Below are 71,665 nucleotides of genomic sequence, written 5' to 3'. Positions count from 1 at the left end.
GGCTGGTTACCCCAGACCTGCCAAGTGAGTGCTGGAATCTCCCATGCTGCATTTCCGGCTTTCCGCGAGGAAAGCGGCCAGTAAAGAGACAAAGCGAGTGATAAAAGGAGTGAAAGAATCCCCCAGAGTAACTGGAACTGGGTCTCAGGGAGGGGTTGGACCCCTCGGAGGTAGGGAGCAAGGTTTCCTAGCCCAATCCACTAGGAAACAGGACAGGAGGGGCCCCTAAAAACCTGCTGGGTTGAGGGATTTACGTTCCAAGAGCATCCAAGAGCAGGGTTGAGCAGAATTCTGCCAGAGTGAGGATATACCCAAGAACATTCAGGGTTGGACAACACAGCTAGATTGAGGGATAAAAATTTTGCCCAACAGGATCCAGGGTTGGACAACACAGCCAAGAAAAAAATTTAAATGCCCAAGAGCATCTGTAGTTGTACCACACCGCTGGGTTGAGGGACAGAAAAATGCCCAAGAGCATCTGGGGTTGAACAACACAGCTGGATTGAGGGAAAAATACCCAAGAGCATCTGGGGTTGGACAACACAGCTGGGTTGAGGGATATCCAATAGCACCGGGACTGGCCAGTAACACCTAAACTTGTAATAGGTGATGTGAAAGTAAAAGGTACCTTATAATTGTCTTGTTGTGTGTGTGTGAGAGTGAGTCACACACAAAATCAGCTTCAATTTCCTGGGCAGATGGGAAGGAGGGGGGGGCAGTGGAAAAGGAGTGTGTGACCTGCAAACCAGGCTATTGTTCCCTCGGGTGTGTGAGGGGGCCATAGCTGAAGAGTGTGAGTGACACGCAGACAGCCTCACAGGTGAACAGGCACCGGAGGCGACCAGAGTCAGGGCCCTTCCAGGAGGCCCTGCGATACTGAGGCCTGGAGGCCAACCCCAAAGCGAGGGGGGGCCACAGGGACCCGAGATTTTCTAGCGATAGGGATCCACTTTGTGTCTTGAGGGTGTGAAGGAATGTGTGAAGGTGAATGAGAAATAAAAGTGAGTGAATGTAGACGAATGAAAGTATAGGTAATGTGGATTGTGCATTTTAAGCTTTACCACATCTTGAAGGGAGGTGTATTGTATTGAAAATGAGTGTGAGAAAAAGTTTTTTTGGGGTGTAAGTAGTTGAAAGAAAAGTGGTATTTAAGTTGTTAGTAAAAACTGAAAAACAGAAGCAGGGGATGAATAGATAAGATCTTGAAAATGGAACAGAAAACCAGTAAGTTGGATACAGGGAAAAAAGGGGGAATAAAAGCATACTAGAAGAGATACCCCCAAGATAGCCCTTTGGGAGTTATGTTAGCTAACAGAAATACAACTCCTTGCAAAATACAGGGTATGCCGAAGTTGATGAGAAAAACATGCAAACTATGGAAAAAGGGAAATTAACCTTAAACTAGAAGGCTAAACTTGTGAATTATATACTTTAAAAAGAGCACTAGAATATTTAACACAAAAGAAAGGAGTTATATATTGATTCAAGATATGCCTTTAGAGTAGCACATACCTTAAGAAAAATTTTAAAAGGGAGATTACTTAATTCAAGAGGAAAAGGATTAGTACATGAGAAACTTATTTTAGAGGTTTTAGAGGCATTACAATTACCTAAGAGGGATAGCTATAGTACATATTAAGGGACACCAAAAGGTAAAGACCCCAGAAATAAGAGGAAATTATTTGGCAGATCAGGAAGCTAAAGATGCAGCAGAAAATGGAGCTGAAAGAGTTAATATTAACTCCAAATGAGGAAAAATTGGAAATTCCAAAGTTTAGGGAAGCAGAGAAAAAAGGAATTAAACAAGATAGGTGGTGAACAAGATAAATCAGGGAAATAGAAACATCTTGATGGAAGACAATTAGTTAATAAAATGCTTACTAGGGAATATTAGAAGACACGCATCAGAAAACCCAGTGGGATACTCGGGCTTTGTGAGATCATTTTTTTAAGGAACTATGGGTGCATTGGGATTTTTTGGAGTAGAAAAACAAGTAACTGAAAGATGTATAATTTGCCAAAGGATAAATAAAAGGGTGATGAGAAAAACAACATGAGAAGGTCGTGAGTTAGCTCGTCCACCATTTCAAAGTATCCAAGCAGAAGTTTAGATTTGTTAAGCTCTAGATTTATTTGTAAAAAAAAAAGTTTAATCCAGAAGAAAAAGAATATACCACATCCGGGGGGGGGGGAAGATCGTAAGAAAACAACATCTTAAAATATCAAAAATCCCTATGAAAAAGCAATAAAAGAAAAACGGTGAAAGAAAAAAGGCTGGGAACAAAAGATTACCTCCTCCGTTCCATTTGTTCCCCCACCCGTTCGCGGCTGCACCCCCCAGCCCCTGTGCCGGCTCCGGCACAGTCCGTCTGCCTCAGTCCCGGCCGCCTGGCCCGCGGTCGCTCCGCCGGTCGTGCCGGTGGGGGTGAGGGTCTGTCCTGCCGTGTAGACCGTGGTCACCGCGCCGACCGCACAGAAGGGGGGTCCTGTCTGCCCCATCCCCGGCTGCCCTGACTCTGGTCGGCTACCACCGCTGCAGCCGGGGTCTGTCGCCTGTTTTGTCTTTGCTGGATCAGCTGCCATTAGCCATGTGGGGGCTATCCACGCTCCAGCTCGGTCTGCACCGGAAGATCCCCCTCGGGCGATTCCGCCTGCAGACCCCGCCTTCGGAGGACCGAGACTCAGAGTCATGCCGAGTCCCACCCGTCCTGCCCCGAGCTCCGTTCCCTTGGTAACCACAGCTACAGCTGGTCAGGGGAACTCTCTAAAGGAATCACCTTATCGAAACACTAAAAGTTCAGTTAAAAGACAGCCCTCTCCTGATTCTTCCTAAAAATACAGGAGAAAGGCTATAGAAGATAAAAATCCAAAAAGAATGGGATAAAGGGATTGGTCTATTTCCATTAAGAGAGGTTCCTATAGGAGGGAGCGGACCGGGATTTATGAATGCTCCTTTGACTTCGTCTGAGGTCTGAAATTTTAAGAAATAAATAAAAGGGATATTTGGAGGATCCCATAGGCATAGCTGAACAATTAGACCAATTTTTAGGTCCAAACATTTATACTTGAGAAGAGATGCGGTCTATAATGAAAATAATATTATGTCAGGAAGAAAGGCAATTAATCAGAGCAGCTGGAATAAAAGCTTGGGAAAAAAGATAATCCGCAGGGACCCCCAGAGAAGACAAAATGCCAACTGTACCTCCTGAATGGGGTCAAAATAATGAGGGGAGGAAACACATGAATAATTATCGTAATTACATAATCAAGGGAATAAATGGGACAGCATATCAAAGGTGAAATGAAAAAAAAAAAAGGTTTGTGAGGGACAGCTTTTTAGAGGGAAAAGAAGAAACTCTGTCTAAATAGATAAACAAACTTAAGAGAAATAGGAAAATGGTCCTAAGCAAGCAGAAGATCTGAAAATCTTTAAAGAGATGTGCACAGAAGAGGAATAGGGAGGTCGTAGGCTCTATTTTTTTAGGGGACAGATACCATCTGGTGCCTGTGATAACTTTAAAAGTGGGTCCCCAAGAAGAAGAATTGGAATTTGTAGTAGACACAGGGGCAGAGAGAACCTGCCTGTTAAATATTCCAAAAGGCTATAGTGTGAGTAAACATACAGTGAAAGTAACAGGCGAAAGGAGAAAGTTTTACAGTTTTGGTCATTAAAGATGTGGTAATTGAGGGAGGAAACTAAAATTTGGATGGGGGATGTCTAATTGGTCCCAGGGGCAGGTAGCAACTTATTGGGGTGAGACTTACAAGTGCAATTAGGAATAGGAGTTCTACCAGAAGATGAGAAAATGACAGCTAGAGTTTTAATATTAGGCCAAGAGGATGAAGAAAAAATCAACAAGGAACTTTGGGCTGAGGAAGGAAATAGGGGAGGAATAAATATTGACCCCATAAGGGTTACAATTGAGAGAGAAGATTGTCCCATACGTGTACATCAGTATCCTATATCTTTAGAAGGAAGGGAAGGTTTGAAGCCAGTAATAGAAGGACTAATAAAGGATGGGACATTAGAACCTTGTATATCTCCTCATAATACCCCTATTCTCCCAGTAAAGTCTGACGGGAGTTATAGACTAGTACAAGATTTAAGGGAAGTTAATAAAAGAACTCGGACTCGCTACCCAGTGGTACCAAATCCTTATACTCTTCTAAGTCTCACCCCAGCATCAGTGGTTCAGTGCGGTGGATCTTAAAGATGCTTTTTGGGCTTGCCCACTAGCCAAGGACAGCCAAGATATTTTTGCCTTCAAATGGGAGGATCCAAAAACTGGGACAAAGCAGCAGTTAAGATGGACAAAGTTACCACAGGGGTTTATGGAATCCCCAAACTTATTTGGGAAAGCTTTAGAAACAATACTACAAGATTTCCCTACTCCTCCTGGAATACAAATTATCCAATATGTGGATGATCTTTTACTATCTGTGGAAGCTGAAGTGAGAGAGGCTACTATACAACTTTTATATTTTCTCGGGGAAAAAGGATTAAGGGTATCAAAAGGGAAACTGTAATTTGTAGAACCAGAGGTAAAATATCTTAGGCACTTAATAAATAAAGGTAGTTGGAAACCCAACCATGAGAGAATTGCAGGAATTTTATTCCTTTTCCCTCCCTCTTCAAAGAGGGAGATCAGAAAATTACTTGGATTGTTGAAATATTATAGATTATGGATTGAGGGGTACACACAGGCAGTAAAATTTGTGTATGAAAATTTGACAGAGGGAGTTTATTTAAAACGGACCAAGGAAGATATTGTTAAATTAAAAGAGTTGAAGTGAAAACTAGCCTAAGTACCAGCTTTAAGCTTACCTTTGTTAGAAAAGTCCTTTATAATTTATACATAAATACAGAAAATGGAGTAGCTTATCAAATTTTAATTCAGGAGTGAGGAAGAGTAAAAAGATATCTAGTAGCTTATATATCAAAGATGTTAGACCCAGTAAGCCACAGCTAGCGAGTATGTATTTAAGTTATAACAGCTACTGCAATCCTAGTAAAAGAAAGTTGTAAGCTTACTTTTGGAAGTAAATTAGTTTGGTATACCTTGTCCTGTCTGAGGTGTGTTGAATCAAAGAAAAAAAAGAGTAAGAGGAGAAGAAAGAGAGAAGTTGAAGTAGGGGGGTGGTTAGCAGACTCTGGGATGTTGGAATGTGGAGTGATGACATCTTGGTGGTAGAAGAGAGCAGAAGTGTGAATGCAGTTGGTTTTTTTTTGCATGAAAGGCGGGGAAGTGTCTTAACATATGGTTGTTGAGAGCCGAACTGGGGTCTGGAAAAGGTTTAGCAGAACAGGCCCTCCTTGAAGGGAAAAGAGGATAAGTTGACAAAAGAAAGAAAAAGAATGTCAGGAGCACCTGAGAACGCCAAGTTTAGGGTTGTCAAAGTTGGGAGGTGTCTGACCGCTCTCGTACGAGCAGTGGGTTCTCGGGGGCTGCGGCAGGGACCGATTCATGGAGGTGACCCGGCGGCGGTGCTGGGAGCAGATTACACAGGTTTGCTGGCCAGGAGCAGGCTGGCTCCATTGCGGAACTGCTGGGGTGGCTCCCAGGCTGTCGGGGTCCCGAGTTCAGGATGGCAGCGTCAGCCTTGGTAAGCGGGTCGAGAGAGAGAGAGAGAAGGAAAGAGAAAGAGAGAGAAGAAGAGAGAGAGAGGGGGCAAAAGGGACCCAAGGCATGCCCCCAGGGTCCCCATGCCCATGGCTGTTCTCCCCTGCTCCCGCCAGCCGGGGCCCTGCAGTGAAGTGGCAGCAGTGAGGGAAAGGTGAAAAACAGCATTGACAGCAAGGCTGTGAAAAGAGGGGGAGGGGGCTAGCACTTAAAGATAAAATCAAAGCAGAGATTGCTGACTCCCCAAACCCCACAAAGTGGTTTGTTTTTATTAAGTAAGAAGTTTTTGTTTTGTTTGCTGTTAAAAAAGAAGTTTTTTTCCTGAAGAATGGGTTTGTAAGGCTAAAACAATTAAATGTTGCCCAAAAAGTAAAAAGCAATAGATGTGATACATCTCGTGTTAAAATTGGTCTGGCCTTTCTTATTTAACTAACTGTAGCTCACAGAAAGAAGAATTTGCCTTGGCAGCTATTAGCACAGCTGGATATAAGAAGAAGAGGCTGCTGTGGAGAAAGCTTTTAGCTAAACCCAGAAAGTTTGGAAGAAAAGCGAATGGTAAAAGTTAATGCAGTATTGTCTTTCTTTTATTGCTATGCTATTACGAAGTCCTTTCCAGGTACTACTGAAGCAGCAATCCAAATCACGGAAAGAGAGTGAATTCATGCCAGCAGAATCATAGGACTTGTGAAAGAACCTGAAGAATGGACTATCACATTTAAACCGGATGATACCGAACTGACTTTCCAATGGGGACTGGGTGGTGATGGTTTGGGAAAACCCTAATGATCCAAGAAATGTCCAAAGAATAACACTGAATTAAGAAGTAAGACAACGCTTATATCACTGGTTTCAAGCACTGCCTGAATAAAACATCTTCTTGGGGGAGGAATACTTCAGACAGAAGGATCAAGACTGTTTCTGTATTCTGACCTTAGCCAGTGAATTGTACAGGAAGAAGGGGAATTACTATTTCCATCAGTAAATTTTATTTGATTCATTCCGATACTGGACATGCTAGCTGGGTTATAAGTAAATGCTTGAATTGTGGGAATAATTAGTATTGTAGTTCACAAAATTTATGCTCTTATTGCAAGAAGAGTTAAAGTAATAACTTAGTTTTGTGGATGGGAATTATTAGTGCCTGTTGAATGAGAGATACCTGAGGAACGGTGGGAAACCACAGTTAAGGGGTGGCAAAAACAATTTGCCTGGAAATTAGTTAAGAGAAAGTGACAAGGAAATAGAGGGCAAGACCAGATTGGCCTCTGTATTTCGCCACCAAGAAGATCAAATACACCTGCTGTGGGTTGCAACCTCACAGGCATGGAAGGTGGGAGTATAAGCCATACTGGACCTCTGTTATTCCTGTTTCTGGCACTTATTTGTTGTCTTTTCCCTTTCGGGATAACAGCAAGATCATGTCATAAATGCTACGGAAAGCATCACATAGAAAGAAACCAAAGTTCCTTTATTATTACACACACCTATGTCAACAGCCACTGTTATAACCCATCCAAATGAAGAACCTGTAGGCAAAATGGAGAAAATTATTGGATTACAAGAAACTTAGGAAAATGTGGTAAAAGATTTGGAATTGAATGTCCAAAAGAAGAGAGATGGATTTGTTTTGCATTTAATCTTAAAGATACAGTTCAAGATTTGGCAAAAAAACAAATAGTAAACAAAAAAAGTAAAACCAGCACAGCAATTTAACTCTGTATTGACCCCAAATTATATGTTGAGTTGTATTACAAGACTCCAAGCAGTTATAGAAATGATAACAAATAAAGCCACCCAGGCATTAGAGTTAAGATCAAGTCAGCAAAGCCAAACAAAAACTGTACCGTATCAGAATAGGTTAGCTTTAGACTATTTATTGGCCAAAGAAGGAGGTGTTTGTGGAAAGTTTAATATATCAGATTGTTGAAAATTGATGACCACAGAAAAGTCATTCTAGAAAAAGCAAAATAAATCAAAGAAAGAAAATATATACATATAATAACCCAGGTACCAGTCCAAAAATTAGAAAACAATGTTAAAACCTAGCTGGTGGTGTAATGTATTAGAAGAAATTAAGATTTTTCCTTTTATGTGTTACAGCTGTTTTGATATTTCTTCCTTGTGTAATCCCCTGTTTTATTTTGCCAGCATAGTCCAGAAGATGCAAGTAGATAAGAAATATTGCTCAAACCAAATGATTTACAAAGAATAAGAGTGGGGATTGTGAAAAATGCGTATTTTATGATTGGCTTTTTGCAAATATTAAAATTAATATTTAATGTGTTGTGTTAGAAAGTAATGCTGCAATAATTCTCTTAAGTAGTGTGTTAAATATAGTTTTAGGTTATAAGAAATGTTAAAATAGAAACTATGCTATGTAAGATACTTTTTTTAAAGAAAGGACTCACACCGAGATAGAAGCCACAGGACACCTAAATCTTTCAGAGAAAAAGAATTTATTGCCCTCTTATCAGGAGAAATGAACTTCTTCCTGCCTCGCTCATCCCTGAAGATGCCATTAAGATTAAGAGGAAGAAGTTGACACTGACCAGACAGAATCCTTTGTTTGAATGGAAGTTATGCATCATGTATGAGATGTATGAATATGCAACAGGCTATTGCTTTTAAAGGTGTGGTGGTTTGGCAGGAAATATGTTTTCTGGGATGCTGTGGTTATGGCCAATGGATGCTCAGATTTTAATATTGGCACCTAATGTGGCCATTGGGACATTGGATATGCCTCTGAGAACACGGGGTTAAAAGCAGGGCTCTCCCCAGGGAGGCTCTCTTGGGGTCCGGTCAGTGAAAGGTTCAGACCTCCCCTGCCTGGCTGTGGGCTGGGCGGGGGAGGGGAAGCCATGTGGCCGGGTGAGGTAGGCCGGGGCCCTGGACAGAAGGGAGGTGAAGGCCCCTGCAGGATGGAAGGGTGGAGGAGCACTGAGAGGCATCGGGCAGCCACACCCCCCCCGGGAGAGACAGAGAGAGAGCCTGTGCCTGTGCTTGTGCCACCTTGAAATTTAATAGTGGCCAACTGAGAAGGAGAAGGGGGGGGTGCAACAAGGTGCCCGGCAGGGCAGCCATGGGAGTTCTGGACAGACAGACCCTCAGATTTTTAACCCTTTTCTTGGATCATGGAAACCTTACAAATGTGAATCCTCCTGGAGCTGAATGAGAAGAGAGGTATAGATGAGATAAGAGGAAATGGGCCACGAGAGAAATAGAGAAGAACTCAGGTGGAAGAGATGATGGAGTTGCTTATGCTGGACTCTTTTTGTGTAGCTGTGGACAGAGCCATGTTTCCTTGTGATACAGGGACTGCATTCTAGGGGGAGGCAATGCCTCAGGACCAAGAGGGTTCGGTGTGGGTACCCCTCGGCCCCAGGGGGTGAAAAATATGGGGGGGAAAAATGTCCCAAAGTTGAGACTGTGCCTTTTTGGAGTGGGACGAGGCATCCTTAAAAGTCGACCCTAGAAGCAGCTCTGGTCCGTGTTCAGTGGTGAGAGTGCTGGACATGAAAGGAAGAGGTCACCATTGGCACAAGAAGGACTCCTTTTCCTCTTGATGAACTGAGGATTGAGTATTCTGAAGGGTGGTGTTGGACCGAGAGTCGATAATTTTCGGGATGTATTGTATTGGGAATTTGGTGGGGAGGAGGAGGAGATGTATTTGTGAAGTTTTCATTTTCCTTGTGTGTTTCTTTTTTTTTCTTTCCCTTGTAGTTTAGTTAATAATTTTTTTTTCTAAGTGGGAGCCTGCTTTGCTTATTCCTGGTCACATCTCACAGCAGAAACCAGGGAGAGAGTATTCTCATGGAGGCACTGGCATTGTGCCAGTGTCAAACCATGACAAAAGGTTAATCCTCTGTTAATGTTTTCGGGCTGTAATAGATGTTATGAAATAATTCATGCTATAGAGAGAATGTATTTTATAAAAATTGTGAAATCCAAATGAGTCTCTGACCACAAGCAGCCCAAAGACAGACACCTACTTGAATTCCGAGATTCCTGGAGCCGGCAGGAGAACAATCTACAGTTCACCTATGAATAGATGTGCCCAGCGGATGATCGATGATCGCTGCTATCCTGAGTCATCGGAAGACGCCTAAGAGCAATCATCACCCTCTTGATAACATCAATCAAGATAGCAAGTCGCCAGAAAGATACATGTGAATATGCGACTTCCCTGGACGCAATTAACACCGGCTATCCACCAGGAAACGGCAATTGTCCAGCTATGCACAGTGAAAAGAATAGTCTTGAATATGCAGAGTTACAAAAGAAACTGGGACTCCTCCGCCTCAGGCATAATAAACTGTATAAAACAACCCCGCAAGAAGTGGCTCTCATGAACAGGGAAGGGTCTGATGCGATAGAGGTTGGATCTAGGTTCACCCAGCGCCGATCCCGGGCTCGATGCTGTCTCTTTGGCTGTGGTGGTTTTGAGGACTGTATTTTGGTCGCGGAAAAAGATAAATAAATCTTTTCACATTTTTGATAATTTAGCTTTTGATTGGTCATTTATAATAATAGCCAGCAAATGCAATGCACAGAAGCATACAGAAGAGGCTAGAGAAATAATAAGTGCCTTACAAAGCCCCCAGTCTCAGACCGTGCAGCCTGCACAGCCAAAAGCAGCGGGAGGGATAGCCCCTCCCCCCCGCTCCAGCAGCATCGGCAGAGCCTGAGAAATCGCTCACTGCAGCTCTCCCAGGGGACATCCTAACCCTGCGGAGACAATCCCCAAAGACAGGGGATCCCCTGAATTACTGGGGACCAGCCCAAGATCGGGCGGACCGCTCTCCGGTGCGCAGGAGTTTGAAACTGCAAAAAGTTCATGAGATACGCAATCTGCTCAGCCAGGAACTGCACAGATGGATCAATGTACGCAAACAGTGCAAAATAAGGAAGTGGCGCAGCCTGGTGCGGGCGGGACGGCACCTGGTGCTGGTAGGATGGACCCAGCGGTTCCGCCACAGTTCTTGAATGTAACAAATACGACTTTGCCTTCAGCAAGTTCACAGAGCCTGGCGGGGACAGGCCAGGGGCAGACAGAAGTTACGGGAGAACAGGGACACCTCGAAACGAGCGAACGGGAACACGGATCCGATTCTGGACCGGGGGTTTCAAACACAGACCCAGAAATCACAAACAATGGCTCTCTAATGCCCATAGCAGTGGCGCGGGGTCTTCCTTCCCTGCCCACTCTCTCAAATGCCGACAGACCGCACAGCTGCACTGGTGTTCTTCCTGGGTCCTTGTCTGCCCTCAGGCATTTCGGCAGCGCCGATGGCTTCTCCCTTAACCCAGTCCGTCACATACCATGGCGCGGTACCATGGAAATTCCTCAGGGACCTTTTGTTTCAGCTTAGAGATTGTGCACAGGATCTGTCCTTTTCAGAAAATGGTGGCGTCCTCCACCCTTCTGCCGTACAGCAAAATGGAGGTGCCTGGCACACTTCTTTCATACGGCAAAATGGTGGCGCCCTTGGTACTGCCGCAAACAATGCCTACGTACTTCCGCCGACGCCCTTTTGTGACCAAAAGACGGTCAACCTCCTGCTGCAGCGCTACTTCCAGCCGCTTCTATTATTGCACCCTCCAATTAGAATAATATACAACAAATGAAACTACCAATTCCTTATATAGAAGGAGAAGGAATAAATACAGCTTCAAAGCCTGAAGAAGGAGTATCTTTATAGGACACAAACCCACAAAATACAGAGAATTAGTCCCATTTCCTCATATTCCAGAAGTCATCTCAAATAATAATACAAAAGATCCTTCAAGAGACCCATCAAATACTACCAAGTAGACCGAGATTGAAAGAAAAGCATTAAAGGAAGGAGATTTCAACATGACATCAACACAATTAATGGCCATGCTAATAAAATATGGCAGACAAAATGCAAAACCCAAATGGATACCACTGGCACACAACATAATTTAAGGCTTGAGACGGGCAATAAAAGACAGTGGTTTAGGGTCTCCTTACTTCAAGCAATTATTAAAAGGCACCTTCTGTAATCAGGCTCTGGTTCCTTATGACTGCAAATACATTGCCACCACCATTTTAACAGATTCACAATGCATGCTATGGGAAGTTAAATGGAGAAGAGCTCTCACTGCCTTAATGGAGTCTTAGGCTGGAAGCCCAAATAAAAACCTCACAATAGCCCAATTGGCAGGAGACACTCCTCATAATAAACCTTAGGACCAAGGTGCACACCTGCCTCGAGATGTGATTGCAGATATCAAGGGAGCAGCTTGGAAAGCCATTCTGCAAATCCAACCTACGGGGTTCCCAGAGGGCATTTATACAGAAGTAAAGCAAGGAATATCTGAGCTATTCACCTCCTTCATGAATCGCCTTACTCAAGCAGTGGAAAGGCAATGCAGTGATGAAGTGGCACATGGCACATCCTCATCTACTTTGAAGCTTAGCTTTCACAAATGCCAATTGTCCTAAATTGCAAGGTAATGTATGTATTCTATTTACCATCTGTTAGAGTTGTGGCAGTTATCTTGGGTTAATTGGGCAGTTTTCTTTATCTCTTCCACAAAGCAATCCTCCCTCCAGAAGATATCCTCTGCTAATGGGCCATTGAGTGTCACTGCATGACTGATAAAAATTACAGCATCCCATTATGAGATGCTCCACCCAGAGGGAGGAGCCAAGCATTCATAACTAGATATGATCTGAGATTTTGGGACACCAGGACAGTCTTTCCACTGGATTCCCAGAGGAGCAGCTGCCTTTTCCACTGGATTCCCAAAGGAAGACCAGGCCCATCTACACCATTAGTGGATCTGCAGAGGAAAACTACAACAACAATCAACAGGGTGTCAGGTCGTATTCTGACTCTGTCAGTGTTGTTTTGTATTACTGCATTGTTTATTTAAATTTTATGTTCTTCCCTAATAAAGAACTGCTATTCCTGCTCCCATATCTTTGCCTGAGAGGCCCCCTTAATTTCAAAATTATAACAATTTGGAGGGAGGGGGTTTACATTTTCCAGTTCAGGGGAGGCTCCTGCCTTCCTTAGAAGACATGCCTTTTCAAACCAAGACAGATTTGTGGCATTCACATTCTCTGAAAAAATTCCTTTGCACAAGGTTTTTCTCCAGGGAAGCTGAAAAGCAGCGAGAAAGGCCTCAGAGAAAAGGAAAACAATTCTTATCTCCTTTGCTTCTACTGTGTTGTGCTGAGGCAGAGTGGAAATTTTCCTGAGTAGAAATCCATTTTGATTTAGGTGAAATGTACATCTTTGAGTTAAGTCTGTAGCTTGCTGTTTAGTCTGACTGCCTTCCTGTTCTCGAAAAGGGCCTGTCCTCTGTCCTTGGAGGGACTGCTTCAGCTGAAGGACAAAAGATAAGGGGGGGGGGGGGGGGGCAGGGCAGACAGAGCAGGGCAACCTGACTCAGGAGTTCTTTCTGATAAAGAAGAATTAGGGGCAAGTGTCACCCAAAATCAGTGGAATGAATATGTATGAACCTATTGTGAAATTGCATGCATATGTATTTGAGAGGGAGATAAAAGGGGATCTGGAGTTCCCAGAGGTATGCATGTCATTTTAGGGGAATGATTCCCACATGTGTCCAGCGCTGTAATAAACATACCGGCTTTACAACTTTCACAAATTCGCGAGCCAGCCAGGAGACCATCTCTGTCCTCGCAGGGGCAGAGGGGAAGACGGACCTCCTGAGGTGCACCCCAGGATTTTCCCGGAGGAGTTCCGCTCGTCTTGGCTTGCCTCCTGCATAGACAGAGAAGGACCTGCTGGTGTGCGTATAAACGGTATGTATATCAAAGGGCCCTGGGGGAGAGAGAGATGGGACGGCTGAGTAAGTCTAAGTAAGTCACTCAGGCACGTCTGAGTGAGAGGTTCCTGTGCCTGCAGGCAGACCAGGCGATGAGGTGGCTGGACTAGAAACAGGGGTTCACTGTTTGATAGAGCAACTGCTAGCGACTCTGGGGGTGGGTCGAGTGAACCCATGTGTGTGTTTGTGGTGTCCGGACATTGTATGGTTAATGCATTGTGTGGTTAATGTTAATGTGTTTGTAATCGTGCGAGTGCGTGGTGTATGAAAGAAAGAGCGAACCAGTGAGTGTACCAATGGAGTGTGGGGGGAAGTTCTACCTGCATCTGAAGCGGCCAGGTGAGGCCTGAGGCGCTGGCTGGGGCAAGCTGTGGGGGCAGGGAGTAGCCTGCAGAGAAGGGGAACAAGTGGAGAAACGTCGGTGAGGACATTTATTGTGTTTAAAGGTGGTGATTTGTGAATATCGGGCACATTTTAACTGTGACGACGAGCTCAGGAAGTTCCTCTGCCCTAGTAGTTTGGACTTGATCCCTGGAATTTTGCTGTGTGCTGTTATTTTGATTGTGTCCAGAGTGTGTGAGGACTAGAGAAAGCTGATGTGGGTAAATGCTGAAGTATTGTATGCTGTGTTGTGTTGAGAAAAGTGGTCACTTCGAGAGATACGCCCTTTCCTGGTGAGTTTGTGTGGTTCTTCCCCCGCATTGTGGTAATTTGATTCTTGGGATTGTATAGCTGTGTTTGTGGAGATTTGAGGATTTTGTTTGCAACAAGTGTAGAATTTTACTCAGAAGAACTACAGTATGGTGATTTATGTTTAACTGTGGTAAAACGAATTAAAAAGAATTCCAGGAATTCCCCCCTCCCCCAGCAATTCAAGCCCTGACTCTTGTGAATTTGACATAAGGGGGGGGGTAGGGTGTGTGTGTGTGTGTCTGTGTTTGTGGGCATATGAAAGTTTTTGCTGTAATAGGCACAGCCTTTCGCAAGGCAGTAAATGAGTGTCAGTAGAAACAATGCTTTAATTAGATTGTGTGGGAAGTGAACTGGAAAAGACTGAGATTTTGTAAAACAGAGTTTAGATAGAAGAAACAAATGAGTTTATGGGACTTCAGCTGGTAATATAGTAAATTTGGACTGAGAACAACCTGCCGTAGAGGTTAAGTGATAAACTCCGAAGTGATAAATGGAATAGCCTGCAGGCAATTCCCAAGAGCTTTTGGTGCATTGAGAGGCTGGCACCTTGTGTGCAATGCAGAGTTTGTGAGAGGCGCTGGTATTGCTGTTCTGTGCCTCAAGTGTAAATTAAAAGTTCCTGATCCAGCCAATTCAGAACCTGAGATCTTAAAGCTTATGTGTGGAGGATCACATCTGATACCTGCCACCTGGAGGTCTGTGTGTGAGGAAAAACTGAGAAAAGACACTGTGAGGCTTGGGTGGAAACAAGATGGTATAAGGAGAAGGAGATAATGAGAACCAACAAGAGGAAAGAAGTTCCTGAACTAGCCCCTTTGGGAGGGGCTCACTGGGAGAAAGCTGCCAGTAGGGGTGGCTCAGAAAAGAAAAAGATTTATAATACCGTATTACAGTTAATGTTGTTTTAAAACAGGAAGGTAAATGGCATAAGGTCCCGTATGCTGATATGTTTTTCACCTTAAAGAATCACCCATAATTGCAGAGTAACTGTGGGTTCAGAGCTCCCTCTGACCCACTAGTGTTAGCTCTTGAAAAAGAAAGCAAAGCAAAGAGAAGGCAAATCAAACGTGTTGTTCAGCATGCAGCAAAAGATAGCAATGTATGAAATCAGACAAAGTTTATCATGCCGAAATGCAAAATGATTACAACTCGCAAAACGAGTACATAAGATTTGTTAAAGGCTCCTCCTAAGGTAAGGGAGGAAGGATAAGGAGGACCTCCCCAAAAGGGAAGAGGACTCTGGCTCCAAAGGTATACCCACTCAAACCCATCCTCCTTCTGGCAGTCCAATTTCATCCAGAACCAGGAGGTAACAGACCCCTCTGCGAGAGGCAGTGAGACCAGAAGAAAGGAAAAGGGTGGAATTTTAGTTAATACAGGGGTCATATATTCAGTTTTAAATAAAGCTTTAGTACCTGTGGAGAATGATTATGTTGTAGTGTGGGGAACAACTAGCCAGTCTGACAAGGTATACTTTTTGAAACCTTTAAAGTAACATGTGTATTTACAAGTTTTTGTATAAGCCCAATTTGCTAAACATTCTAAAATGGGAAGGTTACTATGGAGGTAAATGATCAATAGGATATAAAGATGTTAGTCTTAACATTAACAGCCATTGAAATTAAGAATTAAATTAGTAAAGAGATATTAGGACAAGTATTTTCGGGGATCTGGGGCTCTGATGTACCAGGGAGGGTGAAGAATGCCCCCCATAGTAATCAAGCTTAAAGAAGGGACACAACCAGTGAAAATTAGGCAGTACCCCCTGAAAAAGAAGATAGGGAAGAAACCAGTCCAGTAATTGAAAGTACAGGATTGAGGGCTGTCAATAAGATAACAAAGAATTTATATCCTGGTAGTAAATCCATATACGTTACTAACTTATTTAACACCTGAGCTAACCTGGTTTACTGTTTTAGACCTGAAAGACGCCTTCTTTTTGCCTCCCTATCCCCGAAGCCAGCCTGAAAATTTTTGCATTCGAATGGGAAAGCCCTAAAAGCAGTGCAAAACACAGCTTACATGGTCCATGTGCTTCCTCAAGGCTTCAAAAATTCCCCCACTCTGATTGGAGAACAACTTGCAAAGATCCAGAGTCCTGGAAAGCTCCACAGGAAGAAGGAAGGCTATTGCAGTACGCGGATGATCTTCTAGTAACCACTCAGACAAGGGAAGCGTGTGTAGCCTGGACAAAAAGCCTTTTGAATTTCCTAGGGCTCCAAGGACACAGAGTATCAAAGAAAAAGGCACAGGTAGTGAAACAGAAAGTAATCTACCTGGGGTACAAGGTGAGTGCTGGGCAACGAACTTTAGGGCAGGCTTGCAAGGAAGCCATATGCCAAACCCTGAAACCCCAGACAATAAAGGAACTCTGAACCTTCTTAGGCATGGCAAGGTGGTGCCGGCTGTGGGTTTATAATTATGGACTGCTCGTCAGACCCCTCTATGCTCTTATTGCCAATGGAAAAAGAGATCTCCAGTGGACAAAGGAAGCTACACGGGCCTTTTACCAGGTAAGAGTGCCCTCATGTCAGTTCCAGCTCCAGATGTAAGTAAAACATTCTTTCTATTTTCCCATGAAAGCTGGGGAATTGCCCTGGGAATACTGGCTCAGGACTTGGGTCCATACCAGAGGCCAGTTGCTTACTTGTCCAAGCAACTAGATGCAACAGCCAAAGGATGGCCAGGTTGCCTCAGAGCTGTAGCAGCAGTCATGCTGCATGTTTAAGAGGCACGCAAGTTTACCCTGGAACAGAAAATAACTGTGCTAGTGTCCCACACAGTGTCCGCAGTACTAGCAGTAAAGGGCAGCCACTGGCTTTCACCACAGAGGTTCCTGAAATACCAGGCCATCATGATAGAGCAAGATGATGTAGAGATAGCGGTAACTAATATTGTCAACCCAGCTTCTTTTCTCAGTGGAAATCAAGGAGAAGCAGTACACCACGATTGCCTGGAGACCATTGAAGCTACCTACTCCAGCTGCCTAGACTTAAAGGACACTCCTTTGGACGATGCAGAGACCTGGTTCACTGATGGGAGTAGCTACGTTGCCAATGGAAAGCGATATGCTGGGTACGCAGTGACTACATGCCGAGAGGTAATAGAATCCGGAGCCTCACCAACAGGTACCTCTGTGCAGAAGGCCAAGATAATTGCACTGACCCCTGCCTTGGGAATGGCAAAAGGAAAGAGAATAAACATCTATACAGACTCAAGGTATGCATTCGGAGTCGTGCATGCACATGGAGCCTTCTGGAGGGAGAGGGGACTGCTGACCTCACAAGGAAAGAAGAGATAATCCAGCTGCTGGAAGCAGTTCAGCTGCCTGAAAAGGCATATTAAGGCACACCAGAGAGTGAGCTCAGAATTTGAGGAAGGAAATGAGCTGGCGAATGGAGAGGCAAAGAAAGCAGCAAAAGGTGAGGTAATTATGGACAGATTTCCCTTGAAGGTAAGCCAGAATATAATAATAATACTAATCAAAAGGGACATACAACCACGAGGGGTGGGCTACCATTGAAAGGGAGCTGGTAATCCCTTCCCATTTGTGTGGTCACTAGTAAAAGAGGAGCACCAGAAAACACACTGGGGCCTAACTAGTTAAAAGCTTTTATAAAGTGTGGCTCCTTTCCCAGAATGACCAAGGCTGCCAGTGTTACAGAGTGCATCGAAATGAAGTGTTGACTTTTAAGTAGTAGTTTCCACGGGCTTTCTAGAACACATACCTGATTGAAAGAATCGTTGCCAGGAATTTATATGCCACTATTACTCAGGTAAACTGACAGTGAGATCCTTGCCTCCAGACTAACCCCAAGAATATCCCCAGACCAAAACTAGGTCAGATTGGGAAGGGTCATGGATCCGGACAGCAGTGGCAAATTGACTTTTCTGAACTCCCATGGAAAGGGGGGGTGTCAGTATTTATGAATATTGACAAGTACGTTTTCAGAGTGGCCAAAAGTGTTCCCCACCAGAACTGTCAAGGCTTGAGAGGTGACCAGAGTAAACAGTACTGCTTTCTGAGTTCCAGTCACAATGCCTATATGGGGGCTTTAAGTAGACATCTCAGAGAAAATGGAAAACATGTGACTGGAACTCGGAGCAGGGAGCTAGATGGACCAGTACATAACATACAGCCTGGCGATTATTTATATGTTAAGTCTCTTACAGAAAAGACTTTGGAACCACAGTGGGACGGACCATTCCAGGTGCTCCTCACCACCTTCACTGGAATCAAGATCAAGGAGCAGAATGCCTGGATCCACCACTCTTGACTGAAGAAGGCCCCAGAAGCCCCTTGGAGAGTGACACCAGGAGACAATGAACTGAGATTAAAACTTACTCGGGCAAAATGAGTATATTGCGGCTGGGGGTAGTTTGTAATTTCATTTACAGAATTGTTTTGTATATAATTATAACTGGAGTCTTAGAATTAGAGAGTACTTCTATCCAAAGTGATGCTGAATGGCCTTGGTCCCAGGCTTTTAATCATTATACTGGATCCATGGGAGAACCTTCTGAGATAAAAGATTTAAACCTATCCGCTGTAGTAATTCACAGAGATCAAGTATATGAGGAGCAGGAGTGTCAGGAAGGGGAACTGTGGACACTTCAAGGGATCAGAGGAGAAGAAATCGAGGTAGGGTGCTGGATGGTCATTGGGAGGACTCATGAGAGACCAGATGCAATTAGTGTCTCAAACTCTCCTGTATACAGGCCCCAGGAAGTTTGTGATAGACCAAGTGAATCAGACTGTTGGTGTAATTTCACCTTAATACAACCTGTAAAGTGACTTGCCTTTGGGCTCATGATGCTATTGGGCTCTCATTTAAATTTAAAATAGATACTACACTTTTTCACTTTTTACAGTGGCAGGACCTTATACAACTCACACCAGTACTCAAGCAGTTCAGACCCAACCCAAACTTTAACCTGAAGTATATGAAATAAGCCCATATGTAGTGAGGAATATGGATGAACAATTGTTGTTCAATACAAAGTAGTCCCACAAACGTGTTGCATTGCTAATGCAAATTAACATCTCAAAAATCCAACTAGCCTGCTCCTCTTTCCTAAGAACATCCTTTGAGGGCTGGACAACATGGTTACAAAGACAAGTATACCTCAGGAGCAGAATAAGAAAGGATCTAACTGGGATATTAGGGACAGGATTGAGAGTTTTAAATGGAATTGATTCAGAAATACTGATGAATAGGCTGGCCACTACAACAGGTGGCCTAGCAAAACTGAAGCAGCCTTTTACAGTCATCTCTATTGGCATTAGGAACTAGCCAGTGGCAGATTTCAAAGTACCACCAAAGTGGGAAAAGGCCGGGGACCAAGACCACAAGTTCATAGTTGAAGCGCTTAGTACAGTTCAAGATAATGTGTCTTTAGCTTTCAGTTGTATACAAGCACAGTTATAGATGCAGGCAACAGCAGCTTTGATCATATGGGAAGGGGGTGAAGGTAATTTTCCAGCTGAAATTCGTAAGGTTGTCTGGGATGATGCAATTGACTTAGAAAGGAAGTTTCAATCCTGGTGGACTATGGTAAATTTCACCTATGATCCTGCTTCTTATGTGGCCCCTGCCTTTGTGTTTACCATATGTAATGCCACTGTTTACGTTATCCACCCCATCATTGCACTAGGATTAAATCATGAAAAAACAGTGCTCTACACTTCAAAACATAGAGTGTGGGCACGAAAGGTGAATGAAAAGTGGCAAACAGTAAACTTAGAATCCTGTATTCTTAAGGAACAACTAGGATTCATTTGTGAAAGCAATACTATTAATGCCCAGGATGTGTGTCTAGACACTGAACAGAGTATTTGCCACTTCGAGATTCATCCGGTCACTGATCAGAAAACTGTGCTCGTATATACTGGTAAAGGGTGTGTGTGCTTAAGAACTGCTTGTGCTACTGTAAAAATTGATAACAACAATGTTATTTTGTCTAGTAGAAGTCATTCTAATTTTTGTATTTGTAATTTTTTAAGATTATTTGGTATGATTTTTCGTACTTGGCCCCAGTGACATCCCACCAGTTGATTAAAACCAATTACACAGTGTATCACAGACTATCACCTACTCCTATTGGAATGGACCTTTTATTGGTAAAACAATTATTTAAACACCAAGACCTACTGGAGATCTTGAAGGAAATGCAAGAAAGCAGAGAGAAAACCTTAATTATTGTCCAACATGATACAAAAGAAATAACCAGAATTCTGCAAAGAATAAAACAAAATGCAGATCATCACTGGTGGGATGTAATCTTTGGGTGGTCACCAACTGCAAATGGCATCTTCAATAAGCTTTTGTCATCCTATTGTAGTTTTGTTAATATTAGTGAGAGTAAGTTTAGGGTTATCCTTCATATTGTTAATTTGGAATTGGAGAATACTACAGCGAGTAGCCATGTTAACCTCCTTTTCAAACGTACATGGTAAAGCACTAAGGCATGCTTATTGTCATAGGAATTTGCATGAATTAAAAGAATTTACTTATTCCTTTTAGGAAAGGGGGGAATGAGGCAGAGTGGAAATTTTCCAGAGTAGAAATCCATTTTGATTTAGGTGAAATGTACATCTTTAAGTCTGTAGCTTGCTGTTTAGTCTGACTGCCTGCCTGCCTGTTCTTGCAAAGGGCCTGTGCTTGGAGGGACTGCTTCAGCTGAAGGACAAAAGATAAGGGGGGGGGGGGGGGCAGAGGGGGGCAGACAGAGCAAGGCAACCTGACTCAGGAGTTCTTTCTGATAAAGAAGAATTAGGGGCAAGTGTCACCCAAAATCAGTGGAATGAATATGTATGAACCTATTGTGAAATTGCATGCATATGTATTTGAGAGGGAGATAAAAGGGGATCTGGAGTTCCCAGAGGTATGCATGTCATTTTAGGGGAATGATTCCCACATGTGTCCAGCGCTGTAATAAACATACCAGCTTTACAATTTTCACAAAAGTTGTGGAGTTTTTTTGTTTCCGCAAATCAGTGCTCATGTGGAATGTGTTTGGAGATTGTTTGCCCACAGGTGATTGCTTGATTGGACTCTGGTGTGAGTTGTTTTGACTCATTGGCCAATTAGGGCCAAGCTGTGTCGGGACTCTGGAAAGAGTCACAAGTTTTCATTATTGTTTTTTTAGCATTCAGTAATTATCTTTTTTTGTATTCTTTAGTATAGTATAGTATAGTATTCTTTAATATAATATAGTATAATAAAGTAATAAATTAGCCTTCTGATAAGATGGAGTCAGATGCATCATTCTCTCCCCTTGTTGGGGCTGCCTGCATTTACAATACAGATTTTGGTGCCCAACGTGAGGCATGAGGGCATAGAAACTAAAAGGGAATAACAGTTCCTGAGTAATCTAATTTTTGTGTGCTGATATAGAAACCTCATTAAATGACACCATGTGGTCTAGCTTACCCTGGTTTGGGTGGCACGTGATCGTGGCTGTATTTCTCCCATTTGCAGGCCCTTATCTAAACATGGGTCCTATAACTAAGGCTACTGTGGCTGTTATCCGGTTTGTTTTATGGGTGAATAAGGTGAGGAATTTGTGGATCTTTAACTTCCTCTGGAAAGCAGGCACATAGATTCAGAGCTATCACTAACTGTATGTTTTTGGGGTTACTTTAATAATGGCATCTACTGTGAGGAAATGACACCAGGGGAAATTTTCTCCCAAGCCTTTGACCATCTCTTTGGGTCTGCCCCACCAATTTTTGAAGGGTCCAGATCCACTCTAAATACTAATGATATCATACAGTGGCTGGTGTTGCTGATATGCCAATTCTATTTGGCATTCAGAGATAAGGGAAGATTAACCTTGGTAACCACCCTGACACCTACCCCAGAGACTAGGGATTCTACCACAGAACCTGACATGGCACCAGAGACTAGGGATGCTGCTGCCCCAGAGCCTGATCCTGCCCCACAGCCTACCTCAGATATGAACTACCCAGATTGGGTGGGGGTTCTGGTGAAGGAGATAGGCCAGATGCTGAAAGAGTATATTTTCCCAGCTGGTGAGAAGCCCTCCCCCTGCCTCAAAGAGGGAAAGTCTAATAGTGCAGCAGTGGAACCCACAGATGTTACAACCGTCTGGGTTCCAGCTGAACTGCAAAGGCAGTCACAGCCAGCAGCAGTTGCCCCTGTAGAAACAAGGACATCTAAAATGAAATCAGAGCACCCAGACAAGGATTAGAATGGAGGGCCCTCACAACCCACAGGGGAGCCAGAGGTTGCAATCATCACTGAGTCCCTGACATATGAAAGTCTCCGTAATCTGCACAAAGACATTGTACGATGGGGATGTGAGGATTATAAAACCTGGCTACTTCGGGTCTGGGACGTTATGGGTACAGGCATGCAACTGGATGGTGGTGAGGGAAGGAATTTGGGACCCTTGACCCAGGACTCAGGTATAAATCAGATTTTTGTAAGGGAGCCAGGGTCCCTTTCCCTCTGAGAGCAGCTTTTAATGAGTGTCAGAGAAAGGTTTGTCCCCAGGGAGAAAATGCAGGAGCACCACCATAGAATGCACTGGAAGACCCTTGAGGAAGGGATCCAACAGCTGAGAGAAGTAGCAGTATTGGAGGTACTCTTTGGGAGGGATGGACAGCATGATAATGACCCCGACAAGGTCAGGTGCACAGGGCAAATGTTGTGGGGTCTGGCAAATCTAGGGCCATCTCAATACACCACCTTCATTGCAACGATTAATGCCGATACCAACCGAGAGACACTAGGTTCTGTTGCCAACAAGCTTAGAAATTATGAGAGTATGATCAATGGCCCAATGCAGGCTCATGTCTCTGCTGTGGTCCAAGAACTCAGAGAGGAGATGAGGGAGGAGGTGAGGAGGAACAGTTCCCATATTGCACCGGTGCAAGTCACAGGCCCCAAAGTCAGAGCCCAACGTCCCCCAGCTAGAGAGAGAGGGTACACCCCATATGCTGACCTATGGTACTTTCTGCATGACCATGTGGAAGACGTGGGAAGGTGGGGATGGAAAACCTACTTCTGTCCTGGGCAGCATGAGTGCGTCAACTCAAGGAGGGAAACACTAACCAAGGGAATTCCAGTAAAGTGAAGGTAGCCTCAACCTCCCATGACCGAGCTGCCTGGTGTGATCTGTCAGATCTGCTTGAAGGAACCTCTAGTATGTATGCCCTGGAAAGAAATAATAACCAGGGCTAGAGGGGCCCTGCCTCTAGCCAGGGAGAGGCACGGGAAAACCGGATCTTCTGGACGGTGTGGATCTAATGGCCTGGCACATCAGAACCAAAAAAATACAATGCCTTAGTTATACTGGTGCACAGTGTACCCTGATACCATCGGGACATGTGAGGACAGAACCTGTTTCCATTGCCGGGGTGATGGGGGGAATCACAGCAATTAACCCTGTTGGAAGCCAAGGTGAGCCTGACTGGGAAAGAGTGGCAGAAACATCCTATTGTGACTGGCCCAGAGGCCCTGTGTATTCTAAGCATAGACTTCCTCCAGAATGGCTATTACAAAGACCCAAAGGGACTCAGATGGGCTTTTGGCATAGCTGCTGTAGAGGCAGAGAACATTAAGCAGTTGAACACTTTTCCTGGACTATCAAAAAACCCATCTGCAGTAGGTCTCCTGAAGGTGGAAGAGCAACGAGTGCCAATTGCCACCTCTACAGTGCACTGCCAGCAGTATCGAATGAATCGGGATCCTGTGATCCCCATCCACAAAATGATCCGTGAGCTGGAGAACCAAAGGATGGTCAGTAAAACACACTCACCCTTCAACAGTCCCATCTGGCCTGTGTGCAAGTCTGACAGAGAATGGAGATTGACTGTGGACTATCGTGGCTTGAATGAAGTGACTCCACCACTGAGCGCTGCTGTGCCGGACATGCTGGAACTCCAGTACGAGCTGGAGTCCAAGGCAGCAAAGTGGTACTCTACTATTGACATTGCCAACGTATTTTTCTCCATTCCTCTGACAACAGAATGCAGACCTCCGTTTGCTTTCACCTGGAGGGGCATGCAGTACACCTGGAACCAACTGCCCCAGGGGTGGAAGCACAACCCCACCATCTGCCATGGACTGATCCAGGCTGCACTGGAAAAGGGTGAAGCTCCAGAACACCTGCAGTACATCAATGATATCATTGTGTGGGGGAGCACAGCAATGGAAGTATTTGAGAAAGGAGAGAGGATCATCCAGATTCTGCTAGAAGCCGGCTTCACCATCAAGAAGAGTAAAGTCAAGGGACCTGCCCGAGAGATCCAGTTCCTGGGAGTAAAGTGGCAAGACGGATGGTGTCAGATTCCCACTGAGGTCATCAACAAGATCACAGCCATGTCTCCACCAACCAGCAAGAAGGAAACACAAGCTTTCCTAGGTGCCATAGGTTTTTGGAGAATGCACATTCCTGAGTACAGCCAGACTGTGAGCCCTCTCTACCTGGTCACCCGCAAAAAGAATGATTTCCACTGGGGCCCTGAACAGCAGCAAGCTTTTGCCCAGATCAAGCAGGAGATCGCTCATGCGGTAGCTCTTGGCCCTGTCAGGACGGGACCAGAGGTGAAGAATGTGCTGTACTCTGCAGCTGGGAGCAATGGCTTGTCCCGGAGCCTTTGGCAGAAGGTGTCTGGGGAGACTCAAGGCTGACCACTGGGATTCTGGTGTCACTATAGGACACGAAAGAACACAAGCTCACACTGCTGTTCTCAAGGTGAAGAAAAAAGGGAAGTTTATTTTCTGACTCCAACATTTATAGTTTTCCAAAAGTGACAGCAGATTGGAGGGTGACAGTGCCACCTCTCCAATGACACTGGTCAAACCAACAGTCCATCAACTTTCTCCTCCTCCATAAAGGAACGCGAAACAATGAGTTATTTACAGAAAGTGTGTGAGAAAGTTCACTACAAGGATGTCAACATCAGAAGGCTTAGAAAATCTTAAAAAACCAGGGTGACATTCTGGAGCCAAAGTTACAGAGGGGCTGAAGCCAACTATACTCCCACAGAGAAGGAAATCTTGGCCGCTTATGAAGGAGTTCAAGTCACCTTGGAGATGATTGGTACAGAAGCACAACTCCTCCTGGCACCCTGACTACTGGTGCTGGGGTGATTGTTTAAAGAAAAGATGCCCACTACCCACCATGCCACTGATGCTACATGGAGCAAATGGATTGCTCTCATCACGCAGCGTGCCCTTATTGGAAACCTGAATTGCCCTGGGATTTTGGAGATAATTACAAACTGGATGGAAGGTGAAAACTTTGGTCTCACTGATGAAGAGGAACAAGAGTAAGTGACACGTGCTGAAGAAGCTCCACCATACAACCAACTACCACCAGAGGAAACACGCTATGCTCTTTTCACTGATGGTTCCTGTCGCATCATAGGGATGAACCGGAAGTAGAGAGCAGCCGTATGGATCTCCACACGACAGGTTGCACAAGCTACTGAAGGAGAAGGTTGATCAAGTCAACTTGCTGAACTCAAGGCCGTTCAGCTGGCCCTGGACATTGCTGAAAGAGAGAAGTGGAGAAGTGACCAAAGCTCTACCTTTATACTGATTCATGGATGGTAGTCAGTGCTTGTAGGAATGTGCCCCTGAATCGTTCAAACCAAAAATCACGGACAAAGACTCTCTAACTAGTCAAAGTTAGAAAGTCGTATGTTTATTATGCCGGCAGGAGGCACAGAGGGGTCCTTCCTGAAATGCGTGACAGCACCGTACAAGGATTTTTGCCTTTTATTTATTTCCCAAAATAATACATATGCACAACCCTAGAACCTCCCATCCCCGTTTTGTATTAAAATGAGGTTATTAGTCTTTTACGCGTGAGCAATTCTTCTCTCAAATTGGGTCAGTAGTCCCAAATTGGGTCAGTGGTCCCAGGGATGAAGTCAGGAAGGTCTTTGTCAGATCTCTGTGACCCTCTGGCGCGATCCAAGGCCCCCTGCTTCATGATGGATTGACATAGAGTCCAGGTGCTGGGCATTGTTCTACTGGTTTCAGTATGTTCCTATAATGGTTCACTTGCTCCACTTCCTTCTACAAGTGAGCTCATAATATAACAATTAGCTTTAGCTTAAGCATCTAATAATCATTAACCTATTGTTGGTGTATCTAACTTCAATATGAATTGGTTCTAACCCTCAGCTAAGATCTTAACCCTTTAAAATCAGGATTCACCCCTTGTTGATGGAGTGACCAAATTATCCTTTGTCTCCTTAAAAAGGAAAAAAGCCCAGAAGTTTCTCTCCTCAATTTAGTAAAAAGACTCCTCATAGGACCTTTGAAACTTTACCTTGAACTTAGGGCTGCCAACTTGACAGAAGCCAAAAGGTCCCACCTAATTAATTCACTAGAAAAAGAAGAGAAGAAAAGAAATAATCACTTTTGTGGGGTGTTTTTAGCAGGAGAAAGAACCTCTTGCCCCTGGCTCAGGTTTTCTCTGCAAGAGCTTTGTTATTTTGCCTTTTATTAAAACTTTTCTGTTTCCAACACTACCTCAGAAGTCATCCTGCTAATTTTATGCCATTTGAGGTAGGTGGGCTATCTCGGGTTTGAAAGGTTCTCTGAGATCTCATAAGACCATGCTTGAGGAGAAAACATATCAAATGCTCTGTAGGGCTGGCTGGAAAGGTGGAAAAAGGCCAACTGGCAGCGTAGAGGAAAGCCAATCTGGGCTGCTGATGAATGGAAAGACATTGCCACTCAGGCAGAGAAGCTACCTGTGAAAGTCCATCATGTAGATGCCCATGTCCCTAAGAGTCAGGCTGATGAGGAACACTGAAACAACAAGCAGGTAGATCAGGCAACAAAGATAGAGGTGTCAAAGATAGACTTAGATTGGCAACATGAGTGAGAGTTGTTCCTAGTTCAATGGGCCCATGATGCCTCAGATCATCAGGGCAGAGATGCCACCCAGAAGTGGGCACAAGACCGAGGGGTGGATTCAACCATGGACAGTATTTCACAGGTTATCCATGACTGTGAGATGTGTGCTGCGATCAAGCAGGCGAAGTGAATAAAGCCCCTATGGTATGGTGGGTGGTGGTCCAAATATAAGTATGGGGAGGCCTGGTAGATTGACTACATCACACTGCCCCAGACACGCCAAGGCAAGTGCTCTGTGCTGACCATGGTGGAATCTACTACTGGATAGTTGGAGACCTACCCTGTGTCTCACGCTACTGCCCAGAACACCATCCTGGGCCTGGAAAAGCAAGTCCTGTGGAGACAGGGCACCCCTGAGAGAATTGAGTCAGACAACGGGACCCATTTCAAGAATGGCCTTACCAACACCTGGGCCAGGGAACATGGTATTGAATGGATCTATCATATCCCCTATCATGCACCAGCTGCCGGGAAAGTTGAATGGTGCAACGGACTGCTTTGAAGTGGTCCAGCTGGAGAAAGATTGTCCTTCTCGGACGTCCCGGCTAGCTATCCAGCACTGCTAGCAGTACGGGGGCACTATCCCAATCTCCATGGTTCGGGACAGCACCTAAGGCAAACGCTCTGTGCTATGACAGCAGCGCGACCTTGTGGTAGGATGTGGCTTGGCTTATGGCTACAGTCAGCAGAAATAAGAAGAGAGCGCTCTCCAGCTGTGGTGAATGCAGGTTTATTGGGTCCCAGGGGAAACTGACAACCGAAGAGAGCAAGGGAGGAGTTGCAACAGCTTATAAGGAGGGAGGGACACAGGGGAGGAGTCAGTCCTTGGACGAATAGGGTTTCAGAGGGGAGTGGGATACAAAAGATTGATTTAGGGAAAACCCCAATGGGGATAACTTGAGGGTGGGGCCCCGGCTCCTGAGCCAATCACTCGACGCTCTAGCTGGAAGTTTCTAGAGAGTTCTAGAGAGAAGGGTGGGAGCGCCGAATGAGGGACAGGGCACTGGGGAGGGATTTGAGAAAGGGCACATTGATCTCCAAGGCAACTGGGGAAGAGTTGGGATAACTGGCAGCATGAAGGAGGGAAGGGAGAACCAGGGCAGAACCATTACATGATAGGGGGGAACAGAACAGTCCAACTTATACAGACACAACACAACACTGCTTAAGACTACCCTGAAGGCAGTTGGCGCGGGAACTTTTAGAAATTGGGAAATGAACTTAACAGAAGCCACCTGGATGGTCAACACCCGAGGGTCCATCAGTCGAGCTGATCTTGCCTAGCCTGAACCCTTACACACAGTGGACGGAGATAAAGTCCCTGCAGTAGATATGAAAGGTATTTTAGGAAAGACTATTTGGATTAATCCCACCTCAGGCAAAGACAAACCCCTCCGTGAGATTGTGTTTGCTCAAGGACCTGGTTACACTTGGTGGGTAATGCAGAAAGATGGAGAAAGCCATTGTGTACCAGAGGGAAACCTAGTCTTAAGTGAGAACAGTGTGTAAGGTTTCATTGTGATGCATATGGTATCATCAGTGTCTGAGTTGGAGTCTGAAGCCCCTGCACTCTCTGGGGTCTCAGGGTGCTTTAGGGGTCCCTTGGGTTTTCGGGATGGTGGGACTAAAGGCAATGACATTTCTCCTTGTCCCCTTTTCTCGGGCACCTTTTCCCCCGGGCCAATTGAGATCAGAGCCAATCTCTGCTTGGAGCCTTGCTCTGCTCCCTCTGCCCCTGTGGGACTCGCAACAAGTTGTTGCCTGGCTGACCCCCTAAATTGAGTCGAGGTCGCCTCTAACATAATTCTTGCTGAAGACAGCAATTTTAAGGCTGTCTTATCCTCATTGATGGCTAGAAAATATAGGTGTCTATTAACTTCTTGCCAAAAGCCTACTTCAAATAACAACCGTGTTTCTGAGTATGGGTAATTACACCGCACCCACAACAATAATTCTTTAAGCTTTTTCTTTGGGATCCCCTTAGTGTGTGTGTCTGCCACGCCCTGTAGGTCGGACAGAATCTCTATTTGTTCCTGGGAAAGTGTACCCCCCATGTTCTTAATTCTCGACCTTCTCACCAAATTTCTGTCGTCAGAGCAGTCCGAAGGCTCCTGGTCTCTGGCCTGCAGGTCACAGGAGATGGATCCGGAGGCGCCTTTCCGATTCCAATCCGGGCTGTTCTGCTACGAACTCTCTTCGGCCGAAGTGGAGTGCGATGTCCTCTGTGGCTGCTGCGTTTTCAGATTCTCCTGGCTGCTTTCTGACTGTTTTCCCGAGGAGTTATCAGTACTCTCCTGGGAATGAGTCCAGCTCGGGAGCTGCCCACTCGGTGCTTCAAGGCTGACCCTGTGCAAGAGGTGCACAGCAGAGCTCACCGTGGCTCAGCAAGTGCTGACGGATGCTGCTGGATCGCCGGTCGCTGCCGAGCAGCCCCCCGGATGTCCACCGGGTGCTCACCGGGTGCCCACCCAGGGACGCCAAATGTGGGGTTCGGCTGTCTGTCTCTGCCCCGACACGGGTAGAGTGGTTCTTGGGTGGCACGCGTTTCAAAGGACGAGTCTGGACTCTTCAGCTTTTCGATCTTCAGGTTGTTTATTATTTCTTATCTACAAAATTTTCTGTCTGCCCAACAGAGGTCTGATCTGCAAGCAGTCACAGGCACTCTCTGACCACCCACGGGGCGGTCATGTCTTTTTATACTAAAATCTACGTACACAATATTTACCTTTATTTCCCAATGCTTTTCACCCATGTTAACAAGTGCACCTTCACCATAAACCAATCCCCAAGTGCCAACATCATCACAGGAGATGGAGGACAAGAAGAAGAAAGAAGAAGGACGAGACACGCCCTGATCCCTCCATCTTGTCTCCATAACCGCCCTGTACCAAAAACCTTAAAGTTTATATTTCACCCTCTAAATGTGTCCCTTTCACACCTTTTACTCTAAAGTGATTCTCTTGTCCTCAAACTCCTGTTACTTCTGTGGATGGATCAAAATCAAGCAACCAAACACTCTTGGCAACATTCCAGGATTTTCGAGACCCCCAAGGGTTCTCCTGGCATCTCTGGACATCGGGAACGATGTGCTGAGATCCCACAGGCCTGTGGCAGCAAACAGAGCCCACTTTCTGTAGGAATAGCAGGTCATTTACCACCCTCCAGGTATCAGATGAAAGGTAGCCTTTGGAGAAAGGCAGCTTTAGTTTTGGAGAAATCCAGCAAAGTTTGCCAATTTCTAACCGGGCGCCGCCCTGTCGGTCTGGACAAGATGCTGCAAACGGATGCCATTTTCCATGGGAAAAAGAAGTCCTCTCCCCAGGGTCCTGGTATCAGATATATGGTGGCCTTGGGGCTCTGAGGTCTTGCAGGGTCCTAGTTGCTGGCAGCTATAGTTTTGGAGAAATCCAGCAAAGTTTGCCAATTTCTAACCTGGCGCCGCCCTGTCGGTCTGGGCGAGTGGCCACAAACGGAGGCCATTTTCCATGGGAAAAACAAGTCCTTTCCTCCAGGTCTGGGTATCAGTTGCAAGGTGACTTTTGGGGCTCTATAGCCTTGCAGGGCCCTAGTTACTGGCAGCTTTATTTTCAGAGCAATCCAGGAAAGTTTGCCAATGTCACGCTTGGCAATGCCCTGTCAGGCAGGGCCTGTGGCACTAAACAGACCCCACTTTCCGTAGGAATAAGAACTCATTTCCCACCGTCTGGGTAGCAGATGAAAGGTGGCCTTTGAGGCTCTATGAACTTGCAGGGTCCTGGCTGCTGGCAGCTTTAGTTTTGGAGAAATACAGCAAAGTTTTCCAGTTCCTAAACTGTCGCCGCCCTGTCGGACAGGGCGAATTTCCGCAAACAGTGCCCATTTTCCCTGGACAAAAGAAGTCATTTCCCCAGGGTCTGGGTATCAGTTGAAAGGTGACGTTTGGTATTCTAAAGCCTTGCCGGGTCCTAGTGGCTGGCAGCTTTAGTATTGGGGAAATACAGCAAATTTTGCCAATTTCTATCCTTTCCCTGCCCTGTCGGTCAGGGTGAGTGGCGATTTCCCATGGGAAAAAGAAACCCTTTCTCTGGCATCTGGGGATCACTTAAAAGGTGGCCTTTGGGGTTCTAAGGATTTGCAGGGTCTTAGCTGCTGGCAGTTTTAGTTATAGCGAAATCCAGCAAAGTTTGCCGACTTCTCGCTTGGCACTGCCCTGTCAGCCTGGGCGAGTGGCCACAAAACGGACGCATGTTTCTGTGGGAAAAAGGAGTCATTTCCCCAGGGTCTGCATATCAGGTGAAAGCTGACTTTTGGGGCTCTAAAGCCTTGCAGGGTCCGCGTTGCTAGCAGCTTTAGTGTTGGAGCAATACACCAAAGTTTCCCTATTTTTATCCAGGCACGACCCTGTTGGTTAGGGAGAGATGCTCCAAATTGAGGCCATCCTCTGTGGGAAAAGAAGTCATTTCCCCAGGGTCTGGGTATCAGATGAAAGGTGGCCTTTAGGGCTCAAAGGACTTTCAGGGTCCTACTTGCTGGCAGCTTTAGTTTTGGAGAAATACACCAAAGTTTTCCCATTCATAACCTGGCACGGGCCTCTCAGCCAGAGCGAGTGGCCACAAACGGAGGCCATTTTCCCTGTGGAAAAAAAATTCCTTTCCTCAGGGTCTTGGTATCAGTTGAAAGGTGTTTTTTGGGGCTCTAAGGACTTGCAGGCTCCTAGTTTCTGACATCTTTAGTGTTGGAAAAATCCAGCAAAGTTTCCCCATTTTTGCGCAGGCACCGCCCTTTCGGTCAGGGAGAGATGCTACAAACGGAGGCCATTTTCCGTGGGAAAAGAAGTCATTTCTCCAGGGTCTGAGTATCAGATGAAAGGTGGCCTTTAGGGCTCAAATGACTTTCAGGGTCCTAGTTGCTGGCATCTTTAGTTTTGGAGAAATACACCAAAGTTTGCCCATTTCTAACCGGGCACCACCATCTCGGCCCGGACGAGTGGCCTCAAATGGAAGGCTTTTTTCTGTGGAAAAATGATTGCTTTCCCTAAAGTCTGGGTATCAGTTGAAAGGTGAATTTTGTGTCTCTACAGACTAAAAAGCAAAGGAGAGCTCTGTTCTGCTCCATCAGTGCCCAGACAACATCATGCTGCGCAGACTGTGGAGGAGTGTTGATTTTTTAGGAGTGAGTGCAGTTTCTGATAACAAAATCCATGCTTCTTCTTCTCTTCACCTTTGCTCTCCGAATTAGTCTTGGAGGCAGAGCGTATAATATCCAGCATTAACAGATCAGATGACTGGGGATACAAACATCATAATGTCACCCTAGGACACTGCTCTACTGAGATATGATACCAGACTATGCTAAGACAAAGTTTTGGAACTGCTAATTAAAATTCTACTATCACAGTGAAGCTGAGGAGGAAACACAGCTCACTACAGTTACCTTGTGGCATGCCAATACTTCCTTGTAAAAACAAGTGGTGGCTTTGCCAGGCAACACAAAAGAGAAGGCGGCAAGGCAATAAGAGTCCTAGAAGGAGAAGGAAATGAAAGATTGGAACTGGACAAATGGTAAGGAAAAGAAGGATAGGTGAGCAAGTCAATGCAAGGCACTGGGTTGTTATGAAGGGCAAGGGCAAGACGTGCATGGATCAGGAAAGGCAAAGGAAAAGAAAGGAATGGTCAGCAATGACAAGGAAACACAAGATTGGAGAGGAAAGGCTAGGCAATGTAGGGGAGGGATAGGCAACGCAATGGGTATCTTAACAGGAAATGTCCATGCACAGCAAGGCCAAGAGAAAAGTGGTAGAGAGGTCAAGGTGGGAAATAGGTGAGTGCAGCTAAGAAAGAAAGAAAGAAAGAAAGTGCATATCTCTTGTGTGTGTGTGTGTGTGTGTGTGTGAAGTTCATGGGATGTTAAGCAAAGAAAGCTGTCTCTTGATTGTGGAGTGAATGGATTTTTTCGAACGTAAGTGGCAAGGTCCAAGCAACCTTTTCACCCTGGTCCATCTGTGTGTGTGAGACATAGCCAGAAACTTCTCCATTTAGATTCAGACTGCGAGCTAGGACGCTAGGAAAATCCCTCATCAAGTCTTGCTGTGAAGACAGACTGCCAGAAAGGTAGAGAAACCTTTACAAGACCCTTGTAGCACGTGTCTTGGTCAATTGGTATGCAGATCCTTTCTTCCAGCAGGACTTTTTTGCACCGTTAGCGCACAGTGAACTGAATCCAGTACAAAAGCAGTGAATAGAGGAACTGTTCTCTTTTCATTTGAATGGTGATAAAAATGCATATCAAATAAAAGCATTTTAGAGCAGCAGGAAGATTTTCTATGTAGCCAGCAAATCATAAAAAGATGCATATTTACAGGTTAGGTTCCTTTTGGAATTTACAAGAATTCCAGACAGAAAACACAGCTTAGTAAACTGCAAATCTAAATCACAGTATCTAGAAAGGTGACATGAAAAAGAGCTAAGAGGAAGAAAACCAAAACGAAAACCAAAGGAAGCCAGAAATAAGGCACAACCTCTCCTCCTTTTCTGCTTACTACAGTACCTTAGAAGGACCTTCAAGTGTCCTAACAGTCACATAAGTAGAAAATTGTGCCAAGAACAATTGTGGAAAACTGTGGAAAACCGTGCTATCCGAACAGAAACATAGGGTTTGCTTTCACGACGATTAAATCTGCATGCAATGCGTACGGTAAGGGTATGTTTTGTATATTAAAAAACAATTTAAAAATATTTCCAAATTGAAGGGACTGCTTTTTATTTCTTTTGAATTACTTGGCTAAATATGGTGCACGTTAAAATACTGCAGACATGTGGTTCATTTTAGAGATGCCAACTGCAAAGGAGGGAAGCATTTTGTGTGCTTAAGAAAGTAAAGTATTGGAGAGTGCTTTTGTTACTTCTTTAGAAGGTTAGAATATGCGTAAAAGATGCTAGCTGGGGACTTACAATTAATGAATTATTTGCTGTAAGTAGGTCAAATGACATTAACTTTCAAAAAGAAAAAGTAATCTTATTCCACGTGCCAATTCTAAAGTAGATTAATAACCCTTAAGCAGAATATGGATATGAAGAGGGATATGACATGAAAGGTTAATCAACACTGGTGACAGCAAAAGGCTTACCTGCTTCACACAAACACAGGAGATAAAATACTATTTTTACACAAACATTGCTATTCAGAGCTTTCCTGGAAAAGTTTTAATGCCAATCATGGCAGTAAAATTCTGAGTGACAGTAGAATTTGCTCAATCATGAATAAAATTTACTCAATCATGACAGTAAAATTTGCTCAATCATGAGTAAAATTCTTAGTGTGAGCTAAGTACCTTAAGCAAAGGGTAGCTCAAGCATAACTGGCATTTGATGTCAAAAAAAGGCAAATTGGCCTGCATTTGTCACATCTACTCCATTAAAAAGCTTACTCTGTCTCAGATTCCTTTTGAGGGATACCAAAGCAAGCCATGAAACTGCATGAAAATTATGATTTAAAGAAGGATATATTAGAAGAATGGAATAATGGTTAATGTTCTTTTCCTTCCAACTGCTTTGTTTGCCCTTTTAAATTTTTTTAAGTCCTTTCTGGTATCACCATGGTAGCACTGCAGCAAGTGTTTAGTTGTAAGCTGTCCATATTGCCAGCTTCTGGACTGCCTTCAGAAAACTTCCCACTGGTTTTGTATAAAAATAACAAGCAGTAGAGATGAAAAAGACTGCAGAAACCTTCTCATCTCCTTCTAGAGCAGGACCATGTCTTTGACCCACTCTTAACTAGACAACTTTCATCAGTCATGAGGGAGTCTCATGTTCAAGAGCTAAGCAGTGACAGCTGTAAATGACAAAAAGCACACTGAAATTCTCTTGGGACTCCAGCACAGAGCAATGAAGGAGCTTGAATTCACCTTCTTTGGAAGTTTTAAAATGCACATGAACTTTAGGACAGGAGCTAAGCCATCGTAACCTTTGTTGAGTATGTCTGCTTAGACAGAGTTTCCATCACTGCAGAAGGATGTCATTTAACCCACGTTATCATCTCTAGCTGCTAAGCTGCACTTACTGCAGAGTATCCGCAACATATTTTACAGGGTGGGCTTTTATGTGTAATCCCTGAGTAACATTCCAGGGAGAAGTATTTGGGGAGGGGAAGGGGGCAGACGACACCCCTAACATTTAACTTTTTCAAATAATGGTTACATTTGAAAGTCAAAATGATCTAAAACCTTTCTTTGCTAGATGTATTACCAGCACAAACTGTACCAGAATTTACGACGCTTTTGATTATGGCAGCATAACTCTACCATGAACGCTCTTGCTCTGGACTATTCCTTAAGAAACAAAGTCCTCGCTAGAAATAAAACAAAATTAGCCAAAATATTGGGCTGGATGATTTCAAAGGCTCTGTACTAAAGGCCAAACACTTGTAATAATAGTAATGAGTGGACTAAAAGTTAAATCAATACAGCATTACTCAGTTCAAAGATATCTTGTGTCCTAATGTTCTCAGAGAAGACAGTAAAAAACCCTCTATTTTTGTGGGTTTGTTTTATCCATTTAGATGCACCTTCTACTTCTTTCCACTGTATGAGAATGTTTATGACAAGGTTGGAGGACCTTATGTAACCTTCTATAAGTAAAGAAAGAGAAGCCAGTAAAGAAAGGCAAAATTGTTAATTGCAGGTGGAAAGAGGGAGGCCAGCAAAAGAAAACAAAAGAACAATAATAATGAAATGTCCCCCTGTCTTCTGTGAAAAATAAAGGCACGGACAAGAAAGAACAACTGCAAAATTCTCACTAGAAAAACACAGTTTATCTCGCTCAAGTATTTTGTGGTACATTTCTTGCTGGTTTCTCATGCCAAACATCTTAACCATTGAAGGTGTCCCTTTTCTCTTTCTGGAATACAGCTAGGAAGATGGCTGTGTCATTGCTGACAAGCTGCTATTCTCAGAGGTGTCCAGCTGAAAGTCCTAGATCAACTGATTTGCTCTGTCACTTTAATATGGCATGACTTAACCACTTACCGTTTCAGCACCTGAACTTGCCCAGCCCTACAATTCTTTGCCCCTTGAATGGTTATATAAGCTCCTTGGCAACTGGCATTTGTAAGTACATGAAACTATGCAGAATTTGCACTATGAGATGATGCCAAATGAGTCACACCAGTAGATTTACTAGGGCATGCAAAGCAGAGAGGGCAGAATGAGAGCACAAGAAGAGAGTACAATCTACTTCTTTTCTGCAACGGGGCTAGCACCGTAGAAATCAAAACAAACACAAATCCTCCTAGGGGTAGTTCTGGCAAAAGACAAAGACTTCTTTTTGTGTTCACAGGCCTGGAATATTTAGCTTTGGATCACAGCAAAATGCAGATGACAAAACGAGGCCATTAAGTCACATACAGTATGAAGCAGTATGAAAGAGGAAAGCAGCTGAGAGCGTCAACCCTGCCAAGTAGTCTCAGTATTCTTCTTGACATTAGCAGAAATTTGAAATGAGTCTCTGAAAATTACAAAGGAGGCAGAAGAAAAGGGTGCGATGACTCCTCTGGCATAGTGTTTCCTAACAGGGATCTTCAAAATGTAAAGATTGTATGATCCTTTCAACTGAAGGAAGGTATTAAAACAACAGGAAGGAAATGGCATCAAAGGCTAAAAGACTCTGGGCAGCGTTCCTATAGACAGAAAGGCCACTGATGGAAAACCGACTAAATGGGCACCAATGCAGCAGCATTGTACTAAAGCCCAGAAATGTCCACCGCTTCACTCTCTGCCATTCCATTCATATGCACACAGCAGCTCTGCAACATTCCTACCGATCATCTCCTTGGCAAACTGGGAGTGAGGGTCCGTAGTGACGCAGAGTCCCCAGGCAGGTGCAAAGGAGAGCTGCTTTATTGCAAAAACCAGGCTTTTGAAGCACTCAGGCCTTTATCAGTTACATAGCTTTCAGCCATAACAAACATCATTCAACCAACCACCATACACCACGCTGTGAACATGCGATGGTTCTAGAACTTGATCTACCTCTAATTAGCTGCCTCACCTTCCCATAGTCCTTTCCTACTTAGCCAAAGTAATGGGCCTCAGCCATGGTTTTACAAGGCCTTCCTTTTGTAAGGTTCTACCTATATGCAACAGCAAACCACTAGTTTCTTCTGTGCCAAGAGTTTAGGTAGACAATTTGCATCGGCCCTTCCAGTGAAACATAATGGGGAGAGAAAATTCTGTCGGAGATGTTCAGTCATTCCATTTTCTAGACAGGCCAAATAAAAAGAAAAGCAAGCTATAGGATTGTGTATTTGCTCTTACAAAACACCTGCTGCCATCTGACAATGAACTAGCAGAAAACTAGCAAAAATAAGACTTGAAGCAAACAACCCTTTGAAGGGAATAATGATGTGATCATTAAAGACAACACATTTCCATAATAAAGCCTCTGATTTGGCCTTATTATTACGCAGAGCAATATAGCCCGGGGGCCCAGTCCCCAGAGAGACGGGGTGCCTGAAGGCTAAGCTAGCTCAGGCCAGTAGCCGCAGGCCAAACCCCATAGCAAGCTTGGTAGCTATCAGCTCTTATAGTGATTGCAAGCTCTTAGGATTTCAGCTCTTGCTTGCTAGGTAGGGGTGCCCTGGGCTGAGGCTGCAGCAGACGGCAGAGAGAGGAGAAGGAGAGGTGCTGGCTGGTTCCACAGAAATGGCTTTATTGGGGAAGTCTGTGAAGGGTCCCAGCAACAGCTCTTCTTCTGTCGAATAGGCTAAAGTATGCTTCTTTTATAGGGTTGGAAAGAATCCAAACTTAACCAATGGTAAGGGTTTAGGGGGATCCAGATTTGACCAGTAATAAGGGTTAAAATAACATAGTCTTATAGGGTTACAGAGATACGTTATGGGGCGGAGGTCCAGGGAGACAGGAACTTCTTTGCTGCCTCAGCATTCCTATTGTTCAGATTCTCCATGGTGGTTTTCCCAAATCTCTGTGGTTTACTACATTTCCAGGCTATTGAGATACCTGAAATGTCAGCAAAGGCTTGAGAGCAGAGTCTGAACTAATGGGGAAAGGTTAAAAGAATCCCAAGAAAAACATGACTAAAGATAAAAGGAATCCTAAGAAAAACATGGGCAACTGACCTGTTGAAGCCTTCAGGAAATCAGTGGCTGCTGATTTAGATAGGACATACAAGTTAATTTACTTGTGCACCTTCCACTCCTTTTTCACCTGTCACCATCACAGGGTGAATTGTGACCATGGAATCACAATTCTTTGGATTCTGTTCTTAGCTTTAGGAGACAACTACAGCAGCTGTTACTGATGTGATACCCAGGAGCACAGAGTTGACACATTTCATTCATGTCCAATCACAACTAGCAATACTAAGAGGATAGGATTGGCCTCTTTGTTTTACAGCCTGCTCTGATTCTGGTGAAATTTTTTCATTAGCTTCTCTCCAAAAAAGAGAAATTCCAAATCAATGTCCGTCCCTATTGGTGCAAGTTTACCATTCGGTTTGTCGAGCCTAAAAATGGAATTGGAACTAGCAGGAATTACTGTGTTTTAAGTGTCCGGGCAGTTAAGACAATCTCAGGTTGATAAAAGCCTACATGCTATTGGCTAAAGAATACTTTGTTTCCCCCAAGAGCGGACACATGCAATTTAATCCAACTTTCTGTAACAAAATCCAGTCATACAAAATCCAGTCATACAAAAGAGTCACAGATAGCAGGAAGAAGTATTTGACCATTTAGGGAAGCGACCTTCTCACCTTCTTTTGGAGTGAGCATAATCTGCTAGCTGAAGTAACAAACTTGAGGACAGAAATCTCCCTACTACTGAGAAGTTGCTCACAAGGGAACCACCTAAGCGCTGTGACTTTCCCCTTTCCATTCATTGGTCAAGCCTAGTAGCCTAAAATTTACAGGGTCAAAGACAAATGCTAATCTATTCAGAGGTCTATGAAAGGTCCAAAAATAATCGGAGTTCTTCTTAAACAATGGAAATGGAAGCAGAGCTACCAATCTATTTCCTTGCAACATATCCCTAAAACTCATTCCCTTCTATTCATAACTAATGTATAGCCACCAGTACAATCAGGAAAAGATGAAACTTACTGATGTCAGCAAGCAAAGGATTTGAAAGAATTATTCCTATTAATCATTGTCTAGACAGTAACTCTAGCATTAAAATCTGAGCCCTTTTAGTAAGTACCTCTTGTGGGAAATTCAGGACTCCTGGACAACGGAACAAGAGGATTAAGCAGAAGCAGCTGATTGTTGACAGGATGCACTTACAGATTCTCTCTGCACATGCAAGTCCCACATTTCTAATTGGTGCCTTTGTCTTGTCCACGCGTTCTGTGTACACCTTTCAAAAGATGTGTTTGGTTACAGTCCAGGTGCTTTGCTGCCCCCGGTTTTCAAGTTCTTGTGGTCTTAGAATTTGGTTTCTCAGCTTCTCTTTCTTATTTTAGCCCGGCTTATGTCTTAGTAACCTTGATGAGTTCCAGAGGGCCTGGAGAAAATTCTGATAAGAACAGTTCCAAGCTGGATGGCTGGTGCACCCTGTGGTCTAAGTGGCTCAGATACATTGCTACAATTCCCCTTTCTTCCTCTTGCACCAGCCACACCCTTTCCATCGTATTTTCTTCCAAGAGGCTCACCAGTTTCCTGATGTATGGAATAACACAAAGCAATATAATAATGACTACTAGTAATAACAAACGCCTTTTATGAGATCTTTCGACCATCCAGTTCTTTCCCATCTCTCAATGCATTCATGCATACCCCACCCATTCCTAATCAATTTCTTCATGTTATCTTGTTGTTGTTTGAGTTTCCTGTGAATGACTGCAAAATGGTCAGAGAGGTTCATACAACACAGACCTTCAAAATCCTCACACTCGTGCCCATTTGCTAACAATAAACCAATAGCAGATTTATTTTGAAATGTGCCATGACTAATGGTATTACGTCAGTGAGCAACTGATTTAAAACAGCTGACCTTACCTTTAGTTGTTTGACCATGAAGCATCCCAACTTATCAGGGGTAGTAAAGGCTTGACCAGCAGCGACAACTGGAGTAAGGAATGGCACTATTAAGAGGGCTGGAGCCCACAAAGGACAACACAACTGTGGCAATGGGGCCTTAAGCTTGTCTTTCTTCTTTCAGTTCCCGGGAGGCAAAGAGGCAGCTTCGTCACGCGCAGAGCATTGTACCGGTCACGGTGCGCTCCGGAGTGGGGCTTCTGTTGAACATCGCCTGGGACCGGCGCTTAGCTTCGGCGAGATCCGTACCTCCGTCTTCTGTGTCTCTTGTCGCCTACAAATTCAAAAAAAACTTTTCTACTATGTCTAGCAAGGAGAAAATGTGCCAGTACAGAAAATAACCCCGATCTTGTTTTAGAAGTGGCAGGGAAGTCTGCAGAGTGTTTAGCAAGAAGCATAAGAAAGTTGTCCAAAACTCCTTCTATTCGAAAGTAAATGAAAATTGAAAATGCGGTAGAAGAGTAAGGTACTGTTTTCTAAAAGTTTGAAAGCTGCGCACGCAATGCCAGTGTTGTGCATCTTCGTTCTTCACGTTTCGGAAGTTGCCACTCTGCGTCTCCCAGGGGCGAAGAAGGGGCTTCATGGCACACACCGCATTGTGCCGGTGGCGGTGCCATCCGGAGCACCGCTTGTGTCGAACATTGCCCAGGACAGGCGCTTAACTTCGGAGAGCTCCGTATCGCCGTGTTCTACGCCCCTGGTCTCCTACAAATTAACAAAAAACATTTCTACCATGTCTCGCAAGGAGAAATTGTGCCAATACAGAAAACATACCTGATCTTGTTTTAGATGTGGCAGGGAGTTCTTGAGAGTGTTTAGGAAGAAGCAAAAGATAGTTGTCAAAAACTCCTTCTATTCGAAATGTAATGTGAATGGAAAGGGCAGGAAAGTGGTCAGATACTGTTTTCTAAGAGTTTGAAGGCTGCACACACAATGCAACTGTTTTGCGGCTTCGTTCTTTGCCTTTCGGAAGTTGGCGCTCTCTCCGTCTCCCGGAGGTGAAGAAGAAGCTTCTTCGCGCACAGAATATTGTGACGGTCACTGTGCCCCCGGAGGGCGGCCTCTGCCGAACATCGTCCGGGACTAGCGCTCAGATTCGGCGAGCTCTGTATCTGTGTCTTCTGCCTCTCTTGTCACCTATATTGTGGTAAAAAGCATGTCTACTATGTCTCGCAAGGAAAAACGTTGCCGGAAAAGATAACATACCCGATCTTGTTGTAGAAGTGGCAGGGAGGTCTGCAGATTTTTTTATAAAAAGCAAAAGAAAGTGGTTTTAAACTCCTGGTATTCGAAAGTTAATGTTAATAGAAAATGCAGGAGAAGAGTAAGGAACTGTTTTCTATAATTTGGAAATTTGCGCAAAAACAACTTTCTTGAGCGGCTACGTTCTTCGCTTTTCTCAAGCTGCCGCTCTCTCTGTCTCCCGGAGGCGAAGAAGCGGCTTCTTCGCAAACAGAGCATTGTGCCAGTGGCGGTGCGCTACGGAGCGCCGCTTGGGTCGAACATTGCCTGGGACGGGCATATAGCTCCAGCGAGCTCCGTATCTCCGTCTTCTGCACCTCTTGTCGCCTATAAATGCACAAAAAGCTTTTCAAGTATGTCACGTAAGGAGAAACTGTGCCAGTATGGAAAAAATCCCTGATCTTGTTCTAGAAGTTGCAGAGTGGTGCACAGAGTTTTAGTAAAAAAAAAAAAGAAAGTGGTCGACAACTCATTCTATTTGAAAGTTTATGTGAATAGAAAATGTAGGAGAAGAGTAAGGAATGGTTATCTAAGATTGTGAAAGTTGCACACAAAACAACTTTGTTGTGCGGCTACGTTCTTCGCTTTTCGGAAGATACCGCTGTCTCCGTTCCCTGGTGGCAAAGAAGCGGCCTCTTCACGCACAGAGCACTTTGCCAGTCGCGGTTCACTGCGGAGATCCTCTTCTGCCAAACATTGCCCGGGACCGGCGCTTAGCGTCGGCGAGCTCCGTATCTGTCTTCTGCGTCTCTTGTCACCTACAAATGCACAAAAAGCTTTTCTACTATTTCTCACTGGGAGAAACTTTGCAAGCACAGAAAACATCCCCAATCTTGTTCTAGAAGTGGCAGGGAGGTCTACAGAGCGTTTAGCAAGAAACAAAAGAAAATTTTCCAAAAATACTATTGGAAAGTAAATGTGAATGGAAAAGGCAGGAGAGTGGTCAGGTACTGTTTTCTAAGAGTTTGTAAGCTGCGCACACTAGGAATGTGCTGTGTGGCTTCATTCTTCGCCTTTTGGAAGTTGCCGCTCTCTGTGTCTCCTGGAGACGAAGAAGCGGCTTCTTCGCGCACAGAACATTGTGGCGGTGGGCTGCAGTGCACAGCTTCTGCCGAACATCGCCTGGGACCGGCGCTTAGCTTCGGCGAGCTCCGTACCACCGTCTTCTGAGTCGCTTCTCGCCTACATCGAGGCAAAAAGCTTTTTCACTATGTCTCGCAATGAGAAACTGTGTGACCACAGAAAACATCCCCAGTCATGTTCTGGAAGTGGCAGGGAAGTCTACAGAGTGTTTAGCAAGAAGCAAAAAAAAATTTTTCAAAACTTCTATTAGAAAGTAAACGTGAATGGAAAAGGCAGGAGAGTGGTCAGGTACTGTTTTCTAAGAGTTTGTAAGCGGGGAACACAATCCCAGCATTCAGCAGCTTTGTTTTACACCTTTCGGAAGGTGTCGTTCCCTGCGTCTCCCGGAGGTGAATAAGCGGCTTCTTCACGCAATGAGCGTTGTGCCAGTCGCAGGGAGCTCCGGAGAGCGGTTTGTGCTAAAAGATGCCTGGGACCGCCACATAGCTTCAAAGAGCTCCGTATCTTCGACTTATGCCTCTCTTGTCGCCTAACACTTAGCAAAAAGCTTTTCCACAATGTCCTGTAAGGAGAAACTCTGCCCGTACAGAAAACATCCCCAATCTTGTTCTAGAAGTTTCAAGGAGGTCTGCAGAGTGTTTAGCAAAAAGCAAAATAGAGTTGTCCAAAACTCCTTCTTTTTGCATATTATAATGTGAGTGGAAAATGCAGGAGAGTGGTAAAGTATTGTTTTCTACAAGTTTGGAAGCTGCCCACACTATACCGGTGTGGTGCGGCTTGCTTCTTGGCATTTGGGAAGCTGCTGCTCTCTCCGTCACCCGGATGAGAAGAAGCGGCTTCTTCGCGCAAAGAGCATTGTGCCGGTCGCCGTGAGCTCCGGAGGGCAGCTTGTGCCGAAAGATGCCCGGGACAGCCACTTAGCTTCGGAGAGCTCTGTATCTCCGTCTTCTGCCTTGCTTCTCGTTTAACACTTAGCAAAAAGCTTTTCCACTATGGTTTCCAAGGAGAAACTGTGCCAGTACAGAAAACATCCCCAATCTTGTTCTAGAAGCTTCAAGGAGGTCTGCAGAGTGTTTAGCACGAAGTAAAATAGATTTGTCCAAAACTGCTTCTTTTCGCATATTATGTGAGTGGAAAAGGCAAGAGAGTGGTAAAGTACTGTTTTCTATAAGTTTGGAAGCTGCCCACAGTATATTGGTGTGGTGCGGCTTGCTTCTTCGCCTTTGGGAAGCTGCTGTTCTCTCCTTCTCTTGTAGGCGAAGAAGCGGCTTCTTCACGCAACGAGCATTGTGCCGGTGGCGGTGAGCCCCGGAGAGCGGCTTGTGCCGAAAGATGCCCGGGACAGCCACTTAGCATCGGAGAGCTCCGTATCTCCGTCTTCTGCCTCTCTTGAGACCTAACTCTTAGCAAAAAGCTTTTCCACTATGTCTTGCATGGAGAAACTGTGCCAGTGCTGAAAACATTCCCAATCTTGTTCTAAAAGTTCCAAGGAGGTCTGCAGAGTTTTTTGTGACTGTGGTCACAAGGGTTTTCAGGATGAAGAAGAGACGAGAATGTTGACTCCATGATCAGAAGGCTTGATTTATTATTTTATGATATATGTTACATTAAGACTATACTAAAAAGCAATAGAAAGGAAAGGTTTCTTCAGAAGCTAGCTAAGCTAAGAATAGACAAGAATGAATAACAAAGATCTGTGTCTCAGACAGAGCAAGAGCCAGCTCTGCCATGAGTGGTGAAGAAATCCAAACACCCACAGGAGACCAATCACGGGTCTACCTGTTGCATTCCACAGCAGCAGATAACCATTGTTTACTTTGGTTCCTGAAACTGCAGCTTCTCACAAGGAAAAATCCTAAGAAAGGATTTTTCATGAAAGATGTCTGCGACAGTTTATAGCAAGAACCAAAATAGAGTTGTCGAAAACTCCTTCTTTACGAATATAATGTGAGTAAAAAATGCAAGAGAGCGGTAAAGTACAGTTTTCGATAAGTTTGAAAGCTGCCCACACTATACCGGTGTGGTGCAGCTTAATTCTTCGCCTTTCAGAAGCTCCCGCTCACTCCTTGTCCCGTAGGCGAAGAAGCGGCTTCCCTGCGCAAAGAGCATTGTGCCTGTTCAGTGAACTCCAGAGAGCGGCTTGTACCGAAAGATGCCCGGGACAGCCACTTAGCTTCGGAGAGCTCCTTATCTCCGTCTTCTTCCTCGCTTCTCGTTTAACACTTAGCAAAAAGCTTTTCCCCTATGGCGTGAAAGGAGAAACTGTGCCAGTACAGAAAACATCCTCAATTTTGTTGTAGATGTTTCAAGGAGGTCTGCAGAGTGTTTAGCAAGAAGCAAAACAGGGTTGTCCAAAACTCCTTCTTTTCGCATATTATGTGAGCTGAAAATGTAGGAGTATGGAAAACTATTGTTTTCTATAAGTTTGGAAGCTGCCCACACTATACCAGTGTGGTGCGGCTTGGTTCTCCGCCTTTCGGAAGCTGCCGCCCTCTCCATCTTCCCGAGGCGAAGAACCGGCTTCTTCGCGCAAAGAGCATTGAGCCGGTTCAGTGAACTCCGGAGAGCGGCTTGTGCCGAAAGATGCCCGGGACAGCCACTTAGCTTCGGAGAGCTCCTTATCTCCGTCTTCTGCCTTGCTTCTCGTTTAACACTTAGCAAAAAGCTTTTCCACTATGCCTTGCATGGAGAAACTGTGCCAGTTCCGAAAACATCCCCAAACTTGTTCTAGACGTTTCAAGGAGGTCTGCAGAGTGTTTAGCTAGAAGCAAAATAGAGTTGTCCGAAACTCCTGCTTTACGAATATAATGTGAGTGGAAAATGCAGGAGAGTGGTAAAGTACTGATTTCTATAATTTGGAAGCTGCCTACTATATACCGGTGTGGTGTGGCTTGCTTCTTCGCCTTTGGGAAGCAACCGCTCTCTCCTTCTCCCGAAGGCGAATAAGCAGCTTCTTCGCGCAAAGAGTATTGTGCCGGTTCAGTGAACTCCAGAGAGCGGCTTGCGCCGAAGGATGCCCGGAACAGCCACTTAGCTTCGGAGAGATCCTTATCTCCGTCTTTGCCTCGCTTCTCGTTTAAAACTTAGCAAAACGCTTTTCCAAAATGGTTTCCAAGGAGAAACTGTGCCAGTTCCGAAAATATCCCCAATCTTGTTGAAGACGTTTCGAGGAGGTCTCCAGAGTGTTTAGAAAGAAGCAATAAAGCGTTGTCAAAAACTCTTTTTTACCAATATAATGTGAGTGGAAAATACAGGAGAGTGGTAAAGTACTGTTTTTTAAAGGTTTGGAAGCTGCCCACACTATACAACTGTGATGCGGCTTAATTCTTCGCCTTTGGGAAGCTGCCGCTCTCTCCATCTCCCGGAGGCGAAGATACGGCTTCATCGGGCAAACAGCATTGTACCGGTCGCGGTTAGCTCCGGGAAGCGACTTGTGCCGAAAGATGCCCAGGACCGTTACTTAGCTTCGGAGAGCTTTTTTTCTCTGTCTTCTGCCTCCCTTCCCGTTTAACACTTAGCAAAAAGCTTTTCCTATATGTCTTTCATAGAGAAACTGTGCCAGAACTTCAAATATCTCCAATCTTGTTCAAGACGTTTCGAGGAGGTCTCCAGAGTGTTAAGCAAGAAGCAATATAGAGATGTCCAAAACTCTTTTTTACCAATAAAATGTGAGTGGAAAATGCAAGAGAGTGGTAAATACTGTTTTCTATATGTTTGGAAGCTGCCCACATTACACCAGTGTTGTGCGGCTTGCTTCTTCGCCTTTTGGAAACTGCCGCTCTCTCCGTCTCCTGGTGGCGAAGAAGCAGCTTCTTCTCGCAAATAGCATTGTACCGGTTCAGTGAACTGCGGAGAGCGGCTTGTGCCGAAGGATGCCCGGAACAGCCACTTAACGTTGGAGAGCTCCTTATCTCCGTCTTTGCCTCGCTTCTCATTTAAAACTTAGCAAAACGCATTTCCACTATGGTTTCCAATGAGAAATTTCGCCAGTTCCGAAAACATCCCAGATCTTGTTCTAGAATATTCATGGAGGTGTGAAGAGTGTTTAGCAAGAAGCAATATAGAGTTGTCCAAAACTCCCTTTTACCAATATAATATGAATGGAAAATACAGGAGAGGGGTAAATACTGTTTTTGATAAGTTTGGAAGCTGCCCACACTATACCAGTGTGGTGCGGCTTGCTTGTTGGCCTTTTGGAAGCTGCCAGTCTCTATCTTCCGGAGGCGAACAAGCGGCTTCGTCGCGCACAGAGCATTTTGCCGGTCGCGGTGAGCTCCAGGCAGCTGCTTGTCCCGAAGGATGCCCAGAACAGCCGCTTATCTTGGGAGAGCTCCTTACCTCCGTCTTTGCCTCGCTTCTCGTTTAAAACTTAGCAAAATGCTTTTCCACTATGGTTTCCAAGGAGAAACTTTGCCAATTCCGAAAACATCCCAAAACTTGTTCTAGAAGTTTCAAGGAGGTCTGCAGAGTGTTTAGCAAGAAGCAATATAGAGTTGTCCAAAACTCCTTTTTACCAATATAATGTGAGTGGAAAATACAGGTGTGACTGTGGTCACAAGGGTTTTCAGGATGAAGAAGAGACGAGAATGTTGACTCCATGATCAGAAGGCTTGATTTATTATTTTATGATATATGTTACATGAGACTATACTAAAAGCAATAGAAAGGAAAAGTTTCTTCAGCAGCTAGCTAAGCTAAGAATAGAAAAGGAATGAATAACAAAGATCTGTGTCTCAGACAGAGCAAGAGCCAGCTCTGCCATGAGTGGTCAAGAAATCCAAACACCCACAGGAGACCAATCACCTGTTGCATTCCACAGCAGCAGATAACCATTGTTTACTTTGGTTGCTGAAAACTGCAGCTCCTCACAAGGAAAAATCCTAAGAAAGGATTTTTCATGAAAGATGTCTGCGACATACAGGAGAGTGGTAAATACTGTTTTCTCTAAGTTTGGAAGCTGCCCATATTATACCAGTTTTGTGCGTCTTGCTTCGTCGCCTTTTGGAAGCTGCCGCTCTCTCCGTCTCCCGCAGGCGAAGAAGCAGCTTCTTCGCGCAAATAGCATTGTGCCGGTTCAGTGAACTCCGGAGAGCGGCTTGTGCCAAAGGATTCCCGGAACAGCCACTTAGCTTCGGAGAGCTCCTAATCTCCGACTTTGCCTCGCTTCTCGTTTAACACTTAGCAAAAAGCTTTTCCACTATGTCTTGCATGGAGAAACTGTGCCAGTACTGAAAACATCCCCAATCTTGTCCAAGACGTTTCGAGGAGGTCTCCAGAGTGTTTAGAAAGAAGCAATATAGAGTTGTCCAAAACTCCTTTTTACCAATATAATGTGAGTGGAAAATACAGGAGAGTGGTAAAGTACTGTTTTCTATAAGTTTGGAAGATGAATACTATCTACCGCTGTAGTGCGGCTTGGTTCGTCGCCTTTTGGAAGCTGCCACTCTCTCCATCTCCCAGAGGCGAAAAACCGTCTTCTTCGCGCAAACAGCATTGTGCCGGTCGCGGTTAGCACCGGGCAGCGGCTTGTGCCGAAAGATGCCCGGGACAGGAACTTATCTTCGGAGAGCTCTGTATCTCCGTCTTCTGCCTCTTTTGTTGCCTAACACCTATCAACAAGCTTTGCCAATATGTCTTGCATAGAAAAACTGCGCCTGAACTTAAAAGATCCCCAATCTTGTTCAAGACGTTTCGAGGAGGTCTCCAGAGTGTTTAGCAAGAAGCAATATAGAGATGTCCAAAAATTTTTTTACCAATAAAATGTGAGTGGAAAATGCAAGAGAGTGGTAAAGTACTGTTTTCTATAACTTTGGAAGCTGACTGCTATCTACCGCTGTGGTGCGGCTTGGTTCTTCGCCTTTGGGAAGCTACCGCTCTCTCCACCTCCCGGAGGCGAAAAAGCGGCTTCGTCGCGCAAAGAGCATTTTGCCGGTCGCGGTGAGCTCCGGGCAGCGGCTTGTGCCGAAAGATGAGCGGGACAGCCACTTAGCTTCGGAGAGCCCCTTATCTCCGTCTTTGCCTCGCTCCTCGTTTAACTCTTAGCAAAACGCTTTTCCAATATGGTTTCCAAGGAGAAACTGTGCCAGTTCCGAAAACGTCCCCAAACTTGTTCTAGAAGTTTCGAGGAGGTCTGAAGACTGTTTAGCAAGAAGAAATATAGAGTTGTCCAAAACTCCCTTTAACCAATATAATATGAGGGGAAAACACAGGAGAGGGGTAAAGTACTGTTTTCTAAAAGTGTAGAAGGTGCCCACACTATACCTGAGTGATGCGGCTTAATTCTTCGCCTTTTGGAAGCTGCCGCTGTCTCCTGCTCCCGGAGGCGAGGAAGCAGCTTCTTCTCGCAAACAGCATTGTGCCGGTCGCGGTTAGCTCCGGGCAGCGGCTTGTGCCGAAGGATTCCCGGAACAGCCACTTAGCTTCGGAGAGCTCCTTATCTCCGTCTTTGCCTCGCTTCTCATTTAACACTTAGCAAAACGCTTTTCCTCTATGGCGTGCAAGTAGAAATTGTGACAGTACTGAAAATATCCCCAAACTTGTTCTAGAAGTTTCGAGGAGGTCTGAAGACTGTTTAGCAAGAAGAAATATAGAGTTGTCCAAAACTCCCTTTAACCAACATAATATGAGGGGACAACACAGGAGAGGGGTAAAGTACTGTTTTATGATAAGTTTGGAAGCTGCCCACACTATACCAGTGTGGTGCGGCTCAATTCTTCGCCTTTTGGAAGCTGCCGCTTTCTCCCTCTCCCGGAGGCGAAAAAGCGGCTTCGTCGCGCGAAGAGCATTGTGCCGGTCGCGGAGAGCTCCGGGCAGCGGCTTGTGCCGAAAGACGCCCGGGACCGCCACTTAGCTTCAGAGAGCTCCTTATCTCCGTCTTTGCCTCGCTTTTCATTTAACACTTAGCAAAACGCTTTTCCTCTATGGCGTGCAAGTAGAAATTGTGACAGTACTGAAAATATCCCCAATCTTGTTCTAGAAGTTTAAAGGAGGTCTGCAGACCGTTTAGCAAGAAGCAATATAGAGTTGTCCAAAACTCCTTTTTACCAATATAATGTGAGTGGAAAACTCAGGAGAGAGGTAAAGCACTGTTTGATAAAAGTTTGGAAGCTGCCCACACTATACAACTGTGGTGCGGCTTAATTCTTCGCCTTTGGGAAGCTGCCGCTCTCTCCATCTCCCGGAGGCGAAGAAGCAGCTTCTTCGCGTAAGGAGCATTGTGCCGGTCGCGGTTAGCTCCGCGCAGCGGCTAGTTCCGCAAGATGCCTGGGACAGCCACTTAGCTTCGGAGAGCTCTGTATCTCCATATTCTGCCTCTTTTGTCGCCTAACACTTATCAAAAAGCTTTTCCAGAATGTCATGCATTCAGAAACTGTGCCTGTACTGAAAACATCCCCAAACTTGTTCTAGACGTTTCAAGGAGGTGTGCAGAGTGTATAGAAAGAAGCAATATTGAGTTCTCCAAAATTCCCTTTTACCAATATAATGTGAGTGGAAAATGCAGGAGAGTGGTAAATACTGTTTTCTCTAAGTTTGGAAGCTGCCCATATTATACCAGTTTTGTGCGTCTTGCTTCGTCGCCTTTTGGAAGCTGCCGCTCTCTCCGTCTCCCGCAGGCGAAGAAGCAGCTTCTTCGCGCAAATAGCATTGTGCCGGTCGCGGTTAGCTCCGGGCAGCGGCTAGTTCCGCAAGATGCCTGGGACAGCCACTTAGCTTTGGCGAGCTCTGTATCTCCATATTCTGCCGCTTTTGTCGCCTAACACTTATCAAAAAGCTTTTCCAGAATGTCATGCATTCAGAAACTGTGCCTGTACTGAAAACATCCCCAAACTTGTTCTAGACGTTTCAAGGAGGTGTGCAGAGTGTATAGAAAGAAGCAATATTGAGTTCTCCAAAATTCCCTTTTACCAATATAATGTGAGTGGAAAATACAGGAGAGTGGTAAATACTGTTTTCTCTAAGTTTGGAAGCTGCCCATATTATACCAGTTTTGTGCGTCTTGCTTCGTCGCCTTTTGGAAGCTGCCGCTCTCTCCGTCTCCCGCAGGCGAAGAAGCAGCTTCTTCGCGCAAATAGCATTGTGCCGGTTCAGTGAACTCCGGAGAGCGGCTTGTGCCAAAGGATTCCCGGAACAGCCACTTAGTTTCGGAGAGCTCCTAATCTCCGACTTTGCCTCGCTTCTCGTTTAACACTTAGCAAAAAGCTTTTCCACTATGTCTTGCATGGAGAAACTGTGCCAGTACTGAAAACATCCCCAATCTTGTCCAAGACGTTTCGAGGAGGTCTCCAGAGTGTTTAGAAAGAAGCAATATAGAGTTGTCCAAAACTCCTTTTTACCAATATAATGTGAGTGGAAAATACAGGAGAGTGGTAAAGTACTGTTTTCTATAAGTTTGGAAGATGAATACTATCTACCGCTGTAGTGCGGCTTGGTTCGTCGCCTTTTGGAAGCTGCCACTCTCTCCATCTCCCAGAGGCGAAAAACCGTCTTCTTCGCGCAAACAGCATTGTGCCGGTCGCGGTTAGCACCGGGCAGCGGCTTGTGCCGAAAGATGCCCGGGACAGGAACTTATCTTCGGAGAGCTCTGTATCTCCGTCTTCTGCCTCTTTTGTTGCCTAACACTTATCAACAAGCTTTGCCAATATGTCTTGCATAGAAAAACTGCGCCTGAACTTAAAATATCCCCAATCTTGTTCAAGACGTTTCGAGGAGGTCTCCAGAGTGTTTAGCAAGAAGCAATATAGAGATGTCCAAAAATTTTTTTACCAATAAAATGTGAGTGGAAAATGCAAGAGAGTGGTAAAGTACTGTTTTCTATAACTTTGGAAGCTGACTGCTATCTACCGCTGTGGTGCGGCTTGGTTCTTCGCCTTTGGGAAGCTACCGCTCTCTCCATCTCCCGGAGGCGAAAAAGCGGCTTCGTCGCGCAAAGAGCATTTTGCCGGTCGCGGTGAGCTCCGGGCAGCGGCTTGTGCCGAAAGATGAGCGGGACAGCCACTTAGCTTCGGAGAGCCCCTTATCTCCGTCTTTGCCTCGCTCCTCGTTTAACACTTAGCAAAACGCTTTTCCAATATGGTTTCCAAGGAGAAACTGTGCCAGTTCCGAAAACGTCCCCAAACTTGTTCTAGAAGTTTCGAGGAGGTCTGAAGACTGTTTAGCAAGAAGAAATATAGAGTTGTCCAAAACTCCCTTTAACCAATATGAGGGGAAAACACAGGAGAGGGGTAAAGTACTGTTTTATGATAAGTTTGGAAGCTGCCCACACTATACCAGTGTGGTGCGGCTCAATTCTTCGCCTTTTGGAAGCTGCCGCTTTCTCCCTCTCCCGGAGGCGAAAAAGCGGCTTCGTCGCGCGAAGAGCATTGTGCCGGTCGCGGAGAGCTCCGGGCAGCGGCTTGTGCCGAAAGACGCCCGGGACCGCCACTTAGCTTCAGAGAGCTCCTTATCTCCGTCTTTGCCTCGCTTTTCATTTAACACTTAGCAAAACGCTTTTCCTCTATGGCGTGCAAGTAGAAATTGTGACAGTACTGAAAATATCCCCAATCTTGTTCTAGAAGTTTAAAGGAGGTCTGCAGACCGTTTAGCAAGAAGCAATATAGAGTTGTCCAAAACTCCTTTTTACCAATATAATGTGAGTGGAAAACTCAGGAGAGAGGTAAAGCACTGTTTGATAAAAGTTTGGAAGCTGCCCACACTATACAACTGTGGTGCGGCTTAATTCTTCGCCTTTGGGAAGCTGCCGCTCTCTCCGTCTCCCGGAGGCGAAGAAGCAGCTTCTTCGCGTAAGGAGCATTGTGCCAGTCGCGGTTAGCTCCGGGCAGCGTCTTGTGCCGAAAGATGCCCGGGACAGGAACTTATCTTCAGAGAGCTCTGTATCTCCGTCTTCTGCCTCTTTTGTTGCCTAACACCTATCAACAAGCTTTGCCAATATGTCATGCATTCAGAAACTATGCCTTTACTGAAAAAATCCCCAAATTTGTTCTAGAAGTTTCAAGGAGGTGTGCAGAGTGTTTAGAAAGAAGCAATATAGAGTTGTCCAAAACTCCCTTTTACCAATACAATGTGAGTGGAAAATACAGGAGACTGGTAAAGTACTGTTTTCTAAAAGTGTAGAAGGTGCCCACACTATACCTGAGTGATGCGGCTTAATTCTTCGCCTTTTGGAAGCTGCCGCTGTCTCCTGCTCCCGGAGGCGAGGAAGCAGCTTCTTCTCGCAAACAGCATTGTGCCGGTCGCGGTTAGCTCCGGGCAGCGGCTTGTGCCGAAGGATTCCCGGAACAGCCACTTAGCTTCGGAGAGCTCCTTATCTCCGTCTTTGCCTCGCTTCTCATTTAACACTTAGCAAAACGCTTTTCCTCTATGGCGTGCAAGTAGAAATTGTGACAGTACTGAAAATATCCCCAATCTTGTTCTAGAAGTTTCAAGGAGGTGTGCAGAGTGTTTCGCAAGAAGCAATATAGAGTTGTCCAAAACTCCTTTTTACCAATATAATGTGAGTGGAAAACGCAGGAGAGAGGTAAAGCACTGTTTTCTAAAAGTTTGGAAGCTGCCCACACTATACAACTGTGGTGCGGCTTAATTCTTCGCCTTTGGGAAGCTGCCGCTCTCTCCATCTCCCGGAGGCGAAGAAGCAGCTTCTTCGCGTAAGGAGCATTGTGCCGGTCGCGGTTAGCTCCGGGCAGCGGCTAGTTCCGCAAGATGCCTGGGACAGCCACTTAGCTTCGGCGAGCTCTGTATCTCCGTCTTCTGCCTCTTTTGTCGCCTAACACTTATCAAAAAGCTTTTCCAGAATGTCATGCATTCAGAAACTGTGCCAGTACTGAAAACATCCCCAAACTTGTTCTAGACGTTTCAAGGAAGTGTGCAGAGTGTTTAGCAAGAAGCAATATAGAGTTGTCCAAAACTCCTTTTTACCAATATAATGTGAGTGGAAAATACAGGTGTGACTGTGGTCACAAGGGTTTTCAGGATGAAGAAGAGACGAGAATGATGACTCCATGATCAGAAGGCTTGATTTTTTATTTTATGATATATGTTACATGAGACTATACTAAAAGCAATAGAAAGGAAAAGTTTCTTCAGCAGCTAGCTAAGCTAAGAATAGAAAAGGAATGAATAACAAAGATCTGTGTCTCAGACAGAGCAAGAGCCAGCTCTGCCATGAGTGGTCAAGAAATCCAAACACCCACAGGAGACCAATCACCTGTTGCATTCCACAGCAGCAGATAACCATTGTTTACTTTGGTTGCTGAAAACTGCAGCTCCTCACAAGGAAAAATCCTAAGAAAGGATTTTTCATGAAAGATGTCTGCGACATACAGGAGAGTGGTAAATACTGTTTTCTCTAAGTTTGGAAGCTGCCCATATTATACCAGTTTTGTGCGTCTTGCTTCGTCGCCTTTTGGAAGCTGCCGCTCTCTCCGTCTCCCGCAGGCGAAGAAGCAGCTTCTTCGCGCAAATAGCATTGTGCCGGTTCAGTGAACTCCGGAGAGCGGCTTGTGCCAAAGGATTCCCGGAACAGCCACTTAGCTTCGGAGAGCTCCTAATCTCCGTCTTTGCCTCGCTTCTCGTTTAACACTTAGCAAAAAGCTTTTCCACTATGTCTTGCATGGAGAAACTGTGCCAGTACTGAAAACATCCCCAATCTTGTCCAAGACGTTTCGAGGAGGTCTCCAGAGTGTTTAGAAAGAAGCAATATAGAGTTGTCCAAAACTCCTTTTTACCAATATAATGTGAGTGGAAAATACAGGAGAGTGGTAAAGTACTGTTTTCTATAAGTTTGGAAGATGAATACTATCTACCGCTGTAGTGCGGCTTGGTTCGTCGCCTTTTGGAAGCTGCCACTCTCTCCATCTCCCAGAGGCGAAAAACCGTCTTCTTCGCGCAAACAGCATTGTGCCGGTCGCGGTTAGCACCGGGCAGCGGCTTGTGCCGAAAGATGCCCGGGACAGGAACTTATCTTCGGAGAGCTCTGTATCTCCGTCTTCTGCCTCTTTTGTTGCCTAACACCTATCAACAAGCTTTGCCAATATGTCTTGCATAGAAAAACTGCGCCTGAACTTAAAAGATCCCCAATCTTGTTCAAGACGTTTCGAGGAGGTCTCCAGAGTGTTTAGCAAGAAGCAATATAGAGATGTCCAAAAATTTTTTTACCAATAAAATGTGAGTGGAAAATGCAAGAGAGTGGTAAAGTACTGTTTTCTATAACTTTGGAAGCTGACTGCTATCTACCGCTGTGGTGCGGCTTGGTTCTTCGCCTTTGGGAAGCTACCGCTCTCTCCACCTCCCGGAGGCGAAAAAGCGGCTTCGTCGCGCAAAGAGCATTTTGCCGGTCGCGGTGAGCTCCGGGCAGCGGCTTGTGCCGAAAGATGAGCGGGACAGCCACTTAGCTTCGGAGAGCCCCTTATCTCCGTCTTTGCCTCGCTCCTCGTTTAACTCTTAGCAAAACGCTTTTCCAATATGGTTTCCAAGGAGAAACTGTGCCAGTTCCGAAAACGTCCCCAAACTTGTTCTAGAAGTTTCGAGGAGGTCTGAAGACTGTTTAGCAAGAAGAAATATAGAGTTGTCCAAAACTCCCTTTAACCAATATAATATGAGGGGAAAACACAGGAGAGGGGTAAAGTACTGTTTTCTAAAAGTGTAGAAGGTGCCCACACTATACCTGAGTGATGCGGCTTAATTCTTCGCCTTTTGGAAGCTGCCGCTGTCTCCTGCTCCCGGAGGCGAGGAAGCAGCTTCTTCTCGCAAACAGCATTGTGCCGGTCGCGGTTAGCTCCGGGCAGCGGCTTGTGCCGAAGGATTCCCGGAACAGCCACTTAGCTTCGGAGAGCTCCTTATCTCCGTCTTTGCCTCGCTTCTCATTTAACACTTAGCAAAACGCTTTTCCTCTATGGCGTGCAAGTAGAAATTGTGACAGTACTGAAAATATCCCCAAACTTGTTCTAGAAGTTTCGAGGAGGTCTGAAGACTGTTTAGCAAGAAGAAATATAGAGTTGTCCAAAACTCCCTTTAACCAACATAATATGAGGGGACAACACAGGAGAGGGGTAAAGTACTGTTTTATGATAAGTTTGGAAGCTGCCCACACTATACCAGTGTGGTCCGGCTCAATTCTTCGCCTTTTGGAAGCTGCCGCTTTCTCCCTCTCCCGGAGGCGAAAAAGCGGCTTCGTCGCGCGAAGAGCATTGTGCCGGTCGCAGAGAGCTCCGGGCAGCGGCTTGTGCCGAAAGACGCCCGGGACCGCCACTTAGCTTCAGAGAGCTCCTTATCTCCGTCTTTGCCTCGCTTTTCATTTAACACTTAGCAAAACGCTTTTCCTCTATGGCGTGCAAGTAGAAATTGTGACAGTACTGAAAATATCCCCAATCTTGTTCTAGAAGTTTAAAGGAGGTCTGCAGACTGTTTCGCAAGAAGCAATATAGAGTTGTCCAAAACTCCTTTTTACCAATATAATGTGAGTGGAAAACTCAGGAGAGAGGTAAAGCACTGTTTGATAAAAGTTTGGAAGCTGCCCACACTATACAACTGTGGTGCGGCTTAATTCTTCGCCTTTGGGAAGCTGCCGCTCTCTCCATCTCCCGGAGGCGAAGAAGCAGCTTCTTCGCGTAAGGAGCATTGTGCCGGTCGCGGTTAGCTCCGGGCAGCGGCTAGTTCCGCAAGATGCCTGGGACAGCCACTTAGCTTCGGCGAGCTCTGTATCTCCGTCTTCTGCCTCTTTTGTCGCCTAACACTTATCAAAAAGCTTTTCCAGAATGTCATGCATTCAGAAACTGTGCCAGTACTGAAAACATCCCCAAACTTGTTCTAGACGTTTCAAGGAAGTGTGCAGAGTGTTTAGCAAGAAGCAATATAGAGTTGTCCAAAACTCCTTTTTACCAATATAATGTGAGTGGAAAATACAGGTGTGACTGTGGTCACAAGGGTTTTCAGGATGAAGAAGAGACGAGAATGATGACTCCATGATCAGAAGGCTTGATTTATTATTTTATGATATATGTTACATGAGACTATACTAAAAGCAATAGAAAGGAAAAGTTTCTTCAGCAGCTAGCTAAGCTAAGAATAGAAAAGGAATGAATAACAAAGATCTGTGTCTCAGACAGAGCAAGAGCCAGCTCTGCCATGAGTGGTCAAGAAATCCAAACACCCACAGGAGACCAATCACCTGTTGCATTCCACAGCAGCAGATAACCATTGTTTACTTTGGTTGCTGAAAACTGCAGCTCCTCACAAGGAAAAATCCTAAGAAAGGATTTTTCATGAAAGATGTCTGCGACATACAGGAGAGTGGTAAATACTGTTTTCTCTAAGTTTGGAAGCTGCCCATATTATACCAGTTTTGTGCGTCTTGCTTCGTCGCCTTTTGGAAGCTGCCGCTCTCTCCGTCTCCCGCAGGCGAAGAAGCAGCTTCTTCGCGCAAATAGCATTGTGCCGGTTCAGTGAACTCCGGAGAGCGGCTTGTGCCAAAGGATTCCCGGAACAGCCACTTAGCTTCGGAGAGCTCCTAATCTCCGTCTTTGCCTCGCTTCTCGTTTAACACTTAGCAAAAAGCTTTTCCACTATGTCTTGCATGGAGAAACTGTGCCAGTACTGAAAACATCCCCAATCTTGTCCAAGACGTTTCGAGGAGGTCTCCAGAGTGTTTAGAAAGAAGCAATATAGAGTTGTCCAAAACTCCTTTTTACCAATATAATGTGAGTGGAAAATACAGGAGAGTGGTAAAGTACTGTTTTCTATAAGTTTGGAAGATGAATACTATCTACCGCTGTAGTGCGGCTTGGTTCGTCGCCTTTTGGAAGCTGCCACTCTCTCCATCTCCCAGAGGCGAAAAACCGTCTTCTTCGCGCAAACAGCATTGTGCCGGTCGCGGTTAGCACCGGGCAGCGGCTTGTGCCGAAAGATGCCCGGGACAGGAACTTATCTTCGGAGAGCTCTGTATCTCCGTCTTCTGCCTCTTTTGTTGCCTAACACCTATCAACAAGCTTTGCCAATATGTCTTGCATAGAAAAACTGCGCCTGAACTTAAAAGATCCCCAATCTTGTTCAAGACGTTTCGAGGAGGTCTCCAGAGTGTTTAGCAAGAAGCAATATAGAGATGTCCAAAAATTTTTTTACCAATAAAATGTGAGTGGAAAATGCAAGAGAGTGGTAAAGTACTGTTTTCTATAACTTTGGAAGCTGACTGCTATCTACCGCTGTGGTGCGGCTTGGTTCTTCGCCTTTGGGAAGCTACCGCTCTCTCCACCTCCCGGAGGCGAAAAAGCGGCTTCGTCGCGCAAAGAGCATTTTGCCGGTCGCGGTGAGCTCCGGGCAGCGGCTTGTGCCGAAAGATGAGCGGGACAGCCACTTAGCTTCGGAGAGCCCCTTATCTCCGTCTTTGCCTCGCTCCTCGTTTAACTCTTAGCAAAACGCTTTTCCAATATGGTTTCCAAGGAGAAACTGTGCCAGTTCCGAAAACGTCCCCAAACTTGTTCTAGAAGTTTCGAGGAGGTCTGAAGACTGTTTAGCAAGAAGAAATATAGAGTTGTCCAAAACTCCCTTTAACCAATATAATATGAGGGGAAAACACAGGAGAGGGGTAAAGTACTGTTTTCTAAAAGTGTAGAAGGTGCCCACACTATACCTGAGTGATGCGGCTTAATTCTTCGCCTTTTGGAAGCTGCCGCTGTCTCCTGCTCCCGGAGGCGAGGAAGCAGCTTCTTCTCGCAAACAGCATTGTGCCGGTCGCGGTTAGCTCCGGGCAGCGGCTTGTGCCGAAGGATTCCCGGAACAGCCACTTAGCTTCGGAGAGCTCCTTATCTCCGTCTTTGCCTCGCTTCTCATTTAACACTTAGCAAAACGCTTTTCCTCTATGGCGTGCAAGTAGAAATTGTGACAGTACTGAAAATATCCCCAAACTTGTTCTAGAAGTTTCGAGGAGGTCTGAAGACTGTTTAGCAAGAAGAAATATAGAGTTGTCCAAAACTCCCTTTAACCAACATAATATGAGGGGACAACACAGGAGAGGGGTAAAGTACTGTTTTATGATAAGTTTGGAAGCTGCCCACACTATACCAGTGTGGTCCGGCTCAATTCTTCGCCTTTTGGAAGCTGCCGCTTTCTCCCTCTCCCGGAGGCGAAAAAGCGGCTTCGTCGCGCGAAGAGCATTGTGCCGGTCGCAGAGAGCTCCGGGCAGCGGCTTGTGCCGAAAGACGCCCGGGACCGCCACTTAGCTTCAGAGAGCTCCTTATCTCCGTCTTTGCCTCGCTTTTCATTTAACACTTAGCAAAACGCTTTTCCTCTATGGCGTGCAAGTAGAAATTGTGACAGTACTGAAAATATCCCCAATCTTGTTCTAGAAGTTTAAAGGAGGTCTGCAGACTGTTTCGCAAGAAGCAATATAGAGTTGTCCAAAACTCCTTTTTACCAATATAATGTGAGTGGAAAACTCAGGAGAGAGGTAAAGCACTGTTTGATAAAAGTTTGGAAGCTGCCCACACTATACAACTGTGGTGCGGCTTAATTCTTCGCCTTTGGGAAGCTGCCGCTCTCTCCATCTCCCGGAGGCGAAGAAGCAGCTTCTTCGCGTAAGGAGCATTGTGCCGGTCGCGGTTAGCTCCGCGCAGCGGCTAGTTCCGCAAGATGCCTGGGACAGCCACTTAGCTTCGGAGAGCTCTGTATCTCCATATTCTGCCTCTTTTGTCGCCTAACACTTATCAAAAAGCTTTTCCAGAATGTCATGCATTCAGAAACTGTGCCTGTACTGAAAACATCCCCAAACTTGTTCTAGACGTTTCAAGGAGGTGTGCAGAGTGTATAGAAAGAAGCAATATTGAGTTCTCCAAAATTCCCTTTTACCAATATAATGTGAGTGGAAAATGCAGGAGAGTGGTAAATACTGTTTTCTCTAAGTTTGGAAGCTGCCCATATTATACCAGTTTTGTGCGTCTTGCTTCGTCGCCTTTTGGAAGCTGCCGCTCTCTCCGTCTCCCGCAGGCGAAGAAGCAGCTTCTTCGCGCAAATAGCATTGTGCCGGTCGCGGTTAGCTCCGGGCAGCGGCTAGTTCCGCAAGATGCCTGGGACAGCCACTTAGCTTCGGCGAGCTCTGTATCTCCATATTCTGCCGCTTTTGTCGCCTAACACTTATCAAAAAGCTTTTCCAGGATGTCATGCATTCAGAAACTGTGCCTGTACTGAAAACATCCCCAAACTTGTTCTAGACGTTTCAAGGAGGTGTGCAGAGTGTATAGAAAGAAGCAATATTGAGTTCTCCAAAATTCCCTTTTACCAATATAATGTGAGTGGAAAATGCAGGAGAGTGGTAAATACTGTTTTCTCTAAGTTTGGAAGCTGCCCATATTATACCAGTTTTGTGCGTCTTGCTTCGTCGCCTTTTGGAAGCTGCCGCTCTCTCCGTCTCCCGCAGGCGAAGAAGCAGCTTCTTCGCGCAAATAGCATTGTGCCGGTTCAGTGAACTCCGGAGAGCGGCTTGTGCCAAAGGATTCCCGGAACAGCCACTTAGTTTCGGAGAGCTCCTAATCTCCGACTTTGCCTCGCTTCTCGTTTAACACTTAGCAAAAAGCTTTTCCACTATGTCTTGCATGGAGAAACTGTGCCAGTACTGAAAACATCCCCAATCTTGTCCAAGACGTTTCGAGGAGGTCTCCAGAGTGTTTAGAAAGAAGCAATATAGAGTTGTCCAAAACTCCTTTTTACCAATATAATGTGAGTGGAAAATACAGGAGAGTGGTAAAGTACTGTTTTCTATAAGTTTGGAAGATGAATACTATCTACCGCTGTGGTGCGGCTTGGTTCGTCGCCTTTTGGAAGCTGCCACTCTCTCCATCTCCCAGAGGCGAAAAACCGTCTTCTTCGCGCAAACAGCATTGTGCCGGTCGCGGTTAGCACCGGGCAGCGGCTTGTGCCGAAAGATGCCCGGGACAGGAACTTATCTTCGGAGAGCTCTGTATCTCCGTCTTCTGCCTCTTTTGTTGCCTAACACTTATCAACAAGCTTTGCCAATATGTCTTGCATAGAAAAACTGCGCCTGAACTTAAAAGATCCCCAATCTTGTTCAAGACGTTTCGAGGAGGTCTCCAGAGTGTTTAGCAAGAAGCAATATAGAGATGTCCAAAAATTTTTTTACCAATAAAATGTGAGTGGAAAATGCAAGAGAGTGGTAAAGTACTGTTTTCTATAACTTTGGAAGCTGACTGCTATCTACCGCTGTGGTGCGGCTTGGTTCTTCGCCTTTGGGAAGCTACCGCTCTCTCCATCTCCCGGAGGCGAAAAAGCGGCTTCGTCGCGCAAAGAGCATTTTGCCGGTCGCGGTGAGCTCCGGGCAGCGGCTTGTGCCGAAAGATGAGCGGGACAGCCACTTAGCTTCGGAGAGCTCCTTATCTCCGTCTTTGCCTCGCTCCTCGTTTAACACTTAGCAAAACGCTTTTCCAATATGGTTTCCAAGGAGAAACTGTGCCAGTTCCGAAAACGTCCCCAAACTTGTTCTAGAAGTTTCGAGGAGGTCTGAAGACTGTTTAGCAAGAAGAAATATAGAGTTGTCCAAAACTCCCTTTAACCAATATGAGGGGAAAACACAGGAGAGGGGTAAAGTACTGTTTTATGATAAGTTTGGAAGCTGCCCACACTATACCAGTGTGGTGCGGCTCAATTCTTCGCCTTTTGGAAGCTGCCGCTTTCTCCCTCTCCCGGAGGCGAAAAAGCGGCTTCGTCGCGCGAAGAGCATTGTGCCGGTCGCGGAGAGCTCCGGGCAGCGGCTTGTGCCGAAAGACGCCCGGGACCGCCACTTAGCTTCAGAGAGCTCCTTATCTCCGTCTTTGCCTCGCTTTTCATTTAACACTTAGCAAAACGCTTTTCCTCTATGGCGTGCAAGTAGAAATTGTGACAGTACTGAAAATATCCCCAATCTTGTTCTAGAAGTTTAAAGGAGGTCTGCAGACCGTTTAGCAAGAAGCAATATAGAGTTGTCCAAAACTCCTTTTTACCAATATAATGTGAGTGGAAAACTCAGGAGAGAGGTAAAGCACTGTTTGATAAAAGTTTGGAAGCTGCCCACACTATACAACTGTGGTGCGGCTTAATTCTTCGCCTTTGGGAAGCTGCCGCTCTCTCCGTCTCCCGGAGGCGAAGAAGCAGCTTCTTCGCGTAAGGAGCATTGTGCCGGTCGCGGTTAGCTCCGGGCAGCGTCTTGTGCCGAAAGATGCCCGGGACAGGAACTTATCTTCAGAGAGCTCTGTATCTCCGTCTTCTGCCTCTTTTGTTGCCTAACACCTATCAACAAGCTTTGCCAATATGTCATGCATTCAGAAACTGTGCCTTTACTGAAAAAATCCCCAAATTTGTTCTAGAAGTTTCAAGGAGGTGTGCAGAGTGTTTAGAAAGAAGCAATATAGAGTTGTCCAAAACTCCCTTTTACCAATACAATGTGAGTGGAAAATACAGGAGACTGGTAAAGTACTGTTTTCTAAAAGTGTAGAAGGTGCCCACACTATACCTGAGTGATGCGGCTTAATTCTTCGCCTTTTGGAAGCTGCCGCTGTCTCCTGCTCCCGGAGGCGAGGAAGCAGCTTCTTCTCGCAAACAGCATTGTGCCGGTCGCGGTTAGCTCCGGGCAGCGGCTTGTGCCGAAGGATTCCCGGAACAGCCACTTAGCTTCGGAGAGCTCCTTATCTCCGTCTTTGCCTCGCTTCTCATTTAACACTTAGCAAAACGCTTTTCCTCTATGGCGTGCAAGTAGAAATTGTGACAGTACTGAAAATATCCCCAATCTTGTTCTAGAAGTTTAAAGGAGGTCTGCAGACTGTTTAGCAAGAAGCAATATAGAGTTGTCCAAAACTCCCTTTTACCAATATAATGTGAGTGGAAAATACAGGAGAGTGGTAAAGTACTGTTTTCTAAAAGTGTAGAAGGTTCCCACACTATACCTGAGTGATGCGGCTTAATTGTTCGCCATTTGGAAGCTGCCGCTGTCTCCTGCTCCCGGAGGCGAGGAAGCGGCTTCGTCGCGCAAAGAGCATTGAGCCGGTCGCGGTAAGGTCCGGGCAGCGGCTTGTGCCGAAAGATGCCCGGGACCGTCACTTAGCTTCAGAGAGCTCCTTATCTCCGTCTTTGCCTCGCTTTTTATTCAACACTGAGCAAAACGCTTTTCCTCTATGGCGTGCAAGTAGAAATTGTGACAGTACTGAAAATATCCACAATCTTGTTCTAGAAGTTTAAAGGAGGTCTGCAGACTGTTTAGAAAGAAGCAATATAGACTTGTCCAAAACTCCTTTTTACCAATATCATGTGAGTGGAAAACCTAGGAGAGTGGTAAAGCACTGTTTTCTAAAAGTTTGGAAGCTGCCCACACTATACAACTGTGGTGCGGCTTAATTCTTCGCCTTTGGGAAGCTGCCGCTCTCTCCATCTCCCGGAGGCGAAGAAGCAGCTTCTTCGCGTAAGGAGCATTGTGCCGGTCGCGGTTAGCTCCGCGCAGCGGCTAGTTCCGCAAGATGCCTGGGACAGCCACTTAGCTTCGGAGAGCTCTGTATCTCCATATTCTGCCTCTTTTGTCGCCTAACACTTATCAAAAAGCTTTTCCAGAATGTCATGCATTCAGAAACTGTGCCTGTACTGAAAACATCCCCAAACTTGTTCTAGACGTTTCAAGGAGGTGTGCAGAGTGTATAGAAAGAAGCAATATTGAGTTCTCCAAAATTCCCTTTTACCAATATAATGTGAGTGGAAAATGCAGGAGAGTGGTAAATACTGTTTTCTCTAAGTTTGGAAGCTGCCCATATTATACCAGTTTTGTGCGTCTTGCTTCGTCGCCTTTTGGAAGCTGCCACTCTCTCCGTCTCCCGCAGGCGAAGAAGCAGCTTCTTCGCGCAAATAGCATTGTGCCGGTTCAGTGAACTCCGGAGAGCGGCTTGTGCCAAAGGATTCCCGGAACAGCCACTTAGCTTCGGAGAGCTCCTAATCTCCGACTTTGCCTCGCTTCTCGTTTAACACTTAGCAAAAAGCTTTTCCACTATGTCTTGCATGGAGAAACTGTGCCAGTACTGAAAACATCCCCAATCTTGTCCAAGACGTTTCGAGGAGGTCTCCAGAGTGTTTAGAAAGAAGCAATATAGAGTTGTCCAAAACTCCTTTTTACCAATATAATGTGAGTGGAAAATACAGGAGAGTGGTAAAGTACTGTTTTCTATAAGTTTGGAAGATGAATACTATCTACCGCTGTGGTGCGGCTTGGTTCGTCGCCTTTTGGAAGCTGCCGCTCTCTCCGTCTCCCGCAGGCGAAGAAGCAGCTTCTTCGCGCAAATAGCATTGTGCCGGTTCAGTGAACTCCGGAGAGCGGCTTGTGCCGAAAGATGCCCGGGACAGGAACTTATCTTCGGAGAGCTCTGTATCTCCGTCTTCTGCCTCTTTTGTTGCCTAACACTTATCAACAAGCTTTGCCAATATGTCTTGCATAGAAAAACTGCACCTGAACTTAAAATATCCCCAATCTTGTTCAAGACGTTTCGAGGAGGTCTCCAGAGTGTTTAGCAAGAAGCAATATAGAGATGTCCAAAAATTTTTTTACCAATAAAATGTGAGTGGAAAATGCAAGAGAGTGGTAAAGTACTGTTTTCTATAACTTTGGAAGCTGACTGCTATCTACCGCTGTGGTGCGGCTTGGTTCTTCGCCTTTGGGAAGCTACCGCTCTCTCCACCTCCCGGAGGCGAAAAAGCGGCTTCGTCGCGCAAAGAGCATTTTGCCGGTCGCGGTGAGCTCCGGGCAGCGGCTTGTGCCGAAAGATGAGCGGGACAGCCACTTAGCTTCGGAGAGCTCCTTATCTCCGTCTTTGCCTCGCTCCTCGTTTAACACTTAGCAAAACGCTTTTCCAATATGGTTTCCAAGGAGAAACTGTGCCAGTTCCGAAAACGTCCCCAAACTTGTTCTAGAAGTTTCGAGGAGGTCTGAAGACTGTTTAGCAAGAAGAAATATAGAGTTGTCCAAAACTCCCTTTTACCAATACAATGTGAGTGGAAAATACAGGAGAGTGGTAAAGTACTGTTTTCTAAAAGTGTAGAAGGTGCCCACACTATACCTGAGTGATGCGGCTTAATTCTTCGCCTTTTGGAAGCTGCCGCTGTCTCCTGCTCCCGGAGGCGAGGAAGCGGCTTCGTCGCGCAAAGAGCATTGAGCCGGTCGCGGAGAGCTCCGGGCAGCGGCTTGTGCCGAAAGATGCCCGGGACCGCCACTTAGCTTCAGAGAGCTCCTTATCTCCGTCTTTGCCTCGCTTTTCATTTAACACTTAGCAAAACGCTTTTCCTCTATGGCGTGCAAGTAGAAATTGTGACAGTACTGAAAATATCCCCAATCTTGTTCTAGAAGTTTAAAGGAGGTCTGCAGACTGTTTAGCAAGAAGCAATATAGACTTGTCCAAAACTCCTTTTTACCAATATCATGTGAGTGGAAAACCTAGGAGAGTGGTAAAGCACTGTTTTCTAAAAGTTTGGAAGCTGCCCACACTATACAACTGTGGTGCGGCTTAATTCTTCGCCTTTGGGAAGCTGCCGCTCTCTCCGTCTCCCGGAGGCGAAGAAGCAGCTTCTTCGCGTAAGGAGCATTGTGCCGGTCGCGGTTAGCTCCGGGCAGCGGCTTGTGCCGAAAGATGCCCGGGACAGGAACTTATCTTCGGAGAGCTCTGTATCTCCGTCTTCTGCCTCTTTTGTTGCCTAACACCTATCAACAAGCTTTGCCAATATGTCATGCATTCAGAAACTGTGCCTTTACTGAAAAAATCCCCAAATTTGTTCTAGAAGTTTCAAGGAGGTGTGCAGAGTGTTTCGCAAGAAGCAATATAGAGTTGTCCAAAACTCCTTTTTACCAATATAATGTGAGTGGAAAACGCAGGAGAGAGGTAAAGCACTGTTTTCTAAAAGTTTGGAAGCTGCCCACACTATACAACTGTGGTGCGGCTTAATTCTTCGCCTTTGGGAAGCTGCCGCTCTCTCCATCTCCCGGAGGCGAAGAAGCAGCTTCTTCGCGTAAGGAGCATTGCGCCGGTCGCGGTTAGCTCCGGGCAGCGGCTAGTTCCGCAAGATGCCTGGGACAGCCACTTAGCTTCGGAGAGCTCTGTATCTCCATATTCTGCCTCTTTTGTCTCCTAACACTTATCAAAAAGCTTTTCCAGAATGTCATGCATTCAGAAACTGTGCCTGTACTGAAAACATCCCCAAACTTGTTCTAGACGTTTCAAGGAGGTGTGCAGAGTGTATAGAAAGAAGCAATATTGAGTTCTCCAAAATTCCCTTTTACCAATATAATGTGAGTGGAAAATGCAGGAGAGTGGTAAATACTGTTTTCTCTAAGTTTGGAAGCTGCCCATATTATACCAGTTTTGTGCGTCTTGCTTCGTCGCCTTTTGGAAGCTGCCGCTCTCTCCGTCTCCCGCAGGCGAAGAAGCAGCTTCTTCGCGCAAATAGCATTGTGCCGGTTCAGTGAACTCCGGAGAGCGGCTTGTGCCAAAGGATTCCCGGAACAGCCACTTAGCTTCGGAGAGCTCCTAATCTCCGACTTTGCCTCGCTTCTCGTTTAACACTTAGCAAAAAGCTTTTCCACTATGTCTTGCATGGAGAAACTGTGCCAGTACTGAAAACATCCCCAATCTTGTCCAAGACGTTTCGAGGAGGTCTCCAGAGTGTATAGAAAGAAGCAATATAGAGTTGTCCAAAACTCCTTTTTACCAATATAATGTGAGTGGAAAATACAGGAGAGTGGTAAAGTACTGTTTTCTATAAGTTTGGAAGATGAATACTATCTACCGCTGTGGTGCGGCTTGGTTCGTCGCCTTTTGGAAGCTGCCACTCTCTCCATCTCCCAGAGGCGAAAAACCGTCTTCTTCGCGCAAACAGCATTGTGCCGGTCGCGGTTAGCACCGGGCAGCGGCTTGTGCCGAAAGATGCCCGGGACAGGAACTTATCTTCGGAGAGCTCTGTATCTCCGTCTTCTGCCTCTTTTGTTGCCTAACACTTATCAACAAGCTTTGCCAATATGTCTTGCATAGAAAAACTGCGCCTGAACTTAAAAGATCCCCAATCTTGTTCCACACGTTTCGAGGAGGTCTCCAGAGTGTTTAGCAAGAAGCAATATAGAGATGTCCAAAAATTTTTTTACCAATAAAATGTGAGTGGAAAATGCAAGAGAGTGGTAAAGTACTGTTTTCTATAACTTTGGAAGCTGACTGCTATCTACCGCTGTGGTGCGGCTTGGTTCTTCGCCTTTGGGAAGCTACCGCTCTCTCCACCTCCCGGAGGCGAAAAAGCGGCTTCGTCGCGCAAAGAGCATTTTGCCGGTCGCGGTGAGCTCCGGGCAGCGGCTTGTGCCGAAAGATGAGCGGGACAGCCACTTAGCTTCGGAGAGCTCCTTATCTCCGTCTTTGCCTCGCTCCTCGTTTAACACTTAGCAAAACGCTTTTCCAATATGGTTTCCAAGGAGAAACTGTGCCAGTTCCGAAAACGTCCCCAAACTTGTTCTAGAAGTTTCGAGGAGGTCTGAAGACTGTTTAGCAAGAAGAAATATAGAGTTGTCCAAAACTCCCTTTTACCAATACAATGTGAGTGGAAAATACAGGAGAGGGGTAAAGTACTGTTTTCTAAAAGTGTAGAAGGTGCCCACACTATACCTGAGTGATGCGGCTTAATTCTTCGCCTTTTGGAAGCTGCCGCTGTCTCCTGCTCCCGGAGGCGAGGAAGCGGCTTCGTCGCGCAAAGAGCATTGAGCCGGTCGCGGTAAGGTCCGGGCAGCGGCTTGTGCCGAAAGATGCCCGGGACCGCCACTTAGCTTCAGAGAGCTCCTTATCTCCGTCTTTACCTCGCTTTTCATTTAACACTTAGCAAAACGCTTTTCCTCTATGGCGTGCAAGTAGAAATTGTGACAGTACTGAAAATATCCCCAATCTTGTTCTAGAAGTTTAAAGGAGGTCTGCAGACTGTTTAGCAAGAAGCAATATAGACTTGTCCAAAACTCCTTTTTACCAATATCATGTGAGTGGAAAACCTAGGAGAGTGGTAAAGCACTGTTTTCTAAAAGTTTGGAAGCTGCCCACACTATACAACTGTGGTGCGGCTTAATTCTTCGCCTTTGGGAAGCTGCCGCTCTCTCCGTCTCCCGGAGGCGAAGAAGCAGCTTCTTCGCGTAAGGAGCATTGTGCCGGTCGCGGTTAGCTCCGGGCAGCGGCTTGTGCCGAAAGATGCCCGGGACAGGAACTTATCTTCGGAGAGCTCTGTATCTCCGTCTTCTGCCTCTTTTGTTGCCTAACACCTATCAACAAGCTTTGCCAATATGTCATGCATTCAGAAACTGTGCCTTTACTGAAAAAATCCCCAAATTTGTTCTAGAAGTTTCAAGGAGGTGTGCAGAGTGTTTCGCAAGAAGCAATATAGAGTTGTCCAAAACTCCTTTTTACCAATATAATGTGAGTGGAAAACGCAGGAGAGAGGTAAAGCACTGTTTTCTAAAAGTTTGGAAGCTGCCCACACTATACAACTGTGGTGCGGCTTAATTCTTCGCCTTTGGGAAGCTGCCGCTCTCTCCATCTCCCGGAGGCGAAGAAGCAGCTTCTTCGCGTTAGGAGCATTGTGCCGGTCGCGGTTTGCTCCGGGCAGCGGCTAGTTCCGCAAGATGCCTGGGACAGCCACTTAGCTTCGGAGAGCTCTGTATCTCCATATTCTGCCTCTTTTGTCTCCTAACACTTATCAAAAAGCTTTTCCAGAATGTCATGCATTCAGAAACTGTGCCTGTACTGAAAACATCCCCAAACTTGTTCTAGACGTTTCAAGGAGGTGTGCAGAGTGTATAGAAAGAAGCAATATTGAGTTCTCCAAAATTCCCTTTTACCAATATAATGTGAGTGGAAAATGCAGGAGAGTGGTAAATACTGTTTTCTCTAAGTTTGGAAGCTGCCCATATTATACCAGTTTTGTGCGTCTTGCTTCGTCGCCTTTTGGAAGCTGCCGCTCTCTCCGTCTCCCGCAGGCGAAGAAGCAGCTTCTTCGCGCAAATAGCATTGTGCCGGTTCAGTGAACTCCGGAGAGCGGCTTGTGCCAAAGGATTCCCGGAACAGCCACTTAGCTTCGGAGAGCTCCTAATCTCCGACTTTGCCTCGCTTCTCGTTTAACACTTAGCAAAAAGCTTTTCCACTATGTCTTGCATGGAGAAACTGTGCCAGTACTGAAAACATCCCCAATCTTGTCCAAGACGTTTCGAGGAGGTCTCCAGAGTGTATAGAAAGAAGCAATATAGAGTTGTCCAAAACTCCTTTTTACCAATATAATGTGAGTGGAAAATACAGGAGAGTGGTAAAGTACTGTTTTCTATAAGTTTGGAAGATGAATACTATCTACCGCTGTGGTGCGGCTTGGTTCGTCGCCTTTTGGAAGCTGCCACTCTCTCCATCTCCCAGAGGCGAAAAACCGTCTTCTTCGCGCAAACAGCATTGTGCCGGTCGCGGTTAGCACCGGGCAGCGGCTTGTGCCGAAAGATGCCCGGGACCGCCACTTAGCTTCAGAGAGCTCCTTATCTCCGTCTTTACCTCGCTTTTCATTTAACACTTAGCAAAACGCTTTTCCTCTATGGCGTGCAAGTAGAAATTGTGACAGTACTGAAAATATCCCCAATCTTGTTCTAGAAGTTTAAAGGAGGTCTGCAGACTGTTTAGCAAGAAGCAATATAGACTTGTCCAAAACTCCTTTTTACCAATATCATGTGAGTGGAAAACCTAGGAGAGTGGTAAAGCACTGTTTTCTAAAAGTTTGGAAGCTGCCCACACTATACAACTGTGGTGCGGCTTAATTCTTCGCCTTTGGGAAGCTGCCGCTCTCTCCGTCTCCCGGAGGCGAAGAAGCAGCTTCTTCGCGTAAGGAGCATTGTGCCGGTCGCGGTTAGCTCCGGGCAGCGGCTTGTGCCGAAAGATGCCCGGGACAGGAACTTATCTTCGGAGAGCTCTGTATCTCCGTCTTCTGCCTCTTTTGTTGCCTAACACCTATCAACAAGCTTTGCCAATATGTCATGCATTCAGAAACTGTGCCTTTACTGAAAAAATCCCCAAATTTGTTCTAGAAGTTTCAAGGAGGTGTGCAGAGTGTTTCGCAAGAAGCAATATAGAGTTGTCCAAAACTCCTTTTTACCAATATAATGTGAGTGGAAAACGCAGGAGAGAGGTAAAGCACTGTTTTCTAAAAGTTTGGAAGCTGCCCACACTATACAACTGTGGTGCGGCTTAATTCTTCGCCTTTGGGAAGCTGCCGCTCTCTCCATCTCCCGGAGGCGAAGAAGCAGCTTCTTCGCGTAAGGAGCATTGTGCCGGTCGCGGTTAGCTCCGGGCAGCGGCTAGTTCCGCAAGATGCCTGGGACAGCCACTTAGCTTCGGAGAGCTCTGTATCTCCATATTCTGCCTCTTTTGTCTCCTAACACTTATCAAAAAGCTTTTCCAGAATGTCATGCATTCAGAAACTGTGCCTGTACTGAAAACATCCCCAAACTTGTTCTAGACGTTTCAAGGAGGTGTGCAGAGTGTATAGAAAGAAGCAATATTGAGTTCTCCAAAATTCCCTTTTACCAATATAATGTGAGTGGAAAATGCAGGAGAGTGGTAAATACTGTTTTCTCTAAGTTTGGAAGCTGCCCATATTATACCAGTTTTGTGCGTCTTGCTTCGTCGCCTTTTGGAAGCTGCCGCTCTCTCCGTCTCCCGCAGGCGAAGAAGCAGCTTCTTCGCGTAAGGAGCATTGTGCCGGTCGCGGTTAGCTCCGGGCAGCGGCTAGTTCCGCAAGATGCCTGGGACAGCCACTTAGCTTCGGAGAGCTCTGTATCTCCATATTCTGCCTCTTTTGTCGCCTAACACTTATCAAAAAGCTTTTCCAGAATGTCATGCATTCAGAAACTGTGCCTGTACTGAAAACATCCCCAAACTTGTTCTAGACGTTTCAAGGAGGTGTGCAGAGTGTATAGAAAGAAGCAATATTGAGTTCTCCAAAATTCCCTTTTACCAATATAATGTGAGTGGAAAATACAGGAGAGTGGTAAATACTGTTTTCTCTAAGTTTGGAAGCTGCCCATATTATACCAGTTTTGTGCGTCTTGCTTCGTCGCCTTTTGGAAGCTGCCGCTCTCTCCGTCTCCCGCAGGCGAAGAAGCAGCTTCTTCGCGCAAATAGCATTGTGCCGGTTCAGTGAACTCCGGAGAGCGGCTTGTGCCAAAGGATTCCCGGAACAGCCACTTAGCTTCGGAGAGCTCCTAATCTCCGACTTTGCCTCGCTTCTCGTTTAACACTTAGCAAAAAGCTTTTCCACTATGTCTTGCATGGAGAAACTGTGCCAGTACTGAAAACATCCCCAATCTTGTCCAAGACGTTTCGAGGAGGTCTCCAGAGTGTTTAGAAAGAAGCAATATAGAGTTGTCCAAAACTCCTTTTTACCAATATAATGTCAGTGGAAAATACAGGAGAGTGGTAAAGTACTGTTTTCTATAAGTTTGGAAGATGAATACTATCTACCGCTGTAGTGCGGCTTGGTTCGTCGCCTTTTGGAAGCTGCCACTCTCTCCATCTCCCAGAGGCGAAAAACCGTCTTCTTCGCGCAAACAGCATTGTGCCAGTCGCGGTTAGCACCGGGCAGCGGCTTGTGCCGAAAGATGCCCGGGACAGGAACTTATCTTCGGCGAGCTCTGTATCTCCGTCTTCTGCCTCTTTTGTTGCCTAACACTTATCAACAATCTTTGCCAATATGTCTTGCATAGAAAAACTGCGCCTGAACTTAAAATATCCCCAATCTTGTTCAAGACGTTTCGAGGAGGTCTCCAGAGTGTTTAGCAAGAAGCAATATAGAGATGTCCAAAAATTTTTTTACCAATAAAATGTGAGTGGAAAATGCAAGAGAGTGGTAAAGTACTGTTTTCTATAACTTTGGAAGCTGACTGCTATCTACCGCTGTGGTGCGGCTTGGTTCTTCGCCTTTGGGAAGCTACCGCTCTCTCCACCTCCCGGAGGCGAAAAAGCGGCTTCGTCGCGCAAAGAGCATTTTGCCGGTCGCGGTGAGCTCCGGGCAGCGGCTTGTGCCGAAAGATGCCCGGGACAGGAACTTAGCTTCGGAGAGCTCCTTATCTCCGTCTTTGCCTCGCTCCTCGTTTAACACTTAGCAAAACGCTTTTCCAATATGGTTTCCAAGGAGAAACTGTGCCAGTTCCGAAAACGTCCCCAAACTTGTTCTAGAAGTTTCGAGGAGGTCTGAAGACTGTTTAGCAAGAAGAAATATAGAGTTGTCCAA

The sequence above is a fragment of the Agelaius phoeniceus genome, chromosome W (assembly GCF_051311805.1).
Source record: "Agelaius phoeniceus isolate bAgePho1 chromosome W, bAgePho1.hap1, whole genome shotgun sequence".
Taxonomy (NCBI): domain Eukaryota; kingdom Metazoa; phylum Chordata; class Aves; order Passeriformes; family Icteridae; genus Agelaius; species Agelaius phoeniceus.
Note: the sequence above shows the minus strand (reverse complement) of the source record.